At 32.9% G+C, this 60,948-nt stretch overlaps 6 protein-coding genes and 1 long non-coding RNA gene across 8 annotated transcripts; 5 read left to right on the top strand and 2 right to left on the bottom strand.

Annotated features, from left to right (window-relative positions):
- Window positions 1-11,581: 11,581 nt before the first annotated feature.
- On the top strand, window positions 11,582-11,789 carry LOC120190673. Its single transcript, XR_005522635.1, has 2 exons — window positions 11,582-11,694; window positions 11,745-11,789. It is a non-coding gene; the product is annotated as an uncharacterized LOC120190673 (long non-coding RNA).
- Window positions 11,615-14,266, bottom strand: LOC120190672 (pyruvate dehydrogenase E1 component subunit beta-3, chloroplastic). 2 transcript variants are annotated; one of them, XR_005522634.1, is made up of 5 exons: window positions 14,107-14,266; window positions 13,920-14,020; window positions 13,807-13,850; window positions 11,760-12,864; window positions 11,615-11,712 (listed from the first exon to the last, which is right to left on the bottom strand). XR_005522634.1 is itself a non-coding variant. In XM_039193724.1 (4 exons), exons 1-4 carry the CDS (start codon window positions 14,213-14,215, stop codon window positions 11,892-11,894), a joined length of 1,227 nt encoding a protein of 408 aa, XP_039049655.1. In that variant the 5' UTR covers window positions 14,216-14,266; the 3' UTR covers window positions 11,730-11,891. The 2 variants fall into 2 exon arrangements, 1 of the variants encoding a protein (XP_039049655.1); XM_039193724.1 differs by lacking the exon at window positions 11,615-11,712 and having other exon boundaries at window positions 11,730-12,864.
- A 1,606-nt stretch (window positions 14,267-15,872) lies between these two features.
- On the top strand, window positions 15,873-18,806 carry LOC120189986 (the record flags this gene model as incomplete). Its single annotated transcript, XM_039193123.1, has 5 exons — window positions 15,873-16,210; window positions 16,311-16,422; window positions 16,629-16,721; window positions 17,087-17,287; window positions 18,352-18,806. Coding segments are annotated over 4 exons (738 nt in total), but the record flags the coding sequence as incomplete, so codon positions are not given.
- Window positions 18,807-20,288: 1,482 nt separating this feature from the next.
- LOC120190031 (protein TIFY 5A-like) lies at window positions 20,289-21,200 on the top strand. Its single transcript, XM_039193159.1, has 3 exons — window positions 20,289-20,478; window positions 20,619-20,715; window positions 20,877-21,200. Exons 1-3 carry the CDS (start codon window positions 20,420-20,422, stop codon window positions 21,063-21,065), a joined length of 345 nt encoding a protein of 114 aa, XP_039049090.1. The 5' UTR covers window positions 20,289-20,419; the 3' UTR covers window positions 21,066-21,200.
- A 13,550-nt stretch (window positions 21,201-34,750) lies between these two features.
- On the top strand, window positions 34,751-35,896 carry LOC120190021. Its single transcript, XM_039193147.1, has 2 exons — window positions 34,751-35,688; window positions 35,721-35,896. The coding sequence occupies exon 1, from the start codon at window positions 34,850-34,852 to the stop codon at window positions 35,681-35,683; it is 834 nt and encodes a 277-aa protein (XP_039049078.1). The 5' UTR covers window positions 34,751-34,849; the 3' UTR covers window positions 35,684-35,688; window positions 35,721-35,896.
- Window positions 35,897-39,505: 3,609 nt separating this feature from the next.
- Window positions 39,506-41,707, bottom strand: LOC120190422 (50S ribosomal protein HLP, mitochondrial-like). Its single transcript, XM_039193506.1, has 3 exons — window positions 41,540-41,707; window positions 40,726-40,817; window positions 39,506-40,097 (listed from the first exon to the last, which is right to left on the bottom strand). Exons 1-3 carry the CDS (start codon window positions 41,571-41,573, stop codon window positions 39,723-39,725), a joined length of 501 nt encoding a protein of 166 aa, XP_039049437.1. The 5' UTR covers window positions 41,574-41,707; the 3' UTR covers window positions 39,506-39,722.
- Window positions 41,708-48,597: 6,890 nt separating this feature from the next.
- LOC120190189 (transcription factor TCP2-like) lies at window positions 48,598-58,340 on the top strand. The gene is made up of 6 exons (XM_039193303.1): window positions 48,598-48,770; window positions 48,875-49,009; window positions 49,350-49,573; window positions 49,770-49,933; window positions 50,232-52,003; window positions 58,102-58,340. The coding sequence occupies exon 5, from the start codon at window positions 50,600-50,602 to the stop codon at window positions 51,956-51,958; it is 1,359 nt and encodes a 452-aa protein (XP_039049234.1). The 5' UTR covers window positions 48,598-48,770; window positions 48,875-49,009; window positions 49,350-49,573; window positions 49,770-49,933; window positions 50,232-50,599; the 3' UTR covers window positions 51,959-52,003; window positions 58,102-58,340.
- Window positions 58,341-60,948: the final 2,608 nt, after the last annotated feature.

The raw sequence follows: 60,948 nt of genomic DNA, 5'->3' as shown, positions 1-60,948 counted from the left end.
AAGATCCTTCTTGTTTGTTGGACCAAGTGAATAAAGGACCAAGAAATGGGTGGTCCATAAGGTCAAGGCCCTCCAAACATTCTTGAAAATCCTTCATGTCAGAGGTGCAATAGACTCCCATAACATCAAAGTCAGAGCTTTCCTCAACTTTAGCAATGATGTTAAAATCCCCATCAATCACCCAAGAGGAGGGTCCAATATCATTCTTAACAATTCTTAAATGTTCCCAAAGACCTCTTTTAACAACCCCATTGTTACTGCCATAGACAGTCGTGATACCTGTCCTATGCCCATCAACAGTCCCAAAGATAGAAATAGCTTGATCACATCTCCTCAATACAGAAAACATCAGATGCTTCCTCCAAAAAATCCACAGTCGACCCCCTTCAGCAAAATCATAATTCTCAACAAAGTTTCAATCACCAGACAGTGCAGAAGAGAAATTAGCAGAATTATCCCTTCTAATACGAGATTCCATCATGTAGAAGACATCCACACCACAAGAATCTAATATCCTTAACACCTTCAGCTGTTTAAGGAGATTATTGATCCCCCTAACATTCCAGAAACTGACAATCATCAAGAAGAAATAGGTTAAGCATTACTGCTAGTGCCCAAGTTAACCACAATACTCTTAGCTTTCTCCATATGATTTTTCTTTTTAGTCTTTATCTCATTAAACAACATAGACACTCCCATAGAAGTCACTCGAGCTTTCCTAAGACTATCTGCCACAACTTCCATCTTGCTTGAGGAACCAACAACATCTTTTTTCCTCCCCTTTGTCTTCTTCTTCAAAGAGTCCTAAGGGAAGGAAAATCCCCCAGAGTGAACAACTTCCTGTAAGGGATTAATACCATTACCCTCATCAACATGAGCCTTCCCATGCTCACTAGAAACTGTCTTTTCCTGTGTCTTAGTAGTAGACATATCAGCAGAAAGATTATGTAAAGAATTAACAGTATTCTTCATGGAAACATCCACATTAGACTCACTGGCCTCCTGCAATGCTTGTACCGTTGTTTCTATAGCAGTGCCGACTTGTAATTCCAAATTCATCACCATTGCATTAGAATTGTTACCACAACCAAAAATAAAATCTGAACATTTAGTCACCTCCTTAGAAGTATTAGTAAACTCAGTTATCCCCATAGAAGTAGTAGCATTTATTGGCATATTTTCCTTACTTCCAGATTATATAGTATTAATATCCTTTTTCCTCCAGACTTGGACCTCTTTAAGTTTCAGTGAAGGCTGCCTAGCCTCAGTACACGAGTTAACATGGTGACCAAAGGATTTACACTTGGCACAACATATAGGTAACCAAGGCGCATGCACCCTAATACTCATAGAGGACCCATCTTTTAAAACAACATGAATAAAATCTAGAATAACACCTCCAGCTTCAATCTCAACACAAACCTTGGTAAATTCAAGCCTCTCCTTGGAAGTCGTTATAGAGTCCATATACAAAGGGTTACCTAAAGCACTAGCTATGTAACTTAGTCCCTTCTGAGAATAGAGCTCTAATGGGACATTATAAAGTTTTACCCAAATCGGCATAAAAGAAAGGTCAAAGCTCATCTTCTGCATACCAGGCACCCAATTCCTCAATACTAATGGCTTGTTCTGGACATGCCAAGGTTTATTTTCCAGAACCCAATCCCTCAGACCAATATCCAAGAACAAAAATACATAGAGGTTAGGGCCGGCTAGACTAACCTTAACTTGCGAAGATTTCCCCCAAATCGTTTCAATGATTCGCTGCATAGATCTAAAGCTCGGGGCCGAACCGATAAATTGACCCACTAAAGCATGATTCCAATCAGCTATTCCTTCATCAATCACCTCAGGCGGAGGTTTAACGGTAGCCACTCCATCCCGTAACTCAGGGGGAAAGAAGTCGAGAGATTGCTCCTTCGAACCCACGAACAGCTCCTTCGAACCCACAAATAGCTTCTTCCAATCAAGACTCAAAGACCCCGATTCCATACAATTATCAAGAAACAAACCAAGAATACCCCCAAATTGACAAGAACGAACAAGAATCAGAAACGAGGAAGAAAATCTGAGAGGCCATTAGACCTGCTAACGTGCGCCCAGAGAGTCTTCATTTTCTCAAAATAAGCTTGGTTTTTTAGACTGAATTTTATATATTACATAACTTTCATATACCGATAAAATAACTTTAATGATTAAGATTTTTTATTTTTCTAAAAAAATAAAAAATAAATAAACACTTGTCAAATTATTTTTTAAGTGATGATATATCAAATAACGTTTCAAGATTTTATGTTTGACGTAAAAAATCTCAAACTATCCTTAATTAGTTCCTATATGCAGAAACCCGATGAGCTATTATCGAATAATTTGAATAATTATTGCCTACAATTTTCCTTGGGTAAATGGTGGACACTGACGGAACGCCATTAAAGTTATACTCCACAAAATATAAATAAATAAATAACTCAAAGTGTGTGATGCTCGAGGTCGATCAAATTTTGCTATAATATTCTTCATCTCACTACCATCAATCTTTTATTATTATTGGATTAAAGAATCATCATGGATAATAGTTCACTTTGTTTGGACTGCCGAGACAAGTAGGAAAATTGCTTTAATTTGTTGTGATGTCTCTAACATCACTCACAAACATATTATCGTGACTCATCGGCCTTTATTCGTTTTCAAGAGTTGACCTCCGTTTTTCTGTTTGGTTTTATTTTATCATTGATGAATACGTTTTTCACTAATAAACATATTTTATTATATATAACATTATTTTGTATAATGGCGCAAATGAATGTCGCACTATATTAGTGCTACAAATTGAGACAAATTTTCGGTTGACTTTATAGTAAGTGTGTGAAGCATAGATTATATAATTAATGGATAAAATAGAATACAATAATTTTAGACAAAAGATAGTTTGTTGATTTTTAAGAAGCCACAAAGAAGATTAATCGGTTGGGAAGAGATGAAGCAATGAATGCTGTTTATTTTGGGAATGAGCATCCTGACAATAGCGAGCATGCTTGCTTGCTTGGATACTGCTAGACCGTTGGGGATGATAGAATTAATGGGTGGTAGGCCCGATGAGAATCAGAGAATGGTTGTAGATTTAGAAGTGAAACACGTGAACAATACTAAGGATTATAGTCTTGGGCTGAACGAAATACAAGTCCAATCGCCCGAGGAAAAGGAAGTTGGATCTAGCCGGGCAGTTGATGCTGACAAGTGTCCACCTAGATGTCAAAGTGGTTAGCTCAAGGTGGTGGTACAGTACTAATTACCACTCTGCTCTCAAAATGACCCCATTTGAATGTTTATATGGTTATAAGGCCCTTATTTTGACTTGGTCAGGAGATTCTAGGGTTGATACATTACAAGATATGATGCAACATAGAGATCAATTAAATGTCTTACTACGTGAACAACTCATTAAAGCCAGTAATCGAATAAAACAGATTGTGGATAAGCATCGCACGGAAAGAGACTTTTAGGTTGGAGAGGAAGTTTACCTGAAACTCCAACCATACAGACAAACATCTCTTGCTTTAAGGAAAAACTTAAAGCTGGTTGCTCGGTATTTTGGCCCTTACAAAATACAACAAAAATAGGTCAGGTTGCATATAAATTGTAATTATCACCAGAATCCAAGTTGCATCCGATGTTCCACATCAGCCTACTTAAGAAGAAAATAGGGAAACAGGGACTGGCCTCAATTGATCCTCCAGAGGTTGCATATGATGGACAACTGAAGATTTACCCAGCCATCGTCTTGAATAAACGAGTGATTCAAAGACAAAATCAGCCGGTCACGCAGTTCCTTATCCAGTGAACGAACATGGGGCCAAGCGACGCCACTTGGGAATATTACACGGTGCTAAAGAATCAGTTTCCTGATTTCGATCCTTGGGGACAAGGATCATCTGGTGGAGGGAGTATTGTTATGATGGAAAGAGCATTAGGGTTTGAGTAAAATAAATTGGGGATTAATCGAAGAAGAGAATTGGGGAAAATCGAGATAAATTGGGAATTAAAAGAGAATTAGGGATTGAAGTCTTACCTGAGAGAATTAAGGTTGAGGCAAAGAGGGGAGTTGGATCGGGTGGACTGAAGGAGCAGGCCGAGACCAACAACCAATTACTCATATGGGCCTGTCAGGTATCAGCCTATAACAAAAGAAAATAAATATTGTTGGCATTTCGGGCTTAGAGGAGATAACGGGCCAAAATGGTAGCCCACATGGAGGGAGCCTGTGAGTCAGCAATTTAGCAGTTAGTTTGTTAGATTTACTATCAGTATTACAGCTGTAGATACTTGTCAATATATAATTGTACTTGAATTCTGAGGAAATCTATCATGAATGAAATGCACGTTTTCTGTATCTTAATTTCTTTTCTTTTCTAAAATCTCTCCATTTCTCTATAATCAACCCTAAAACATAACATCCACCTAGATGTCTAAATGAAAAAATAACTCATGGGAAAGAGGGCGTTAAGGTGAATGGGTCAGAAAGGGAGATAAATGCATTCGAGGAGGGGTTAGCTGGGAAAATGAAAACAACGCTGAGGTGTAAAGAAGATATTGTATGTATGGGCCTTAAGTCCACTCTAGAATCCGGACCAGATATGGAATCTAGTGAGCATTTGAATATGAAGTCTTTTGGGAGGAATGTGTGGATAAACAAAACAGAGTGTACAATGGAGGTTGTTGTGTTCTTCCTAGAAATGGCTCCAAGGAAAAAAATCAGGGAAGAGATATGGTTCGTTAAGGGATTTTCAAGACAGAGCAATTTCAGTTCGAGATCGGAAGAAAAGGAGATCGAGGAATCAAGAAGGTGAAGAAGAAATCCATGGATAAAGAAACTCCAGAATTATCAGGTAGATCCCTCTCTGATTCAGACTAGGTAACTCGCTGGGAAATGCAAATTAGGGAGGCAATAAAAACTCTGGAATTAGGTAAGAGCCTTGGAATTGAAATTGAAGGCGACTAAAGCGAGGCGGTAAGAGAATTAGCTTTATTGGAAGCAATTTAGTTGTCTTTAGAATTAGGAGGAGTGGAAACGAGAATGAGAATTCTATCCTGGATTTTATGTGGGCTGGGTTGAAGGTAAATATTTCAGCAATTAGAAGACTAACGAGTAACAGAGAGTAAGTGATGGAAGTAGAAAGTTATGGTACAATGATGATTATGTTTTTAGAGGATCGGTCGCGGTTGAGGAATCAAGTAGGTAATTTTATTTTTAAAGTGAAATCTTCTTTTTAGGGGTGGGCTCCTTGTTTCCCAGGATGATGAATTGAACGACTTGGGTGATGTTGTGCTCTAAGGATATTCAAAGGGATTTTCTTTTTTAGGGTTAGAAGAAGTTTCGGTTCAAAGGGTCTTTTATTTAATGGTTGAAGAGCAATAAAATTTTAAATAATGTTCATGGTTTGGAGGGGAAGTAGTTTTCTGGAGCGTTACTTTGTCACATGGTTTTAGGTTGTTAGTCAAGGGTTGTTTTATTTCAGGAATTTTAGGATCATTGAGTCTTCAAGTGTTGATGATTATCTCAATTATTTTGGGGGAAGCTGTGATAAATCTGATCATCTCTAGAGTTTAGAACTTGTCTCGAGTTTGGTAGCCGTGTGTGGCCTTGTGGGTGATTGCCTCTTCAAGCGGTGAATCCCCCTTTCTCCTGGTATTTTCGTTTTGATCCTGGTGTTCCTCTGTCTATAGCAGGCTAGCTTCTCACTTCGCCTATTCCGGTTTTGAAAAGTAAATTTTGTTCAAAGCATTTTGGTGGTTTTTGTCGTTGCCTTCTCTTCAAACCTACCCCAGATCTAGTGTGCATATCTCTGGTGTATTTTCAATCTTTATCTTTGTGTTCTCTACCTTATGGTAACCTGCTGCATATTTTAAAGATCGCGGTAGAAGCTGGGCTAAGCGCAGCAGTGTCGAAGGTGGAGATGGTTGAGAGTAGGGGCATGTCGAGCTTGGTTAATGGGGTTTTGAGGGTGGATGTTTTTTGGCCTTGTGGAGGGACTGTGGCCAATTTATACTGAAACCGAACAACTTTGGAGGGTTTCATTTAGGATTGTTGGCCATGTTTGGATTTATTTATAGTGATTTCGGCATTAGTGAACTATATTAGAGAAGCGTTTCTTCGCCTTTGGCGGTGGTGACCTTTGTTGGTGGAACTTATTCGTAGTATTGGAAGGCTGAAGTTTATCCATGTTCAGTGAATGAAGGTTGAAGTATTACCATGGTTGTCTTCTTTGCGAATGAAGGTTGCAGGTTGTAAGTTAAAATGGTGTTGGTAGCTCATAAGGAGGCCTTGGAAGTCGTGAATTGTTTTGTCTTTTATTTGTTTTTTGTGCCGACTAGGAGCAGTATGTTGACTAGTTTTAGTTTGTAATGATTTGCTCCGAGTTGTTTGGGTTATTTTGCACTCTGGTAAGTTTGGTTTTGAGGCATTATTCTGCAGGGGAATGTCATACTTTGTTGGCTGTTTCTTATTCGGTTGTAGTCTTCGAGATGCCATCCTCTTCCTTGTCAGGTTGAATGTACTCTTTTACTCTATTTAGGTTTAGGAAAATTTTTAACGAGACATTTTACTTTGACCTTGATTTTATAATTTTGTAAATAAAATTCTATTTGCTGAGAAAAAAAATTTAATATATGGTCTTTTGACCCCATTCTTGACAATGCCATAGATTTTTCCTCAACCCCATTATCAAGCACCAGCCCCCAACACTAATGGCACAGATTTTTGTCGTTTAAACAAAAGAGAAAAAAAAAGAAAAATTATGTCTAAAATATCAGACCGATGATGGTTAGATATCACGATAATTACCGTTCTTACATTACATGACGCGCGTCCTTAAATGCATGCATGGTTAGTAACGTAAACAATTTGTCATCAATACATCCAGCCATTAACTGTGCGTCGTTAAATGCTGTTTGAACTGGAGCCATCGTCGAGCATGCCTCTATTTATGCATTAACTCTCTTCAACCAACAGAAATATGTGTACACTTTGAAATCCGGATGTATCGAGCGTACATTCAACCACGTATTGCTCTCTCAGCTCTCCTGGATTTTCGGTTTGCTATGAACCAGTTTTTGGTGACCTTTGCGTGCAATCGAAATCTACCTGACCCTTCAAGCTCTAACGGGGTCATTCAGTGAAGACTCTCTTATTCGTTTAATGTACATTGTAGCATGTTCTAGGTCCAAGTACGTGGGACTAGAAAGTTAGGTGGTTCCAGTAACCTAATACCGAAGGAATACATAATGAAAGTATTTTTCAAATACCCTCAAGTTTTTCACCTCCAACTTTTGCGTACATATATATGAAGAAATCAAAACCAACGTGAATTTTGGATGCAGCGCTTCGATAAACTGATGCAAATTTTGTGACGTGAAAAATTTTAAAATCCCTTCACCGAATCACAATAGGAATTTTGTATACACGACAGTAAAAAAATAAATAAATAAACAAAGAGAGAGTCTGGAGAGTCCTTGTTAAGACTGGAGCACTTTACGGTACAGGTGCAAAGCATGAGCTAACAGAGGAGGCAACCGGGTGAAAGGAGATTTAGCCCTTAGAGCAATGCTCAAGCCAATAACACCATTTCCTCTTGCGTTAAAAGAAAAGAAGACGACTCGGTCTCCCATGTCCACTCCATCCATCTACCTTGGTTTCGCCAATATTAAATGCTCATATACTAATAATATTTTTTACAGTATTATTTATTTCCACTACATATAAAGCCAGAGGAGAGAATATTCTGGAATTTTGATTTGTCTCAAATTTTATCGGCGTCAATGTGATAATTTATAGTATGGATATGGCGTTCATATTTTTTGGTAATCAAAACCAGGCGGTGTAGGTCAATCGCGTTCCGTGAAAAAAATAAGTAATTTTGAATCCAAGAAGCATGCTTGAAAATCATATTCATGCACTGATCACCAATGTGTGTTTGACACTTTTGATGATCCGATCTGTTAAACAATTGGCAGTGACTGTGAGTGTTCAAAGAGAATACGGCACCGCGACATCCCTGCGTGGATCATAGGACATGTTTAAGCATGTCCCTGACACAATTCTAATTTAAAATGACCACGTTTTTTGTTTGATTACATCCTCAAAAGTTGATAGCCCTTTGCAAAGGTTCAAGCCATTCACAAATTCTCATCCCCATCATCAAATCTAAAATGTCTTAAAAATCAGATTAACATCTCGCTGATATGTTCTTGTTCATGCACTTAATCAGTCCCACCTACCATCGATCCTTTCTTCTGCTTACAGTAAGGCATAAGTCACTCGACAAGTAGTTGAAAAGAGTCTGCAACTTGCGAAAACATCACCATCATGTCCACTCAGAATAGAAGAACACTCACATGCAATGATGCAAAGCAAAAAAAAAAAAGATATGTCGGGTTGTCTACGCTAGCAGCAACGTCCCATGTAGAGAATTATCTGTAAATATCGTAGATAGAGAACGAGCTAGTCGAAGTCTTTGCCAACATGAAAATTACACAATCCGACATTAACCGTTGCCACTGCGTCTTGGCATTGATGAACAGAATAGAGACCCTACTGATAATTGAATAATTTTGTATTCTTCCACAAAACTCGGATATACAGCAAAATATCAACCATATCTTCAAAGCCAGAGAAAAAGTCTCTAAATATCTGCGAAGGCACCAAAATAATTAGGGAAGGTCAGTTTGAGGTATAATGCCCACATGCACATGTCTATCGTATGTGGTTGAAAAAATTTCAAGACAACAAAATTGCAGCAGTATCAGTAGTAACAATATCAACTCATATTTGACATATCAATTAATGCCGATATATGTAGATATGGTGCCAGAGATTTTTTTTTTTATGAAATTAGATAAGAGAAGCAATGCGGGAAAACCACATCTTCTTCGATCTGGATCGAGAACAGAACACCAGTACTAGGGCATCAGACATGAAAACATGGCTTATCTCACAAGGAAATATAGTGTATATGTAATTTGATTCTTCTTGTCTTCAACATGGGTAGATTTGGATGCAAATCAAGGAAAAGATGTGGATTTTTATGCATGTATCAGCAACCTTACTGAAAAACATTGTTTTTCATGCAAATAGCCTATATACTAGCTTTCAAAGTTCCCACGCTATTTCATTGTGGCATAATTCCTTGGATATTACATTTCCTCTGCAAAAGCCTTTCCAGGGTATGAAACATTCACATGCTTAGCAGAAATCCACTAGCCCACTCACATGCATTCCACTGGACAACTAAAGATCTCGACCAATGGAAAACAAAAACAAAAAATAGTCCAGCTTCTGTGGCAATGGGATGGCCACGACAGGCATACTTTACCGTATAAAAGTAATCCCAAAGACAGGGCATACAGCTTTCAATTTTTCTTGGAGCAAATCGTTGCCACACAAGCAGACAATTCCTACAGTTCAAACCCAACACGTGGGTTGAGAGGTGAATCACCTTGACCACTGCATCAAACAATGGGGTTCATGCAACTTACAATATGTTCAAGGCCCAACATAATCGAGTCAGACCCACAAAATAGCCACCATAGTTCCCCTTATTTGTTTACGGTTTACTCAAGTTACAGACCAAGCTCACGGTTTCAGATAAATTACCAGGACCCCCTAGGAAAGGTCATTGGTAAATTTGGATATCAGATTTGAGAAAGTTATCTTCAATTCAAAGCATGCCAAATTTTGTTAATGTTTTTCCTTTATATGACGATTACGATAAATCAACAAGTCTTTGCTGTTATGATCATATAAGAACAAACTTTTGCAGAAGACAATCAGCAAATCAAGTGCAAATGAAACAAATTCAAAGGTAGCTTAATGTAATTAATCGAAAAGAAATGTTAAGTCGACAAACAATTAGATTTGGATTTCATTTTACAGAAGCGAGGGGTTCTTAAATAAATAAACAGAAAATTTAAAGACAATTAGAAGGTATAAAGAAATGGGATTATTTCCATTACCACAATCATAATGAAAAATTAGACAAAATAGATTACACTGGTTTATTTAACAAGTGTTTACTGGCTAGTTGTGTGACAGAGCAACTAAGTGGAGCACAGAGTTATAGGCTTGTAAATGAACTGAACGTTCAGCGAACCGTTCATGAACCGTGCGGCGGGAAGTTCGTTTATGTGCGTTTATTTATTAAATGAACGAACATGAACAAGATTTTGTGTTCGTTTAATTAAATGAACGAACATGAACATTGGTCTCGTTCGTTCATTTACGTTCGTGAACGTTCGGTTATGTTCGTTCGGCTATGTTCGTTTATATTCGTTCGATTATGTTCGTTTATGTTCTTTCATTTATGTTTAACCCAATCTTCTTAAATCAATTTTGGTGACCAATTTGTAAGTATCTTAAAAATATTAATTAATCTGATATTCTGATGACCAACTCTATAATTAACCCAATTTATTTGGAAACGATCGCTGAAAGCTTCAAAACAATTTATATTATAATGCAATCTGAAGTTTTACAGGTTTGTTTTCATCTCTTTCTCTGTTTTATTTGGTTTAATAGTTGATATGTAAAGTTATTGCAGGTATCATTACATCTAAAACTCAAGAAAATATCATAATTCTTTCTAGAAATAGATGGGAAGATAAAGGTAACAATCGGAAGTATATGAGCATCAGTAAAGAGAAAAATATATAGAATTTGCCAGAAAACAAAACAAAAGTTTCTATGCAATTTCTGAAAAAGAGTGTAATAGCGGAAGTAATGGGTTTTACAGGAAGAACCCATTAATAAGTAGAAAATACACTTTGACAATGAACTTTTGTTTTCATAGTTCTTGTGTGACATTTAGTTGTGGAGTACACTTTAGGTACGCTAAAATTTTGAATGGTGGTTTAGAAATAATATCAGTTACGATATGTAGCATCGAAGGGATTTCGGATCTATGTTATTGTCTTGTAGTCCAATTTGTTCCGTTCGAAATCTTCATGCTGTTAAATTTTCTACTCTGCCAACGGAAATGACCATTATTAACAAACCTCACTAAATTCTGACATTAATGTCACAAAACTTTTAGCTGGCAAATTTATTAGAATAACGTAGTGGAAAATGATTGTTCATATGTAATCATGGACCACTAAGATAAATGTTATAGCGTTAAATTAAAATCGTGTGAATCATTTAATATTTTTAAAAGATCGATCGAAATATTTGATATCTTCAAACATTTCATCACTGTTAATCAGTTCTTACGCTATTTATCATTGTAGATTTGGTTGATTTGCATTGTCGACTATTTTTCATGAAAGAACAATGGAAGGTAGGGTCTCCAACGTTGATGTTTGTTTATGTTCGTGTTCATTTATGTTCATGTTCGTTTATGTTCGTGTTCGTTTATGTTCGTTTATTTATTAAATGAACGAACATGAACAAGTTATATTCCTTAATAAACGAACATGAACAAAAAAAAATTTGTTCGTTTATGTTCGTGTTCGTTTATGTTCGTTTATTTATTAAATGAACGAACATGAACATACCTCCGTTCATGTGCGTTCGGTTCGTTTACAGGCCTACAGAGTTACTTTCCAGTACCACTTGTCACATTGGTTGAAGAAGAAATTATTTTCCATTTCAGCCAAGAAAGCACCAGATCAAACTGAATGCCTTAAATTGACAAACACTTGCAGGTTTTAAATTGACACACACTTGCAGGTTTTAAATTGACACACACTTGCAGGTTTTAAATTGACACAAAAATGGTAACCAACAGACATTAGATATTGAAAACAAAGTTTCCAGAGAACTGGTTTCAAGATATCACAAGACTAACGGAACATCAACTATGCATCAATATTTCTGGCTTTCTGCCATAGTGAATTTGCAACTACTGGCAGAGCTGCTCAACGGCTGTCACAATCTGGGGAGGCTGAACAACAGTTACTTCCTCCAGTGTTCCGGCGTATGGTGTTGGCACATCCTGTGAAGATAAGCACATAATTGGAGCATCCAAATAATCATTGAAATTCTCAGTAATGGCAGCCGTCAGACTAGCACCAATACCACCAGTCCGCATGCACTCCTCCACAATAAGAACACGATGAGTTTTCTTAACAGAGTTCCCGATAGTGTAAAGATCAAATGGTTTCAAAGACCTAATATCAATTACTTCGGGATCATATCCCTTGTTCACCAAAGTTTTAGCCGCCTGCATCACATGATATCTCATCCTTGAATAGGTTAGAATGGTGACATGTTCTCCAGGCCTCACCATCTCAGCTTCCTCAAGATTACAGATGTAATCCTCATCTGGTATTCTCTCCTTGAGGTTGTAAAGTAAAACATGTTCAAAAAGGATAACAGGGTTCTCACTTCTGATTGCAGCCTTCATTAAGCCCTTGGCATTGTAAGGGGTTGAGCACGCAACCATTTGGATTCCAGGTATCGACTGAAAGTATGATTCAAGACGTTGAGAGTGCTCAGCCCCTAGTTGACGTCCAACACCACCAGGCCCACGAATGACTATTGGTATAGTAAATTGGCCACCAGATGTATAATGAAGCATACCACAGTTGTTGGAGATCTGATTAAAAGCAAGGAGGAGAAATCCCATGTTCATGCCCTCAATAACTGGTCTCAAACCAGTCATAGCAGCTCCAATTCCCATGCCAGTGAAGGAATTCTCAGCAATTGGGGTATCAAGAACCCTAAGGTCCCCAAATTTTTTAGCCAGTCCTTTGGTCACTTTGTATGAGCCTCCATAGTGACCCACATCTTCACCCATGACACATACATGGGGATCCCTATCCATTTCTTCTTCTAAACCCTCTTGCAGAGCTTCAAAAAGTAAAAGCTCATGCCTGGAATACAATATATATCTATTTAAATATATCACTGATAAAAGATACTGACATGATGCTGTTAACATTTGTCCACGAGAAAGCAAATCAATAGACAAGATTGTGATAACCAGTATGACTGTAAAAATTTGAAAATGCAATGCAACTCCATTGCAACACACAGAAACACAGAATATTTATACTATCACACCAAAAAACTTATTCACATACATACATAGATGCACGCATGAATAACACCCAGGACTCAAGTGACAACCTTTTTATATACCATCCGACATACATGTCCACAACATCCAGTTGACAGATTGAAATGACTCAATCGTAGCACTAACAGCTGCATGAATTGCAAAGGAAAAAAAACGATGCTTTGTCATCTTGTGCAAAACCACACTGATTTTAGAAAGATGTGAATGGTACCAACTGCCAAATGCCTGGACCTCACACCATACTATGAAGTACTTTGTTACACGGGCATCTCAAACAGAAAATTATCTACACACACCAGAAGCATGGTTCACCCTATAAATTATGGTATCAATGGTACTTCTTTTATATTTAAAATGTCATAAATGGGAAAAATGTCACCAAACAAAAGCAAAAGCCATATTCACTTGTTCAGTCAAATTGCCAGGAACGGATAAATCTGAATAGAAAGCCAAAATACATTAAATTCCAAAATAAGACTACAAGAACAACAAAAGAAGGAAATAATTCAATGTTATCTTACAGGAATGTCATTAGGTGGAAAAGTTAGAATGCATTCTCCAATAATGCTAATTAATGTAGTACTAAAATCCATATCTTTCATTTTTGCACGAGAAACAAAAGGCATGAATACTTGCTCTTCGCTTTCATAGAACTCGTATTTAACAAAAATTGAGCAACTGACTACAATGTAACACTAATTCGCAAGTTAAACCAGAATCAGAAATAGAATCATACCCTGGTTTCGAAGATGAAGAAGCAGCGGCGCTATCAGCTTTGGTCTAAATAAAATATAAATTACATTAGCAACACAAAATAAATAAATAATTGAACTTCAAGATTCCACTTACTGCAACTGCATTGGAAATCAATTGTTGAGCCCTTCGACCCTTAAGGTTTAGATTCACGGTTCCATCAGATCTGACCACCGCAAAGCTTGCTCCTTTCCTCACTGCACAAAATCAAATTGAGAGCAAAAAAAAAGTAAAAAAAAATGAAATAAAAAGAAAATCGAAGAAAATCCAAAGAGTAGCTTACCAGAGAAGGATCTACGAGGAGAGAAAATGGATTTATTGGAATCGAAAGAATTGAACGGCGAAGATGATAAAGCTTCAGCAGCTCCAACTCCTTGGAATATAGCAGCCATTGGTTTTGCAGACGCGAAAAAATCGAATGAAATGGAACTGCAAATGAATTAGTAAGAGGAAGACCGAAATATATACGTGAAAAATGAAAAGGAAATGGGCGGAGAATTTGAGGGTCTTTTATTTTATTGTTTAAGTTGGGCGATTTGTTCGAATTGCCTAAAGCGAATCAAAAGAGAGCGAGCAGCTGGCCAACTGCGTGATAAACGCCGTCGTTTGGTTCTGCGAATGGATTCTTGACACGTGTGCACAAGAGTTTTGATTAGATGGAAATGTGGGTGTAAGATAGAGGACAAGCGGGAGTTGCATATGATTATGTTATCGTTGGTGACCTACCCGAGCTGCACGTTAATGAAGTTGGGAAGGGTAAGGGCAGTAGGGCACCAACTGCTGCTCATTATTGTATTTCACTGATTAAACTAAGAGATAATTTTATAAAAAAGGGGTTAATACCCAAATAAGCGCCCAAATTATATATTTTTTCCTGAATAGATGCCTATGTATTTTTTTGACCATATAAGTATCTAATGTTACAAACGTTATCATTTTAAGTGTTCGGGTCGTCAACGGCGTTGATTTCCTTCGTCAAGTAACATGTGTCACTGATAAATTTAAAAAATTATATAAAATTTAAAAATAAAATCATATATTTTTTAAAAAGAAAACACATAAATTTCAAAATAATCTCAAAATTTTGAAAACCTTCATTTCAACCCCTAATCTCACACCAACCGTCGCCCTTTGCCGTCGAAAAAGCTCCACCTGACCTCACATCCCCTAGTGAACAAAACACCTATGAAATCGTGATCGATCGATGGTGAATTGACGTTTTATACCTCGCGAACCCGAGGATGAAAATCGCAATCTCACACGATTCTAACGGCCAATTGATGAAAATTACGGTGACTTATAACTAAGATGACGACAGAGACTACGTCGACGGCATTGGTTATGGCCGAAAAGGGTGACGATGACATGTTTGTGTTAGGATTTAAGGATCTTGAGGATTTTTTGTAATTTAAAAGAAATTAGAGTTTTTTTATAAATATAATAATAATTTTAATATATTTTAAAAAATAAATTTCAAGATTATCAGATTATGACATGCGTTACTTAACAAAGAAAACTAACGGTTATTACGTTACGGACACCTAACCATATTTCTAACGTTAAGCACTCGGATGGTCAAAAAATTATTATAAGCACCTATTTGAGAAAAAATATATAATTTGGGCACTTATCTTGGTACTAAAAAAAAATATGACTAATTACATCATTCTCTATTTTTCATTTCACATTACATAATTCTTTATTTTCTGAACATAATTTTTTAGTCATATGATGTCCTAAAATCCAGCATTCATGAATTGCGTGGATTTTAAGTCTATACAAATTGCTTTTTATTGTTTTCGGATAAGGATTATATACATCAAATTGCAAGGGAATATAAAAAAATAAAATAAAATTTATTTGACGTAAATATTAAGTAAAAACATAGTTTATATTTATTTTAATTTTAAATTGAATAAATTAACCTTCTAAAAAGTAAAATGATTTAATTCTAATCGATTTTAAAACTGAATGTGACTTTAGCAAATATAAAGCAGTCTGAAAACAATGGTAAAACACCAACCAGGTCAACCCACGAGGCACATGTAACATTGCTGCTTCACGGGGAAATGGAAGTCTTGTATCTCTTATGCTCAATCCTCAATCCTATCCACATTTTTCACTTCCCTCGCTTTCTCTCTCCTTCTGCCCTTCCGCTTCCTCCTCACGCGCCACCGTCATCCTCCTCCTTCACTCTCCACCATCCAAATTGAAGCCGTTTCTCTCTACGAAGGTATCGTATGGCACGAGCGTCGCCGCCCCGTCCGCCATTCTTTCCGGTACTCCGTCCGCTACGCTCTTTTCGACCTCGATCACGCTCCCAACACGCCACCCGATCACCTCTCCGCCGACGAGGTTCGTAGGTTTACCAAAACTGACGGCCCTGTGTAAGTTCCTGAAGTTTCTTACCCCCTCTTTTGTCGACTCTTTCTTCGTTTTTTTAAGTTTTATCTCACCTGTTTTATTTTGATGTAATTATTGTGACAGTTTTCTGCTAACAATTCCTCCAAGCGTGGGGTACGAACAGAATCCATTGAGCATATATTATTGCTATGATTTGGAGGGAAACACTAAGCTTCTGAAGAAATGCATAGCTGAGGTTTGTATTTTCTTTATTAAATTTGCTCCAAATGGGAAAATTTTACCAAGCTCAAATAGCAGTTTAGTATAATTTTGTTATAAAACTCATTAAAGTTTTACCAATGTTTTGCATGCCTGGAGATGCTAAAATTTCCATATTTTTAATGCTTTCGATATCAAAATCTACTTTTGATTGCTGACATCTCTTTTGATTTACTGTTTTAGGTGACTAATACACCCTGGGGCGAAAGAGTATTATTTGTTTTTGACCCAAATTCTGATTTAGTGGCAAAACCATTGCATGTCAGCCCTTTCATGGTACGCCCTCTGTAAATTATTCATTAGTTTTATCCATTTCACGAGTTTGCAGTGTTATGTAATTATATATCCACATCCTCTTAAGAATTCGGGTTTGCTAAGGCTTGCATCACATAACGACTTCAGTTGTTTTCATTATTGGATTTATAAAAACTTGTGCCAAATTCCTCTATACTTTTACGCCAGCATGAATATGACGATTAACTGGTGTAGATGAATTGGTTTATTTGATCTAAATATTCATTCAGGACATTGGTTCTATCAGGCAACATTTGAGGAATGCTTGCTTCAACCTTTGTTTTATCAAGAACTGTATTTACTCTAACCATGTAAGCATCTTTGGGGGGGGGGGGGGAAATGTGCAGGATATGCTCGGGAGTTGGAGCCTTAAAGCAAATGCTCCTGATCAAAATTTACTAGTTACAATTTCTGTTCAACACCCTGAGCTTGGTGATTATTTTCTGGCCACCTTGAAAGCCAAAAGAATCTCCCCGGAATCAGTGCATGATCATGCACTATTTTTATGGTTGATGCCTCATAAGGTTGCCCTGTGGATATAATGGCATGTAAGTTGAACAAAAAAGTGCTCAGCATTGGTATGGGTTTGACTCTTGATCTCATAATATGAACTCTATCATTTCTCTTCTGCTTCTGCCTTCGGGTGATTATGCAAATAGAAAAGCATTTTTTAGTGTGAAAACCTTTTTTACCCACTTTTATTTTTCTCTGTTTCTATTATCAACCCTGAGACCTACTAATACTCTAAAATCGTTCTAGTGAATTTTACAGGGTAGTTGAGTTTCAGTCGTGTGAACATCTTCGTTTTACTTTTAAATAAAACGTCATTGAATATGCATGCGTATGAGATTGCCTGCTTTGGACCTCTACCTTGGTTTTTATAATGTTGATAACAAATTTTGCCATATATTTTTATAGAATATTACTGAAATAGAGAATTAGAATACCCATTTGCCTGCTTGTGGCCAGTAACCTTGGTGTTAGCTGTATGGTAAGGACAACAAACTTTGCAGATATCACAAAGAGTAGAAGGAATAGTGGAAGTTAATTGTAGTCTTTTAGATTACATTGTGAAGGTTCAGTAGAATTCTTGGGTATTGTTTGGGTAATTTAACAATAAAGAAGAAAAGACATATTTTTAATGAAAATAAGGTATAAAGAGAGAAAGCTGTTTTTCTAAAGCAAATTAAGTTGTTTATTTAAACTCTAACTAATAACGTTTCTTGAGCAACTAGGCTATTCAAGTGTAAATATATGTGGACTTACCTCAAGGCCTATCACCTTCATTGCAACTTGAGTGGGAACTACTATGCATTTAGGTGCCTGTAACATAAGTTTCACTCTCAATGTTTTTCACCATTCATCATTACAAACACGGGAGCACTTAGAAATTCAAGATTAGTTTATTACTTTTCAACCGTGCTCTGTTTTATATTTATACCCCAGAGGCTGAGTGACCATTGGTCTTAACTGTTGCCATTAGGAATGTCCCCAATGTCAACCCGTTCAACCTGCCAGAGTCCTGGACTTGACTAGAATGCATTTCCCGGATATTTTACAGTTTACAATTTAATCAGTGTGTTCATGATTCTCAATTGCTATGTTTTTTCAGGCTCTGAAGCTATGGTGGAAAAATGTGTCATTCATACAACACCCAAGGTACACAAATCCGTCATACAGGGAGGATGCTTCGAATCGTGATAGAAAACTGCAATGATGTCCAGTATTGAGATCGAACAAAGACGAACACATGCAGGTTGGAGGGAGTGATTTGGTAACCGAGGTTGAGAGATACCACGGGGAACGATATTTTGTATGGAGAGATGCTAAGTGGCCATGGTCATGAATACTACAATCAATATTGAGCTTGCATGCCAAACAAAAGAAGAAATAATGTTCTATTCAAGACCAGTGTTGGATATTGCATTATGGTAATTAATTGTCATGAACTAGGGCAATTTAAAGGTGGAGAGATCTTGCCTTGAAGACCTTAACTGGCTAATTACAATAGCTGTGAAGTTTATTACTTAAACTTTATGTTAAAACTATGTTTTAATCCAGTCTGTCCACTGTCCAGCATGCATACCATTGACTCAACGATGACTTTGTATTATTTTTCAATAAAAAATGCTAATTAAAATATTATATTTTTAACGTGGTTAACATGACAACATGTATAATAATTTGCATGTACGTTATATTCATCTTGTATTTGTTTTTATTTAAATCTTGTCTAAAAGTCTATTTTTTTAGGATTTTTGAATAATTTGAAATCATAATTAATCTGATTTGTATCCAATTTGATTATTTATTTATTTTCTTCAATACCTGATTTAAATTATTCAAAAATTTAAAAAAGTAAATCAAATATCTAAATTTTTTAACCATATCATTAGATAAACGAATTGAAATGTGATTTTTTCCCACAGCCCTAATTGCAGCTGATGCTCGAAACCATTGTCTAACTTTAGCGTTAGACTTGTACACGCACATTATGTGGTTAAAAGTCAAGACTTTCCTAATTGCAACCTAACCCATTTCATTTGATGTTATAAATGTGATCACATGTTTTTATTTTATTTTATTTTTCCTCACATGCCACTTGTGAGTTATAGAAATGTGTGATATAGAAATCTTGCAATTGCATCACATTTATATATGCTTCTTTGCGATAAAAGATTGAGGAAAATTATACCATAGTAAATTTATCAGATTTCGGCAGTGAAACCATTTTGTGGTCGAGGACAATTTTTTTATATAATTATGAGTAAATGCAAAGTAGTATATATTCAAATACTCTCAATCATTTAACAATAAACGTTCATACATTGCATACGTAATGCTTGAACTCGAAACCTTAATAAATGACAATAATCCCTTAATAATTGAGGTCATTTGGTTCATGTGAGAACAAATAGTTTAAAATAAAATTATTCATGATAATTAATAAAAAGATAATTAATTATGAGTAGCCGGTGGCACATGCCCTTATAATAATAATGATAATAATTCAATATAATTAATAAAAAATAATTAATTAGAAGCATTGTCCACCTTATTGTCCGTTTTATCTAAAGAAAATTAATAATTCAAGATATTTTTCTGTGTCATTTAATAGAAAGATACATCACTTTCAAAAGAATCAAACATCACTTCCTTCTTTCATAAAGCCCCATGAGGGTTTTTTTTAATTGAAAAAATAGCCCTTTAATCCTATTGTTGTAATAAGAAAAATCCATAGTCGACGCCCCAACACTATTTAATTTTCATGAAAAAAAAGGGAGAAAGTAATGCCGACTCTAAAGAAAGGAAGTCAGGAAATAAAACGTGCTTAAATTAAGAAGAAAAATATCGAGAGCTATTTTTAACAGATGTTCTTAGTCATGTTGTGTGTCTGGCTTTTGTGCAGAGCGTGTTTAACATGGCTTTCAAAACAGCTGTTACCACCACCACACACCTCCAACCCTTCACACACCTTCATATATATATATATATATATATATATATATTCATACAGATAGAGAGATCACCATTTCCCCCCTCCATGTTATCATTTTCTTCTTCTCTTTGAATTTTCCGTTTCTTCATATTCGCCAAAACCACCACCACTTTCTCATCTTCCTTTTCCTCTCTCAGTCGCGCGCTTTGTTTGAAACAAGCGTTTATTTATATATCTCAACATGACACGAAACTGCAACTTGGAACTTCGCCTTCTTCCTTCTGATGACAGCCATGACATGTATGGACTTCTTCACTTTTTCTTTTATATTTATATATATGTATGCATGTAATTGCAGGCATTTTTTTCGCATAAACATTGATTAGTATTGAGAGAAATGAATAGTATAACTGATGGGTGTTCTCTTTTGGTGATCGAAGGATGGAAGACAGCAGCAATAGCCCAGAAAACCATCAGCAACAGCTAACAATTTTTCACAATGGAAGAGTTCGCGTTTTTTATGTTACAGAGCTTCATGTGAGTATTTGGTTTTACTCCACAAACTCTATAAAGTTTGTTAAGTGCATGCGGAAATCTAATTTGTTTGTTCAATGAAAGGATCATTGCTTATTTATTCACTTAAGTGTTCCATTGTTTTTAGATCTGTTGTTGATGAAAATTTGCACATGGAATTGCAGGCAAGAGCCATTATAATGCTAGCAAACCGGGAAAGGGATGAACCAATAAAAACTCCGTCGTCGCCCACGTTAAAATCTCCGGTAAATAGCCCAAGCACGGCGCTTGCCATGAAGAGATCACTTCAAAGGTTCCTCCAAAAACGGAAGATGCGAATCCAAGCTACCTCTCCTTACCATTATTATAAATAGATCATCAACAATGCTTCCAATTTAGAGGGATTTTAGGAACTGAACTATCCTTCTGGCTAGCAATTATTGCCCATTTTTTGTTTTGTTATGTTTTTTTTTTTAATTTATGTATGAATTACGATAATTTTATGTTTATTAAGAAAAGAATTCTATGCGATATATACTCTTTATTTCTATAAATATAAAGTTTAAAGAGATCATTTGATATAATTTACATTCACCTAAAAAAATACAAAATTTTCTCTCTATTTCTCATTCATTTTGTTCCTGTCCTCCTTTAACTTTATTTTATAACATGAATATATATATATATATATATATATTAGCGCAAGTTTTATTTTATGAAATTCTTCTAAAAATATGTTATCTTTATTTATGATGATTTATTTCGTTAAAGCATAGCAAAAATGTCTAAATTAATATCATAAAATATTACGTGATAAAAAAAATTAACTTTTCAAAATAAGTAAGATGATGAAATAACCTAAATAACTTAACGTTGAAATAAAATGTAAAATTATTTTTCTTATAAGATAATAAAGTCAAAGACAATTTTATCAAACAAGTGATTAGACCTATATAGGGTATAAAAATTATCTTAGGTGGCGTTTGATTCGTTGGAATGTTTGAATTAGAATATGTAGGAATTGAAATCTGAATCAGAAACTTGTTTGGTTGGCAGGAAATTGAATTGGAATCAAATTCCATATTTTGTTTGATTCGCAGACATGTCAGATGAATTTGATTTCAGTAATGTAAAATGACAGGATTGTCCTTCTTTTTTTTGTTTAATTTTAGTTTGTTTTATAACTTACATGTAGCAATATATTATAAAAATTTTAAAAATATTAAATTTTCATTTTATTGATTGATTATTCATTTCAATAAATTATAAAAATCATACTAATAAACATCATAAGTTAAAATCATCCCAATTAGGAATGGTCATGGGTCGGGTTGGGTCGGGTTTTTGGTCCACCCGACCTGACCCGAGAACAAGGGAACCTCCACCCGAGACCTGACCAAAATAAAGTTTCACCCGACCCGACCCGAATATATAAATTAGAAACCCGACCCGAAATAATAAAAAAAATTATTTTTATTCAATAAAAACAATGACTTAATTGAAAAAATTATATATAGGGGTATTATTGTAATTATTCCTAAATATATAAGGTAAAATTATATATTTTTTTGGGTCGGGTCGGGTATTTTTCACCCTAAACCCGACCCGAATATCACACTTAAAAAACCCGACCCGACCCGAATATCGCACTTAAAAAAACTCGACCCGACCCGAACCCAATTTTTTTTTTAAAAAAATCCAACCCGAATACCAAAAGATTGATGAGGGTAGTATGGTCAAATTTCACATTCCCTCCTCCAAATGATTTCAATTCCATCATGTTATAGATGTAATTTACTTTCTCTCCTTTGATGGAATTGGATTTCAATTCACCCTTTGAAAACTTGAACTAAACATGGGAAAGTGGTGGAATTGGATTCCAATTCCCCCTAATTCCAAGGGATTTCAACGAATCAAACGCCACCTTAGAGAGAGTCTACAAGAATGACTTGGGTTATGAGCACTAAAATAATATCTCTTATTTCCTTAGTTGAGTCTTTATATAGCTTAAGTCCATATTATAAAGTGGCATTATGAAAAGAGATTGAACGATTTGAGGTAAAGATGATGACAATATCAGTTTAAGTAAACATCATGATGAGATGTAAAATTGTTTTCATTAGGTGATTATAGAGCCAAACATTATTTTGTTAGACAAATGATTATGTTTATAGTCTATAGAGATTATATTAGAGAGTCCAAGAGGATTGTTCGTTAGATTTAACCTGAATTCTATTGGGGGTTTATTTTAGATCGTGAAATCTATGATTTTAATGATTTATGATAATTTAAAATTGTCAAAGTTGATATATGATATAATATTTTTATTGGAAAATGTAAAATACTTTGTAAGATAATTGTTGGTTTGAGAAATTGTGATAATGCAAGAAAATTTGAAGGAAATTTCCTTTCTTTCTTCTAATTAAATAATTATAAAAATATTAAACACTTATATTTGATGTAATGTAATGAAAAACATGTAAAATAAATTAATTGATTTCCAACAAGTGGATGAATAGACAAGAATGAGTGACTGGATTGGGCATTGTTCACTTCACTGAATCAAACAGTCCATTTGTTGAGAGAGGAGAGGGTATTACTATTATGGCATGTAACACACTCGTAATAATGTGTCACATTAGTACCAACGAAACGATCTACATTAAAAATCCTGGAAAAAAAGTTTTTTTTTAATCCATATAAATTTATAAAATAATTTATAGATAAAATACAAGTTCATAAAATAATTTATATATTAAAAATATAATTCAACAATATCCAATAATAAAACAAGTTTCAGATGAAATATAAAAACATAATACAATCTACATGCCCCTAATTACATGCACTGTATTCCGCAAGCAACGTCGGTGGAACTCTTTTACTGATGTCGATAAAAGCATAGGATAAAACTCTTAACCTGAAATAGTAAGTAACAGAGTGAGTTTTTGGAAGCTCAGTAATACATAATTACCAGATTAATGCAATAGGTTATCGGGTATAAGGTAAATCATAAATTTTCTTAACGATACAGACATCATCGACTTCTAGCAACGAGCTCAGATTTTATTAATTATTTCTTCAGGTAACAGTCAAGAAATCAAAATCCGAAGGAAATATTTAAAGAGACATATTCAAGAGGTAATATCATCTAACCGAACACCGATATGCAGTTCCCCAGAACTGCATCCATAAGGATTTATCCTAGGCAAATTGGGCGTAGGAGCAAACCAAAGGGAGTATATTGGGGCTTGAGAGCCTACCCAAGAGATAGCCTACCCAAGGAAATGCCTTTAGACCTCATAGCCTACCCAAGGGTCATCTTAAGTGTATACGAAATTACCAGTTTGATCAGAGTTGAATCTCCATACTCCAGAATCCTACCCAGGCAATATCACAATAATCTATTCATACATTAAATAGTAGACTCCATGATCCATAGATCATGACTGATTATATTTTCCAGTGAAAACAGATAACTAGAGACGAGAAGGGTGTTTGAACTTTCATTGTCAAATGATTGTGAATTTTTAAAATATATAATACCTTATAATCACCCTAGATTAATAAAAATATATATTATATATTTTTATTCCATTATTTATATTATATTTAAAGTTGCACAATTAATAAAAACATAAAAATATATACATCTCTATTAGGTCTAAGGAATGAAAATCGGGCCTTTCCGATTAGTATTGGATCCGGCCTCTTAGTAGAACTTTTATGACCAAATCCAATAAAAATAATACTACGTCTTACCAAATAAAACACAGTGAGTTATTGGTCTTGCAAATATATTGTCGGAATTTCACTGCAAATATTATTTCATCAGAAAAGGTAACAGCCGACCAAATATTTCGTAAAATAAAATACTAATGGTGTATTCGAATTATTGCACCAATCGTAAATGCATGGCCTAAAACAATATTTTTCTTGCAGTGGGAAAGACTACAGCAAACTAATCCCCACATTGACAAGAACAAGCAGCAACTTTCTGGATGCCGAATTATAGGCATGCAGAAGCGGCTCAAGAGCTTCTCCATGTTCCTCGAAGCTCGAGTATTTCTAGTAATTGATGTAAGCTTCAAGTAATGATTAGTGTCGGCTTCAAAGTTCATTATCAGAAACATGACACGCAGAAGGCATAGTCATGGATCTCTCTCCGCCCTTAAACACTACTAATCGGAGGATTTTAGCATTTACGATTATGTTTTTTCATTATTCGATGATTATTGTATATGTTTTACTACACCAAGCATTGTAACCACGGTCTCACCCATTGTTTATCAGCATTAGTGCAATGATAAAGGACTAACTTATAACCAAATGAACTAGTCATGATGCGAAAACTCTAACCTCTAAACTCCTCCCAAAATTCCAAACCATTAACATTGGTGCTATAACCATTAGATTAATTGAGTATAATGACTGAGAAAGAGGTGTAGCCTTTTTCGTTTTTTTTAATTCTAGAAATTGCAAAACAGTTGCATATACTTTATATGAACCCTGTAGACAAAACTATTTACTCAGGAAAAAATCTATTTGCCGTGGTTAATTTTAAAAGGAAGAAAAGCTTTAAAAAAGGGGGAAATAATATTATTCAAAGAACAATCATTTAAGGGTTCATACATTCTATATAATGGAGTGATGGTGGGTTATACATTTTGTCCATGTCCTCACCGCCCAAAACTAATGTCCATGCGGCCGCCGCACCTTTTGATGTAGCACGAGCTAAATTCCACCCTTCTTTTACAACTTGACGCTTTTTGGCAAATTTTTTTAATTAATCACTGATATCCGATTTATTAATCAACTAATTTAGATCGGGTACTGCAGAAGTAAGGGCAACCCTTCCAACTCAGTTTGCCCTATTCGCAAATGTCAGATTTGTCAGAATTTGAACCCTTGACCTTGCTTAAAAGATATAGTGTCTCATCTCATTATATCAATTGATTGTTGGTGGCATATTTTTCTTTTAAGTAACTTGATTAGGATAATAATAGTACGTTTTCCAAGCACCCTTAATTATAAAAATACCTTCACTTCGTTATTTCTTTTGTTTACTTCTTTCTTAGAAGGAGATGGGTGTGTGGGGTTACCTAACATCTTCTTTTATTTACTATAATGGACTTGGCTGTGTTGGGTTAATATTGAGTAACAATATCATCTATACAGATTTAATGAGGGGATTGGATTATTCGTTTCCATGCAAATCACACATTTAACAAGATTGTTTATGAAATTCAAACCTTATTATTTATTAAATATTCTATGAATTGAATCCATCTTTATTGCTCAAACAATTCCCTATTCTATAATTCGAGATAAATTGAAATTAACAAGAGACCATTTGCGTGATAAAATACACGTCACCGTTACAAAAGAGTCAGCATCAGCCTAAACAGTGTCCATAAATCGTGATTGTGGTAAGATTACACCTCGGTTTTTAGCGACGACAAGAAAAGTAGAAAACCCAAGTCGATTAGCCATTTATGATCAATGACCGTTCATTCTTTTTATTATTATTAAAAATAAAAATATGGGCATTAGCTTTTAAGCCCACGTTTGTAAATGTAAACTTTACTACACCTTCTCCTGTTATATTTGTATTTCCTCTTAATGGGGTGAAATCATAGACGTAAATTAGCTTATTATCAGATATTTTTATCATTCAGTTTTTTTTTCTAAATTTTTTTTTTCTAATTTCGAATTATTTAAATTATTTGAATTTATTGAAGTTATTAGTTTGGATCTTAAGCTTGACCTGTATTTAAAATTTAAATAATCAATTTTAAAAATTTCATTTCATTTATTTCTGTTTAGTTTTAACTAAATAATTTGTAAGCTTTGTGACTTGGTATTTAATTTTTCTTATTTCTTGGACTTTACATTTTTATTTTATTTTTTTATCAAATTTAAATCACATGCTCCTCCACCACTATATATTATATGTGTAACTTCAACTCTTAACTTTTACAATAAATTATTCACTTTTTTAATTTAATCCCCGATTTTATTTTATTTAATTTGGTTGTCTAACAATAGTTTTTTATATATAAAAAATATTTTTTTTAACACTTTTATACTCCCACCAACATTTTTTTCTTAAAGTCTCTTCTTAAAAAAACTAACATTATAATTATATTATATATTTTTAGATAATATTTAATTTATTAAAAATATTATTTACACACACGTGAAAATGAATATGAACAACAACTTAAAAATATATTATAAATAATTTGAACAACAACTTAAATAATTATAATTAAATTTGAACAACAACTTAAAAATATATTATATTTTAATCGAATTCAATTTCATAAAATCACCTCTAGAAAATTTAAATAAAATTTAAACCATAAAATACTATTCATCAACTTTATAAATTCATTTTTTTTTACTGAATTTGAATTAATTTGATCAAATATTTTACTGCTTATTACTTTAAAAATTGAGATTAAAAGATTAAATCTAAGGGCACTCGGGTACCATGAATTAAGCCTGCTCTTCCGTGATCAACAAAACATAAATTAATGTTAAGTAATTATAAATAAGCAAGCATACGAAAATTGTATTTGTTCACAACCCTAATTTAAGATAAAAAATTATAATAATAAAATAAATTATAAATTAATTTAAGTAAGTTAGGGACTAAATTGCAAGATTTTGAAACTTGCAGCCTATTTAAGCATTTGCGAGAAATTTAGGGACTTAATCCTGAATTTTTTTCACTTTTCTGGTCAGTGGAAAAAAACAAAGTTGGTGCTACGAGGTGTCAAACCCAAGTCCTTAGGATATGGTCGCACATGTCCTAACCATTTAGACCAGGACACTATTCATAATATTTTTAATTAAATATTAATTTTATTTGTTTTAAACTTGGGATATAACCTAAACTATTTCCCATTTCTAGAAAACAAAAATCCCCAAATCCCTAGTCGCCGCTCACCGTCCTCACAAATTCATCATCGTTTGGCCACCGTTCAACCCTCTATTACCCTCGTTTGACTCGCCGTTAACCAACGACCAAAACCCAAGCACTGTTGTACCGTGATTCATCGTCAATCGGCACGAATCATCGTTTGAAACAACACCAGAAAAAATGAACCCCCGTTGCGATTTCCTTTGATTTCCGGCCGATCAGGTGACCGTTTCATCTCATCACCGTTTCTTTTGGCTTTGTCAGCGTCGTGTGAACAAAACCCGATTGGTTTTGCTCCTCGTCGACCGTCATTGAGGTAAGTTGTCGAATGTGTTTCCGACGTTTTTTAGCATGTTTTCGCTTGCTTTTGGTTAATGTGGGTTGATTTAAATGCGTAGTTATTGAGGGAAAATTGATCGCCTAAAACCACCCTCGTCGCAGCCGCACGAGCGTGAGACTCTTCTGTCGGTCCAGGAGTCTTCTGGAATCGGTCAAATCAGACCAAACTGGGTCGAGCCGAGTCAACTCGTTGAGTGAATTCGGTTGAGTCAAATCAGATAGAGTCAACTCGTTGACTTTGACCTGATCGTTTACTTTGACCAGAGTTGACGTTGACTTTGATTAGCGTTAATTTTGACCAAAAAGTTAAAATTTTTAAAAAGTCATATTTCATATTTTTCGACGTCCTGAGTCTGAATTCGAAGTCTGTTTTGCCAAATTTAAACTCGGTAAGCTGTTTTTCGGCATTTTATCTCTCAATTCAATACAAATTTTCACGTTTAAGTTCTGTTTCTAATGTAATTGGTTTTAGCATGTATCTGAGACATTATGAGACGTGGAATTAAAGTTCAAGGGCAATCAAATGGAGTTTAATTGGTTAATCGATGTGACTTGTAAATCAAGGTAATTGGTAAATGCGTGAATGAAAATGATAATTGGTCAATCAGGTGTATTTAATTATCATTGGACTCAAACTGAATATGGAATAAAGGTAGAACATTGTATAATACTCAGAGGACTCGCAAAAGAAATTGGTATACCGATCAAAAATAATTTTAAGTTCAGTGATTAGTTAGTGTTGAACCATGTTTTAAAATATTTTGATATAACAAAGTAAGACAAAATATTTTTTGGACTTGATTGAATTTGTTCAAAGTTTTCAAAATTAGTTCAAAGTTTTCAAAATTAGTTCAAAGTCCATAAAACTAGAACTTGAGCTCAAAACGTTTTCTAGGTACGTAGTACCAATACTGCTCTTATAGTATCGATACTGCATGAATAGTATCGATACTGTTCACGTGGTACCGATACCAAATGTAAGAGAAGTATTGATACTCTCTAAGTAGTATCGATACTACCAGTGTTCTCCAAATTGCTCAAATTCCAGAATACAAAATAGGTATTGATACTCAAAGGAGTACCGATACTATTTTACATAGTAGTATCGATACCATGAAGCATCGTATCGATACTGGTCAGGCCCAACGACTAGTTTATTTAAATATTATAAAGGAAGTACTAATACTCATTAAAGGAGTACCGATACTCCCTGTCTTGGGCAGTTTTATTTTGCAGAAAATATATCCTCAACAGTTATAAACGGCCACAAACTCATTCCAACATATAAAAACAAGTTGATGACACTTAAAGAAGGCTTAGAACACCTATCCAAGCAATCAAACACAAGATAAAAGTTTTTCATTCTTATTTTTCTTTCTCTTGTAAATATTAGTGTTTTTGTGAGCTTAATTTTGTAAACACCAACCTTGTAAGGGCTTTCTTGTTTATATTTCTTATACATTTGAAAAAGGGGAGTGGTTCTATCTTAGCCATTGAAAAGATAGAGATTTGTAAAGGTTATCTCTTTATCCTGTAAAAAGAAAGAACAAATTAGTGAATTTGTTAGAAAATCCTAAGTGAGGAGCTTAGGTAGTAGATGTAGACTTGGTTGAGAAGTCGAACCACTATAAATCTTTTTGCATCAATTTTCTTATTCTTAATTCTCCTTAATCCCTAATTTTTTTCTGAAATCCCCTTCACCCCCTCTTGGCAAATTAATCGGTTGATTGTTTGAGCTCCACTGAATATCCTAACAGTTAGTAAATTGACCTCAGGATTCAAAATTATGATTAACTTCTTTAAAGATTAAATGTCAGGAATACTTGGTCAATAAATTACAAAAATAGCTCTATGGAGTAAAATTAAAAAAATATCCTTGCACTGTAAAAAGATCAAGATTGCGCCTGAAGATGAAAAATAAACCAGAAAGGATATACTTGACCAAATTACCAGAAAAAGTGCATATGTTTGGATTGAAAAGAATTATTGAAATGTCATCAAGCTATGAAATAACTAAAACAACCTCTGACATTTAAATGATTGAAATACCACTAAACCCTAAAAGAATTGAAATACCTTTAATTCTAAGATGACCGGAGTAACCTCGAGTATTGAAGTGACCTAAATATCCTAACTTGGAATAAGTGAATGCATTTGGATAAATTCTAGAAACACCAATAAACTTAAATTTTGTATCATCCCTAAAGGTTATGGAGCATAACTCAAGTATGCTGACTATTCTTGATACTAATACATCACATAAATATATAATACCATCGAATACTTGATTGTCTCCTTTAGTTTCGTTCAGTGGTGATTCTGAAAGTTACCAATTCAACCAGTGTATTGAATATTAAGAAGTGATTATTCGTGAAGTATATCAGTCCGAATTATTGAAAAGTTTTTCAAGGTGGAGATCAGTTAGTACGATTTGACTCGAAATCATGATAATTCGATATAAATTCAGAATAATGCAAATTAACATTTTACCCTTATTGGATTAAGTTATTAAGAATCCATTAGAAATTAAAATGTCTGAAATACCCCTATTTGCCTGAAAAATGGAAATACTCATGTTATATCTAGATCTTTAATAATTCTGATGTAAAGGTTCATGAGTACCTTTTTAATACACTCGAATCTTAAATGATTTTTGAAACATCAATTTCTGAATGTTATTAGATCTACTAATGAACTAACCCTTTTTATAGAGACATCAATTCTGAATTACATCCAAACTACAGAAGTGATATATTTTTCCTTCTTGGTAATGATCAATTGCCTCCAAAAAATAACTGAATCTTCTAGTGTATTCCCTATATGCTACCTAACAGTTTTATTTGTATTGAAATTATAAATAGGTATCTAGTTGATTTGCGATTGTTTTTACTGATTCATATAATGATTTATTGGTTACTTGTTTTACTGGAAAAATAAAATATGCGTGTAGTATGGATCATAAAACTACTAGTTACTAGAATTGATTTATTGGGACACTATTTGGGTAGGCTGGAGTATGGAGGTTCAACTTTGATCAAGCTGGTAATTCCTTACGGACCTAAGGTGATCTTGGGTAGGCTCTCAGGCCCCAAGGCATTCCCTTAGGTTGGCTCTTAGGTCCATTGGGCCTAGGGTAAATCCTTATAGATGTAGTTTTGGGGAATTGCATATGGTGTACGAGTGGAGGGCAATTATGTGATTTAAATAACTACATAGTCATTTTTACAATATTCTATTGGATCATGATTTTGATATTATAGGGTATTGCTCAATTTGATTTCTACTGGATACTGTATGGGTAGGAGTCTAGAGTACGAAGGTTCAGATCTGTTCAAGCTGGTAAAACTTTACTGACCTAAGGTGACCCTTGGGTAGGCTCATAGGCCCCAAGGTACTCCCTTACGGTGGTTCCTTTGCTTTGTGCTTAAGGTAAGCCCTTATAGATGCAGTTATGAGGGACTGCATATGAATTATTCGGATGAAGGGTATTACAATGATTTTAAAACATGTTTTACTAAAATAAACTACTATTGATTTTAAACTATGATTTCATTTATTCTAGTTTTGAGGGAACAAACTAGACTCTTCATCTCAATCTCCTGAGTCTCTCCCTGAATATTTCCTTCATATTTTCGATTTCCTGACTGTTACCTGAAGAAATGATTAATGAAATCTGAGCTCGTCGGTAGAACATGATGATGTTTGTATCGTTAAGAAAATTCATGCTTTACTTATACTCGATGGCCTATTGCATGCATCTAGTAGTTTTGTATTACTAAGCTTCTCAAAGCTCACTTGTTACTCACTATTTCAGGTTAAAAGAACTGATCCAATGCATTTATCAACTTCATTATTGGGAGTTCCTTCGGCTTTGCTTGCAGAGTACGATACAATGTGTAATTAGGGGGCATGCAGGTCACATTTAATTTTTTTTATATATACCGAGTACGGAACTTGTATGATTTTAATTCTGTTTGTAAGATATGAATGATTTTCTGAACTTGTGTTTTATTTATAAATTGTTTTATGATTTTACACGTTTTAACAAAAAAAATTAAATTTTTCCTAAATTTTTACTGTGTTCCTCCAGCGACCCTAATATAACACCTCATATCGGATTGGGTCACCGCATCTGCATGAGAGTGTTTAAGTCTTGATGTATTTGGAGTGTTCCTTTGGTTACTACAAAACCCTTTTGCATAAACATGTTTAATTTCTTGTGATGATCTTGTAAATGATCTGACTACGCAAGGCAGAGATACGATTGACCAATGACTGAGTGCCGTGGATTCTCAAAATCTTCCTTCCCACGAGTTCTTGTTCCCCAGAGCGTAAAATTTTATAACAAGTTATTAAACAGATGACGGGTAACAATTTTCAAAATGACCACACTTTAAAAAAATGAACAATTAAGATCGTAAAGGAATTTTAGTTTATATATAAACACAAATATGAAATAGATGAAATATTTTCTTAATAAATGTAAACCAGAATATTAACATCATTTTTTTTTTAATTTTAACATCACAATTTATTTGTTAAACTCTGCTACTTGCTATATTTATAATTATCCATATAAAACTCTTTTTTATTTGATTATGCAATTATTTTCATACTAAATAAATATAATTATTTATATATAATAAATACAATAATATTATATTAATAATAATTTTAACTAAAATTTTATATAAAACCTTAAATCAAAATTTATAAATTTAGCCGATGAAATGTTAAATTTATTCATATTATTGTTATTATAACGTCTTGAAAACTATTAATTTTTTTTCGTTGTTCTCCCAAATTCAAGGCTTCGCCTTGATTAATCTGGATTAACCCGTGTCGCACACCTGATTTGGGTAGATGAGTCTCCTAGTAGATATTTTCTACATACACAATGACTCGAACTTAAGCGATTGTTTAAGCGATATCAACTTTCTTACCACTTGAAACAACTTCGTTGGTTTGAAAGCTATTAATTTGAGTATAATATTTAAGCATTAAAGAATTATAAAAAAATTAGGTTTTTACATTAAAATATATAAAATTTTATAGGGAAAAAATAATTCAAGCTTCGATTACGGCCATAAACAAGATTAGCAAATCATGAGATTGATTATTTTAAGTACAAATATCCCCATTATTGTAATGAATGAAAACTAGGCTGATGGTGATAAATATAGTAATTAACTTTGATGAAAATAATAGCCCATTATGATCTTTAAAAAAAAAACTAGGGTTCGTTGCACGTGGCAAACATCCAAGTGAGGTGGGACCCAACACTTGGTGGCTACGAAGCGGAGATCCTTTCCTTGGCTGGTCCCAACAAAAAAATTCTATGGTACCATGTGTAAGATCGTGCAGATTCAACCAATTTTAAAAGTGACAATTAAGGGTCCACGACACATTATTATATCATATAGTAATTTTTATAATGTAAAAAATACTCAAAGTTAGGAAGACTTTGGTTTTTATTTTTTAATTTTTGTGTGCAAACTTAGAAGGGAAATGATTAGGAAATTTTGGTTACACTTGGAGGCAGGGGTAGCTTCATGTCTATCTTTTTTTTTAGAAATAAAAAAAAAGGTTCAATGATTAAGCAATCAATCAAAGAAAATTCCAATTTACATTGCACTTGCATGAAATGTCATGGAGGCCGCTTAATCATGGCGATGATGGACCTCTTGTGTTTGTCTACGAGGTCATCCCAGGCGTTGATATTATTGAATTATGGGAACATAAGGAGATTAACACGTGGAATTAATCATGTCTAAAACGACAATAGTTTTTCCATATATATTAGCATGAGGTGCTAAGGTGTATTTTTGAATTTATTGTTCATATTTTATCTTAATTAATAGTGTGGACCGATTAAACCGTGGAAAGTTAAAGAAGAGATGATCGCATGATTGTGTAATTAAATTAAAATTATTAATAAATATACTAGTAAAAAGGAATAAATAAAATAATTTGATTAAATTCTGAAATTCCATGGTTTTGTGTTAATATATAAGGCAAATATTATTTATTTGACTTGTTTTACAATTTTGACCTGCTAATCGATGAATACGCAGTGTTGCCATTTTGATAGTATATTATGGAATTCGATCATAATTGGTCTGGTGAGGTGAAATATAAAGTGCAGAAAACGAGCTTTCGTGGCCATTTCATGGGGTCTTTTCTCCTCCTTGGTTTATCTTTAACGTCTACAATTAAAAATGATTGTAATTCGTGACTAGGATTATATTATAATTTAATATTAAAAAATGAGCCCAAGTTTACCAGTTGTTGGCTCATGCTGATCTATTAAGAACATAATTAAGATTATTTAAAGTATTATCTAGATTCAATTTAATAAGATAAGAGGAATTATTTGCAATGATTGCTTCACATTAAGAAAATATCATTTCAATTCCAATTTTTGAATACAAATATAATCTTATTTTTTATATATAAAAGCTTACTATTATATTTATGAATACCCAAGGCATCATCCAAAGTTTAAATATGAAATGTAATCTTATTTTTTTTATATAAAAGCTTACTATTATATTTATCAACTCTCTCAAAACCTTGTTGACGTTAGTGTTTTAGTTAAATAGATCATGTAATTATTGATAAAAACATATTTGTTGGTAATAGTTCATTAGATGATAAGAAAGGTAGTAGGGTATAATAAGTAAATACATCGGAATGGTAGGAGATATTTGCGATTTGGAATTGTGGTGGAGGTAGTTCAATTATTTGCCAACTTAGTTGGGACCCTATAAAAGGCCGCTTTGTGCCTTGGAACTTCTCTTACTACAATTCCTTAATCCTAATCCCCCAGCCTTGCCCTTCGAGTCTCCTCTTTCTCTCCCACTCTCTCGTCCTAGCTAATAGTCATCAGAGATGACTGCAAATGTAATGGAAAATCCAGTCAAATCCCAGAAATCAAAAACCTATCGAAAGGTGGTGGCGCCCTTTGCCTTTCTTTTCTCCATTGTGGTTTATGCCTCTATCTTCTATGTCTTCAGTTTTTCTCCTTCCACTCTTTTTAACGACAATAAGTTTTGGTTCGTCATTTCCAACACTCTTATCCTCATCATCGCCGCTGATTACGGTGCTTTCTCCTCGTCAAAAGATCAGAAACGTGACTTTTACGAGGATTACGAGTTGCACAGCCAAGCAACGAGGAGAACCACCACCACCGCTGCTGCTGCTTCGTTTGTTTCTCAATACTCCGAAATTGCGAAAAAGAGCCTTCCCATGGAAGAAGAGACTACTTGGAAAGACAAGTATAAAGAAGATTACCATGTAACTCAAACGAATAACGAAATCCCAGAAAAGATATTGGAAGTTGTCGAAATCGAACCTCGAATTGACAATTTCCAAGCCAAGAGTACTACCCAGAAGCAGGAAGTAGCAGCTCCCATGAAAGTAGTCGCTGATAATGTTACTTGTTGTCATCACCGGGTAATAAAAAAGAAGAAGACAGAACCAAAAACTATCCAACGGAGCAAGTCCGACAGAGTAAAACATGTTAAAGCACTTAACGATAAGAAGGGTGTTCTACATCGATCCAAGACGGAAAAGCAGCACGACGAACCAAGTGCCACAGACGACGAGTTTTCCATCATGTCCAATGAGGAACTAAACATGAGAGTCGAGGAGTTCATTGAGAGGTTCAACAGAGAAATTAGGCTTCAAGGTGTCAGAAACAGACAAGTTTTGGAATCCGAATAGACTAAAAAAAAAAAAGAAATTGTGATAGTTATTACAGAATTTGTGTCTCCTTGGTTATGGTTTTGATTGAGGGGGTGCGTGTGTCTTCCCAGTAGAAAGTTGTACGGTAGGCGGTCGGTGTAAATGGTTTGGACTTTAGTAGGAAGTGTTTATGGAGTTATCATTTTCAGTTGTCATTCAACCATTTTAGTTTTCAAAAATGCTTCCTTGTAATTTAGCCATCTCTTTGTATCTGTTCAATTCATCAACTAAGATGCATAAAACCTAGGTGGCATAAAACTGGTATCATTTTGCCTTTATATTTTCGAGTCCGGTACGCTGTACTATCATAATAAATACATTTCTATCTTCGGATTCAAGATGAAAAATAGCCACGATGGATCAACGATTTACAGAGCAAATTCTTAAAAATTTTCAGTATGTTTTCTCTCTCTTAAATTGCGAGTTTAATACAATTAGAAGTAAAATTATTTATTCTCCTCCCTTAGGTAAAAATTGCTAAAAAAATAAAATACCGACGAATTAATTAAGATGACACTTATTTGTTATCATAATGATCTTCCCTGCTTTGGACCATCGAATTGAATGTGAATACGCAATTTGCATTCGTGGATAGTTTTTTTTCACGTCGTTCGACTTTGATTTGCGGTTTATTTGTCGATGAGGTTAGGGTTGTTCGTATTTATCGTTTGTTCGAGTTTATTTAGTTAGGTTTTTTAACATTTTCCTTGTATGGTCGTTGTGTGATTTTAAGTGACTAATTTTATTGTGTTAATGATTATAAGAAAATATCTTTATTATGAGTTTAGTTTACTATTACGGTTATAAACCTTTATTGTAAATTGAATATTTTATATTTTTAAAGAAACTAAAGACTTTTATCCAAGAAGAAAAATAACTTTAAAAAAAACAGTAATCTTACAATTCATAAATGGTAACTTTGTGCTATTAATAGAAAAATAGAATCTTAATTTCAGTTATCAAAATTCTATATATATGTTCACTTTGATCTAAGATTTCAGAATTCAGAGTAAATGATTGCATAGAATAATTCATGTTATGTCAACGTTAAAATAATATAGCAACCATAAACACGATTCACATATGGACGTATACACGAACACCAAATCCTCATTATTGATAATATCATAAGTTGAGTCGACTTCAAAGGTGTGTTATTTCTTTTTCTAGTATTGTAATTATCACATAGTTAACCAGTCCTAACTTTTTGACAAAAGAATTGGATTTTAACCATTTGAAACTATTTGCCAAACAATTAGGTCAGTTTCTAATCGTTTTTATTAACGTTTACAATATATATAAGTCTGAGTATTCATAAAGATGTGAGGAAACACGAAAGGATATCGAGAAATTGGGAAGCCAATTTGAATCATCAAATACAATGTTTTTTTTTCATAAGATTGTGTACAGCACACGGACAATGATATATAACAATCGAATAGAGAAATACGTAGCGTATTTTTTTATATAATTTATTAATTACGAAAAAGACAATTGAGGAGGAAAGCAATCCATCTGTTGGCCAAACGTAGGTCTAAACATTAGAACAAGTCTTCATTAATTAATTGTTTCCATTACAGCTATCCAAAGTGAGACAGGGAAGTGAAGGTTTGCCCGTGTCGTGAAACCATATAAATCTATCATTGATTCGATTTGAGGGATACATTCTACAAAGATAAATGCAAGTTATTTAATTCCCTTCACCATTAATTCAGAGTAAAAATTAAATATATTGTGCAGTCAAAGTAGAGAAGTGAATCATTGTCTTACAGTAAGAACATGCAGCCGACCGTTTCCTCTAGACTCTTTATTTTTCTAACTCAAAATTGGCCCTCTGATCGTGACGTTCATAGGGTTGGAAATCTTTTACATCAAATAATTGAGAACAAATCGGCCATTTCTGCTCCTATAATACGGGGAAATATCAATTCAGCTGCTAAATAATTTATTTTAATATTTAATATGTTTTAGAGGAATGTTATCTAGTATTTAATGACCCTGATTATATATCCAAATAAATAAAAGTATTTTTTTCAAATCATTTAAGTGTGGGTACAAACGTATTTAGTAATTATTATGGCAGAATATTTTGTCCTATTACTTGGTGTAATTTTAGTAAGAAAATGAAAGGTGAAAGAAAGAGAGACGAAGGCACTTTAGGTTTTGGCCCTCACCTTTTAACACCACCAGTGGATTTAGACTCATGCTTGGTGCGGTATATTTTTTTTAAAATATTTCTCCCTATAGCTCTAATTATTTAATTTTAAGCTTGCTTCCTCTTAAAAGAAACACTTGAATCTCACTCTCCTCTTGCCTGCTGGAGTCGTAGTGAAATTGAAGAAACTAATATTAATGAGCTAATCTAATACCGTGGCAAGATTCGAGAAAAGTCTAGTGAATGTAAATTAGCCACGTGTGTCCTAGCTGTCGCCATTCTGCACCACATATGTAAAAGATATTTGAATTGTAGTAATAATATTTTAGGAATTTTAAATTATATATTAATGATCATGTCGATGGATTTGGCAGGCCGATTGTCCCTTTGCTGTCGTTTTGATGAAGTGAATCATTTTACTTCCTTGATTCAGATAACTTCATGGCATGCACTATAATTTTGAGTACTACACAAACATTTTAGAAAACAAAATCCGAGGAATCTTATTAATCAGATGAAAGGGCAGTTGGTCAAGGGTGAATATAATAGAAACAATAATGATAAGTAAAATTTGCAGGTAGACACCAAAAACAGAATGTAATGATGGTTGTATTGAAAACTTTTTTGGCGTTGGAAGAGCCTGTGTATTGCTGCTGATTAACACATGTTGAAACAAAGAATAATGCATATATGTATGTTATGTTTTCCTTGATTTGGAAGCTGGCAGTCAACTAGTTTTCACAACCAATAGTTCAATGTTTCAATTCCTTGATTTGGTGATCAAACCTCACACGTATTTGCACTTGCATGCCACCGTGTCCCCTTTGTTTCGTCTTTCTATCGGGGCCATTATCGAACAGCTCGATCATTAAAACTTTTTATAATTTAGGGTTTAAAGGATGCAGTTTGTCTCGAGACGAGATCCAATCTCCGAAAACGTATTCATGTTTCAATGTGTTAGTGCTTAGCAATCACTGGGCAAATCATTAATAAAGTAAAACACGTAGCAAACACATGGGTGTAATTTGTCGGAAAACAACTTCCAATTCTTTGAATAGGAAAAACACACTTCACACCGATGACACGATGGAAAAACTAAAATACATGATAATATTTCAAATTTAATTCCAGATAAAGTCTCAAAATCGAAATTTTAGAATTTTAGATTTATTTTTTATATAACATTAATTAAATACATACATATATATTTCAAATACATAGTTAATATTTAATAAAAAAATTATAGTTTAAAATATAAAAACGTGATTTTATCAAATTCATACTAGGAATTTCAAATTCATTAATAAAAAGGTTCAAGGCTGAGAGACTTCTTGTCTCATCTAATACATATATATTTCAAATATGTTTTTTTATGGACAACAACTTATTTTTCAAAACTTTTACTTCACAGGTTAATAAATCAATTTTATATTTAATTCATATAATACATTATAAATTAACATGTTCAAAAAAAATTATAAATTAAGACATTGATATCGAGGTTTACTTCTAATCTGGATTCTCGTATATGTAGAGTTTGAAAAGCTAATATATTTTTTACAGGATGGATTTTTAGATGCTACTGTCTAGAGGAGCTTGTTTGCCGCCAAACAGTGTGAAACAAATAGTTGAACTTGGACAGTGCATGAAGCATGAATTTGAATTACTTTGATTATCAAAGCTGTTTTTTTTAATCAGATATGTCAAATTCTCGTTGAAAATCAGGCAAACATCAACACATCATTGCTCAGGATGGTGATAAGTGTTCAGTTTCCATCTAGCTCTACGACAGGAAAAGGGAAAGAACGGCAGATTAATCTCGCCTTTTTTCATAATGCTCAGGAGGGTCTTGAGATCCATGCTTCAGGCAATGTGCTCCGCCAACGTGAGGATCTTTACATGCTTTTTCTGCCTCAGCTCATGTGGGACTGGACCGAAAACTCTGGTCCCTATCGGCTGACCTTGCTTGTCAACAAGAACAACTGCATTGTCATCAAACTTCACCTCACTCCCGTCACAACGGCCTCGCTGCATGGCAGCACGCACAACGACACCATATACCACCTTCCCTTTTTTCACCTTTCCGTTAGGCATGGCCTCCTTTACAGATGCAATTATGGTGTCTCCCAATCTTGCCCCTTTTTTCCCCTTCAACGGTTGTATGCACATGACCTTTTTTGCCCCCGAGTTGTCCACTACTTTAAGAACAGTTCTCATCTGTATAAAAGTCCTTTGTTGCTGCAGAATTAAACCAAATAATAAGGTTACCTTTGAAAGAGAATATCACAAATTCAACCATCATAGAACCATACAGGTATTGTCCGAACATTGAACAAAATCTGAACACACTGACATCAAGCTGCAAGAACAGTTATCCTATTCAAATAAGCTATGTGAATCCTAACACGAGATTCTTAATACAGATTCCATTAACAATAGGTACAACTCCTTTCAAAACCACTGAAATTACATTTAATTAGTTCAGGCCACCATCCCCTAGGTCCAATATGCAGGTCTTTCAAAAGCTGACTAGGGTTCTTACCATCTTTGATGCTTAACCAGCAAGTAAAAAGCAGGGGAAAGTTCACCCCAAACTTGATGCTGATTAAAAATGCCTATCTCCTTGAACCATTTAGGTTAACAAGGCATGCATGGCTCGGAATTTTATCCGACCAAAAATGACATCCTGACCAACCTTTTCAAACTTGTTTCCACAGGCTTGTCTATTCCCAGAAGTTTGAGGAGCTTATCCTAATTTTCCAAGGATAACATATCAAGAATTAACACCAGCATGCACTCCATGCGAATGATTTCACAGATCATAATACAAGCTTAAAAGAAACATCATGCTAGAAATCACACTGACCTGATACAGGAAACTGCCACATATAGTCTCTCTTGATGTGCTCGGTAAATTAGGGAAGTTGTTTCGAAGGCCATCCATCAACGAACGGCCCACTGCATATACCATAGTGTCAAACAAAAGATAGAGAAACAAGACTGGATACAAAATGAACTATGTAAATGGAGATGGAGGTGTTTAAATCTTATGGTACATCAATTGTAGGATGAACAAAATGAACTACGCACTTATCCAGAAGATGAAAACGTGGAAAGGGAGGGGGGTTGAAGCATGATAGGACGGACAAATCCATATTCACAGGCAACTCAACCTAAAATGCTACACAAAGAGACTTATTAGTTGTGAAACCAAGAATTAGAGGCTTCTTAAAGCTATGCTCATCGAATGAAGCATAAATGGCTTAAAGAATCAGAAAACACAGTGGGAAAAGGTCAAAACATTAAATTGTAGACAAAATACAAAATGCAAATGACTTCCAGGTGGAGATGAGCAATAACTCACACTACGGACCCTAGCTATGTGTTAAAACCCAAACCCCTCCAAAAAGAAACTATGAAATTCCAAGACTGGATAGTTAAAATCCTTCAGTTATTTTGGCCCAAACATATAGCTAACTACAGGGATTTTCTATACATCAATCGAAGGAAAACCTCTGCAAGAAAAACTAAAACTTCATGCATATTGGTATAGGTTGAATCGGAATGCTTTGTATGCTGAGTGTTCATAAATCCGCAAGTGCCCATTAACAGAGAGAAGGGAAAATATAAACCCTTAAAAAAAACTAACAAACACTCATGTGAACAAAATCACAACATACCCCTGGAGCATCTGGAAGCAAAGCTTGCAGCCATCTTCTTCTTACTTAATTCGCCAACTTTTTACAAGGGAAGAAGGGAAATGACTGAAACTTAGAACCCTAAGAACTTAGGAGTTAGGACTTGAGAGCATGAGGAGACGATTGGGTTTGGGCTCAAGCTAAAATAGGCCTAGCCCAACATATTATATGCGCCTCAAATAAAAGTTTATCTTCTTTTTATTTTTGTCTGAACATTCATTCTTGAATTTTTTTTTTATTTTCTTCAATAGTTATATAGCATATAAAAGTTTGACCGATACACTAATCTCCTTAGGAGAACAAGTGTATCTATATTAATTTAAAAATATATATTTGTTAAATATGTTAAGGGGAAAAAAGAAAATTTTTATATCTAATATTTTAAAAATATGATATATACTAAACTTTTGGAATGTATTTTTGATTTTTTTTTAAATCGGTCAATGATATCAACAAATGATTGGTAGAAAACAACCAACGCATCTATTATTTATGCATGCATTAAACAAATAAATTAGGTGTATATTTGAAAGAATGAGTTATTGATATAAAACGTCGGTATGGGAAATGCTCACATACGACAGTCTTAATGTAAGGTTAAAATAAGACGCTATCAGTTTTGTTATTGTTTAAATAACAAATTCAGTAAAAAATGATCGGAAACATTATTAGGCGTTAAAAAATGATCGGTTTTGTTATTATTGGGCTATTAACCGGATTTTCGAAAACTGACCGGAAACATTATTAGGCGCTAAAAAATGACCAGAAATGTTAAAAAAATGATGTTTAAGGTAAAAATAATAATATTACCAGTAATTTTTTATTGATTTTATTATTTAAATAATAATAAAATCGATAGTGTCTTATTTTAATCTTATATTAAAGTGTCTCTATGTAGAAGTGCCCCGTGGGCATGCAGTTCAGAGTAAAAGCAAAGAACGAAGAAACTATATAAATTTTCCCACATCTGAAACCAGGGTGTCTCAGTGTGGTGTTCAGTGTTGACCCGGAAAATAGGTAGGTAAAGAGAGAAAATATTCAGTACCAAACCAACACGGTACATAGAGGTGATGGCTGAAAAAAAGAGCTGTAAAAACTTGAACAGAAAGTGAAACCCCTGAAGTTAAAGGAAGCTCAAAGCTCTCAATGTTATTGCTGTTTAATTATTTCCCCAGACAGTGACGGTTGCAGTGGATAGACAGACTCATCAAATACAAATCCACTCTGTTTTCGTTTTCAGCTTCTGGCATCGACAGGTCGGCCAAATGCATTAATCCTTGATAGATTGCACGCCCTCCCTCCCTTTTCACCACGACACGTGCCTTCGCTTCTTACCCTCTATGCACTCTGCACTCCCTAAAACAAACAACCAACCCTCTCTGGAACAACTCAAATCACTTTACTTTTCCAAGTTCCCCATGTACCATTTTCAAATTTATTTTATATTTGTCAAAACTAAATCATAATAATAAAAAAGAAATTATGAAGAATATTAGAGAAAGTGTGCGGTGATTACATTCAGGTTTGGCTTCTTTTTACCCGGCAAGTGATGAAACCTTGGACAGCGAGAACACGTCTTCGGGTATGATTGTTTTTCTTTGCATCTAAATAATATACAAAATCATCAAATCCAACACCAACGCATGTGATTCTTCCTCTGTTGCCTTTGCTACCCATCAGGTTTATATATATATATATATGGGGTTCGTACTCAGTGCATAAATAATGGAGACCATCATCTTTGAGAGATGGAGAAAGGATTGCTTTTGCTTTTACTTATTGGATTCAATGGAACACATTATAATATATATTATCTCTGTCTTTGGTTTTATGCACTTTCAACTTATTGGAGCATCCCCTCCCCAGTTAAGGCCATCTCTCACGTTTTAAATGGTTCGTTTTTAGTGGGTTGCTCTTGCTTTTCTTATTTTCAGTTATTATATAATTGAGATTTGAATATCGAAATTCAATTTAAATTCTCAATTACTTAATTACTTGATCTAGTGGGATGAGACACTAGATACTTTAAGTAATGTTAGAGATTTGAATCATGGTGTTTATGAATAGAGTAATTTGAATTGAGACGGTCGTCCTCGACTCTACAATACTCAATCTGAATTAGTCGATCAATAGATCGAGCACCGATAATTAACAAATTTCTCATAAGAAGTTTATTATTAGGTCAATAAATAAGGTAACAAATCATACTATATTAACATGAATCTAATAATATTTTTTTATCTTTCAGTTTTTTTTCAAATCATTTTACTTTAATTTTTATTTTATCTTTTTGGGTATTCTCTGGCCTTTGAAATTTATAAAAGGAGCTTGATAAAAAGAGCTTAATAATCAAGCAGGAGCTTCAAAATGGGGGGCGGGTGGATAATCATTTCTACGTCTATAGCTAACGTGAGATTATTTCCGATGGAGATGACAGTTGTTTTTAAATCGTGTAAGATTTTTTTAATAGTATAAGATGATTATAATATAATATTTATTTTTAAATTAATTAATAACATATATCATTATAAATGTAATTATTTGAATTTATTTTTTTTAAATATAATATTTATTTTTACCAATAGATGGATTCGGATGGAGATGATAATTAGAACTTAACATATAAAAATAAATGGATTCGGATGGAGGTGATAATTAAAACTTAACATATAAAAATTGGAAAAATAGACTCATTACGTCTTGACTACTCTTTTTTATACCTTTTACAGTATATTAATATTTGATCTTTGATATTTTTTTAATTTAATCTTTAAATTTTATTTTATTCGTATTAATTGTATGTTTTAACAATTCTTTTGGATTTGATTTTAAAATTAATTTTTAAATTTTTAAATACTATGAGATTACGTAATTTTTCACATAAAAGAATTAAAATATACAAAACCTAACTTAAAAGATTTATATATATATATATGTATATATATATGGGGTGATGAAGAAATGTTAGTAGCATATGTGTTTACTTATATTTATATATATATATATTATAGGTTTAGGATTCACTTACACCTAGTGTAAAACTAAAAGTTTTATATTTTTTTATGATCATTGGATGAGGGGAAATCAAAGGCTGAGATTAACTCCTTGTTTTTTTCTTCCTGTGAATATCTTCACATTTCCTACTATTAATCTCTGTCTTTAATTTTTCCTTATCCAACTATCCTAAAAAAGTTTAAAACTAAAAAGTTTTACACTATATAATTGGATCATACCCCATATATATATATATAATTGAAATTTGAGTTCAAACAATCAAGTTTAAAATTGAATATAAAAGTCAAATTTTTATTAAGAAAAAAAAGAGTTTAAATTAATTTATAAATCGTAAGTTTGAAATTTACTTAAAGTGAAAATCCTCGTTATTCGAATTCAATTCCACTCCGATGATGGTGGTGGTGGTGCTATTTTGGTTGCCAGCGAAGATACAATGTTATTTATAACAATAAATTAGCAATAATAATGTTGCTAATTATAATAAATAAATAAATAAATAATGAATAAATAGTGGTTGGAGGATAATGAGACACATCATTCCTCGTACGGACCGAGTATTAGTATATACATATTTTTTACAAATAAAGCATTGTTTGAACAGTGAGAAAAACAAAATCTCAAATCCTCAATGTCTTCAAACTTTCTGCTTTAAAAATGTTTGTATCCGGTTGAAGTGACCCCATTAACATCTTCCTTTACTATCTTTAGTGACTTAAGTTCTCAACTTGACATTTGGTTGAGCCGGTAATTATGACATTTGCTTTGCTGCTCTACTTTCTATCTTGCTAAACATTAACCCTTTAATCTTACTATAATTACTAATTAAGTGACCACTTAAGATTTAAGGTTTTAATATTCAGCGGATATCTATGAATAGTAAATAACATGTTATATAATAATTACTTATATCTTGTTTACATTTAATAAATTATTTTAGTAATTCAACCTCAATATGTATCAATGAAGATTCAAGGGCAATGATCTTCTGACTGTAAGAAGTCTAGATTGATCAAATTATTCATCTTTGTTCTCTCATTTTTTTTAAGTCATGAATTTTGAACTCACTAGGAGCACTCTCCTTCCTTCTCTTATAGTCCCCTATTCTCTGAGTAAGATTAAGATCAAATTTAGAATTCGTAAAAAAAAAAATCGTTTTTGAAACAGTAAATTAATTTCCCAGCTGTCACCGCCATTAATGACATCTATACTAACAATAATTGAGTATCAACCCCAACCCGAAACAACACATTAAGTTGAGGTAGAGAATAAAATTTAATTGGAGTAATGAGGCTTCGAATTTATTTTTCATATCAGATAAACAATTCAATTTTTTACTCTCCTTTTTCTTTGTCAGTTGATTATGTAGAAGATAATATGCAAGTATTTACGCTACTGCTCTTTACTCTTCATAAAGTTTTACTATGAAAAAGCAAGCAAATTTAAAGGGTTCTATTAAAACTCTGAGAAGCTTGAATACGTGTCTCGGAGATTATTGAAGTAATAGAACTGTCTGATAATATCTCATGGATTGCATTCATTTTGGACAAAGCATAAATGTATTTGTCATTTGTTTCATGCATTCGCGATACATACTTATGCATGGTTTTAAGTAAATTAGAGGGTTTTCTTTCTTTCTTTAAATATAATGTTATTTTCAGCTGATATTGTATGATTTAAATGACATTGTTTTATTCATTAATAATGCATATATAAGGTAAATAATGGTAAGAATTGTATAAAGATAGAAATTAAAATTAATGTTTGAAATCATATCCCTCGTTACTCTACTAATGATTATGTTGGCAAATAATAAGTAGTATTTCATAATTTTAAATGCAACAAAATACTCATGGTAATTTGTTTAAAATCTGAGGAACGTGATAGAAGGGATAAAATTTTATGACAGAAATTGTTATGGTTTCCGTTGCATGCTCCTCGATACGTTATTATGTCGTGGTTGATAGTGATTGGTCGTTTGACAACGAAGGATCATTTGTTGTTTATGGATGTGAAGGTCGATGGCTTCCGTCTATCGTGCACAACTGAGATAGAGATTAGAAACTATTTCTTTTTCGAGTGTGTTTTCTCGTCTGGTATTTGGATGACAGTGCTGGTCCTATATGACATTCGTCGTAGGGTATGAGAGTGGGAGCGTGAGGTGGTGTGGTCAATTTCTATGTTAAAAGGTAAGTCCCCATGCATCTTTATTCTCAAAATACTTTAGAATGTTTGTATATACTTCATTTGAGAATAACGTAATAGAAGATACTTTAGTAATATTATTAGGAACGAAGAGGACCTTAATTACTTTATTAGAGAACTTGTACAAGCGAAAATTGTTAAAAATCATAGTTAAAGTTGATCCACATATTTGTATAACGTGGGGATAGGAAAATAGATATATTTATTTTATAATTCTTTGTTGATTTGTAACAGTTTGGTGCTCATTTGGATATAATACATATATTCTATTAAAAATAATATTTTTTGTAAAAATTAGATATATAATTTTATGGAGTCATAATAGGATTTATTTATAAGTGGGGTTGTAATTTATATTTATATTTTTATATATTTTTGGATTTGTTATAATTCATACCAAAAGTTTGAATTTGAATCAAACCTAACCAACCCTAAATCAAAATTATCTTATTCAAACTCTACTTTTGAATATGTCTATTACTAATAAATTATACAATCCTTTCAATATATATACAAAATAATATTTTAATGATTACTTTCTTTTTAATCAGAGCCATTATTGTACATGCCTACTGGTATTAGGCCTGTAAATGAATGAACGTTCAGCGAACCGTTTGGTGGGAAGTTCATTTATGTTCGTTTATTTATTAAACGAATGAACATGAACAAAATTTTGTGTTCGTTTAATTAAATTAGCGAACACGAACAGATGGCTCGTTCGTTCATTTACGTTCATAAACATTTGATAATATATTTGTTCATTTATGTTTGTTCGTCTATGTTCGTTCATTTATGTTTGTTCATTTATGTTTAACTCAATCTCTCTAGACCCATTTAATATTTTAAAATTCAATTAATTATAAATACAAATAAAAAAAAGCCCATTAATGAATTTTATGTGATTATTGTTGTTGTGGTTTATGTTCATTTGTTTTGTTCATTTATGTTCGTTTACGTTCATTTCTTGTGCTCTTTTATGTTCGTTTACGTTCGTTCATTTGCGTTCGTTTATGTTCGTTCATCATTTAAATGAATGAACACGAACAAGCTACATTCCTTAACGAACGAACACGAACAATAAATGTTTTGTTCGTTTATGTTCTTATTCGTTCATTTGTTCGGTTAAAGTTAAATGATCGAACATGAATATACCCCCGTTTATGTCCGTTCGGTTTGTTTACAGGCCTACCCAGTATATATGTATATTTGAAAAAGTAATTAAAGAGATTTATAATGATAAAAGTAATTTTAAAGAAATTTAATACATAAATTGATTAGAGAAAATGTTAAAATATTGAATTTGAAACTAATCCTATATTAAGATTTAATATTAAATTCTTTCACTCAATTAATGGTAAAGTCGATAAATATAAATTCATCATAATTAGTATTGAATGATTTAAAATATAAAAACAGTACAAATATCATATTTATAATTGAAGTCGATTGAAAATTAACTTAATTGACATTGTTATGATTATAACATTTGGAAAATTGAAGATTTGAGTATGTTTAAGCTCAATTACTTTTAATTTGTATTTAAATATTTTTTGATATGATTTGGTATAAATTAAATTCAAATCAAATTTAATAAACCTAAAAGTAAAATTATCTTATACAAACTGAACCTTAAACATGTGTATTAATAATTATTTAAACTTTCTTTTTAATCAGTGTCATTATAATTGAAAATTTAATTAAAGGAAATGGGCAAGATGTAAATGTAGGAGAGAGTAAGGGGCAAAATGTGGAGAACAGCACAAATTAGAAGGTTGGATTTGAAACGGCGCGGAGTCTGTCGTTTCCCGATATCTTCACTTTAAACCTCTCATATAATTCAGATTCACAACGCCAACACCATCAGCTTCCAAATATCTTCTTCCCGTCTTTCCTTACCGTTTCCCATTTCCTTGGATTTTTTATGTTCAATTTTCTGTCCTAAAATTTCTCTTACCAAACATCCCAACCCTAGCTTTGCTGCAAGTTTTTTTTCGATGTAATAAATCTTTTTTTTTTTGTATGAAAATTCAAGTGAATTAATTAGCTTTTGCTTACTAATTGAAAGTTTTGTTTTGTTTCCTTTGGTTCATTACTTTCTAGGGAGCTAAATGGAGATATGACCAAGGAAAAATCTGCTGGCAACCCTTCTTTCTTTTTTTGTTAAATTATTTTTTTGGAAGCCAAAGAAAATCAGCTACAAGGTTCATTGTTTGTTCCTGTCGCTTTATCTGTGTTGTTAAGAGTAATCTTGTTTCTTTGGGTCTTTAAATCTTCTTTAGGTTGCTTTTTTTTCATGGTTAAAAGAAAAGAAAAAGGAAAATTAAGCTTCGTTTTGTAAATTGTAAAGCTTGTTTTCCGATGGAATAAAAATGAAATATCTTTAACAGCTTGTTTTGGGATTAAAGAGAGCTGATCTAAAGTACGCTGAAAAATATAGATATAAAGGTTTTAGCTTTATCTTTTTTTCCGGGGATTTAATTGGAGATGAGAATCGATACTGCAGTTGACATTTGTTGAGAAGCTAATATTAATATCCCACGAGCTCTAATTTGTTGGTATTTTGTTGTTGTTGCAGGTAACCGATCTGTTTAGAGCTGAAGCTAATTTCTTCAAAGTAGCTGTGGAAGATTTGCAGATCTGTTGTGTGGGTTTGGATTCTATAAAACATCTGTTTTCACTTCAACTAGTGAGGGAAACCAAAAGAAGAGAGAGAAAGAGGGGTGGAATAATCAAAATATTTGTTGTTTGTCTGAGAACTCGACTCCTCTAACACCAACCAACCAACCAACGTTTTTCAAAGTGAACATAAACCCTCTTTTTTTTCTTTGGCCTTTTGAAAAAGAGCTTTTTTTCTTCTTTGTTGGTAATTCCATAAACAGCTCTAAACTTGTTGGTAATATCAGAAACAGTAGATTTATTAATGGGGGGTTTGTCATTTAATAGTCCTTTTATTAGGATAAATAGTGCTGCTGCTGCTGGTGTCTGCCATTTTTAGGGTCAGCTGCAAAAAGAAAAAGGTTTTAAATAACTCAAGGAAGAGGAAGGAGAGGGAAAAAGGGCTGGCTTTAGATCGGTATCTAACATACAACAAGCAATTATTGCTTTCGTTTAGCTTAACTGTGAAGCAGAAAAAAAGAGGGTTTCTTTCTCGGATTCAAGGTAATATTATGGCAGCAAGGAGAGCTTTCAACTTTTGTTAAAGGCATTTATCGTTTTTGAAAAGAAGACTTTTGGTTTTGTCTTTGTAACTCTTTTCTAGCTCCTTAAGTACACATAAACAACAAAATGTCAGATATCTCTCTCATCTCTCAGCTCAAAGGTTTTAGCCCTGTAAGACTTCAGCTAGCGTGTGTGTGTTGCGATGACCAATGAGTTTGTAAAAATTCATCTTTTGGAGCATCATATAATAATTTTACCCTTTTACTAAATCCTTAACTTTTCTTTGCTTTTCTTGCAGACTGTGGCTGCCATTTTTCAGGCCATGCTTTTGAAAGCACTGAAGCTGCAAAAAGCTTAAACAAGAAGGGGGGAATGCAAGTCTCCTGACTTGGACCGTGATATATCAAAGCGTAAAGGAAGGCCTTTTTTCACTACACATAACTAAACTACCGTCTGTGTAATCGTCATCAATGCACAGGGCATCCCAGCCCCACCTTCTCTTCTTCGCTTAAACCACCATCTCTCCCGTTTCACTTTCTAACATTTCTCCAAAATCCCATATTTTCTCTCTCTTTACAAGTGAAACAAACAACAAAACAAAAGGTAATAAGGGGTTAGTGTCGGGGGAGGGAGGAATTGAGTTTGTGAGAAAGGAATGAAAGTGGAATGGAGGTGGATGGGATTCAGACACAAGCCTCTAAGTTCTCAAGAGTTGGTAGTGGTGGGAGAAATGAGTCAAGCAAGATAGGTCAGAGAGGTAGTGACAACTACCCTGATGACAAAGAAGATAGAGCTCTCATCAAAAGGGATAGTGCAAATGGCGGTGGAGTTGATGGTCTAGCTGATGTTAACAAGCTTCGAGGTTGGCACCATTCCTCGAGAATTATTAGGGTTTCTCGAGCCTCGGGTGGCAAAGATCGGCACAGCAAGGTTTGGACTTCAAAAGGGTTGAGAGACAGGAGGATAAGGTTATCTGTCACCACAGCTATACAGTTTTATGATCTACAGGATCGATTGGGGTATGATCAGCCTAGTAAAGCAATAGAGTGGCTAATTAAAGCAGCTGCTGATGCAATTTCAGAGCTTCCTTCACTTAACACATCATTTCCTGATTCTCCAATGCAATTAAGTGGTGAGAAAAGAACAAGTGGGGGAACTGAACAAGGGTTTGACTCAGCTGATGTCGAGTTAAATGGTGAACCAAATAATTACCAACAAAACCAAACTCAGCAGCACCTTTCTTTGTCCAAATCAGCTTGCAGTAGCACGTCTGAGACGAGTAAGAACTCTGGTTTATCCCTTTCGAGGTCCGAGATCCGTGTTAAGGCTCGGGAACGGGCAAGGGAAAGAGCAGCAAAAGAAAAGGAGAAAGAGAAAGAGTCTCGCATTCCAGATCCACAAAATGTGAACCCCGTTTCTCAAAACTCTTCCTTCACCGAGTTGCTCACGTGTGGCATTGGCAGTGTTAGCAACACTGACACTAATCCTACAGCTTCAGCTCATCAAAACCCCAGGCAGTGGCCTGTCACTCAAATGGATTACTTCACAACGGGGCTCCTTGGACCTTCTTCTTCTTCTTCCTCTAGAAACCATTCTCCAGGTTTTCCTGGACAAATCCAACTAGGAAACCCTTTGCCCCAACAAATACTAATACCGCAGTTCACCGTGTCGGGTGAAAACCATCAAGAGTTGCATCATTTTTCGTTCGTTCCTAATACTGAACATCTGATACCGGTGGCAACAACACCAGTGGTGCCAGGGGGTGACTACAACCTCAATTTCACCATCTCTTCCGGCCTTGCTGGTTACAATAGGGGGACCCTTCAGTCCAATTCTCCTTCCTTTTTGCCTCATCACTTCCAGAGGTTTTCTTCTATAGAAGGATCACCACCCTTCTACATTGGCACACCACCAGTGGACAACCATCACCACCATCAGTTCCCAGCTGGATTAGAAGGCCGCTTGCAGCTCTGCTACGGGGATGGAAGCAGGATCTCAGATCAGAAAGGAAAAGAAAAGAACTAACCAGTTTACTGGAAAAGTTCCCTCTTGCCCCGTATTTTTTCCCTGGTAAGCTCAACAGTCAACACCCTCATTGAATCGAAGTTCTTTACGATTACTAGCATTTGACATTCAAAACTATCTTCCTTGCTTTAGTTTTCCTTAATTAGCTTCAATATTTTTGTGCCTGTTTAACTATTTTTTTGAGGCATACTTTTTGGATAAACGTGTTGCGTTGTGTTGTGCTTGTGCATAAAATATAGTACCAAGAAACAGTCAATTTCTTGGTTTCTAAAAAGAAATCCGGCATTCGGGACAAGCTTATATTGTGTTTTGTCAGGGTAGTTCTGCGGTGCGGCGCCTAAAAAACGGCTAATATACGGCGTGACCGGTAAAACAAGTGATCGGTTAAAATTTAGACCGGTTATGTTATATTATTTAACCGAAAATATTATAAAGTACAATAACATACTAGGTAGCGCTTATATAATGTAATAGGTAGGCTTATATTTACCTATTTTATAAGTAAACCGGTATATTTATACCGATAGCATTGCAAATTTACCTATTACATTATAATATGTTGAAAGTGTCCATACTTTTTATAAAAAGGATCGATAATTTTTTTAAAGTTATGTAATTTATGTTTCAATTTTTTTTAATAGTGTTTCATGTTTTTCACCTACAATATTAATTTAATAATTTCATTTACACAAAAAATTATTTGATTGTTTTGATATTTTATAAAATAATATTTAGAATTTAAATTTAACAATATTAACCAAAGATAATAATAAATATGTAATATATATGTTATTGTTTTTAATTTAATAATAATATATATCGTAACGTAAAATAAATCATTAGACGCCTATAATTACTAAATTAATATCTTAAAACTCACTCAAAAGATAACCTTAAATTAATATTTTCCACAGTGAAAAAAGTATGGACACTTTTATAAAAAGGATAGATACTTTACAACTACCTATTACATTATATAAACGATACCTATTACATTATATAAGAGCTACCTATTAGATCATATTTTTACCTATTATATTGAAAGTGTCCATACTTTTTATAAATAGGATCGATAATTTTTTTAAAGTTATGTAATTTATGTTTCAATTTTTTTAATAGTGTTTCATGTTTTCCACCTACAATATTAATTTAATAATTTCATTTACACAAAAAATTATTTGATTGTTTTGATATTTTATAAAATAATATTTAGAATTTAAATTTAACAATATTAATCAAAGATAATAATAAATATGTAATATATTTTTATTATTTTTAATTTAATAATATATATCGTAACGTAAAAAATAAATCATTAGACGCCTATAATTACTAAATTAATATCTTAAAACTCACTCAAAAGATAACCTTAAATTAATGTTTTCCACAATGAAAAAAGTATGGACACTTTTATAAAAAGGATAGATACTTTACAACTACCTATTACATTATATAAATGATACCTATTACATTATATAAGCGCTACCTATTACATCATATTTTTACCTATTATATTGAAAGTGTCCATACTTTTTATAAAAAGGATCGACACTTTTTTTAAAGTTATGTAATTTATATTTCAATTTTTTTTAATAGTGTTTTATGTTTTCCACCTACAATATTAATTTAATAATTTCATTTACACAAAAAATTATTTGATTGTTTTGATATTTATAAAATAATATTTAGAATTTAAATTTAACAATATTAACCAAAGATAATAATAAATATGTAATATATATGTTTATTGTTTTTAATATAATAATAATATATATCGTAACGTAAAAAATAAATCATTAGACGCCTATACTTTACAACTACCTATTACATTATATAAACGATACCTATTACATTATATAAGCGCTACCTATTACATCATATTTTTACCTATTATATTGAAAGTGTCCATACTTTTTATAAAAAGGATCGACACTTTTTTTAAAGTTATGTAATTTATGTTTCAAAATTTTTTAATAGTGTTTTATGTTTTCCACCTACAATATTAATTTAATAATTTCATTTACACAAAAAATTATTTGATTGTTTTGATATTTTATAAAATAATATTTAGAATTTAAATTTAACAATATTAACCAAAGATAATAATAAATATGTAATATATATGTTTATTGTTTTTAATTTAATAATATATATATCGTAACGTAAAAAATAAATCATTAGACGCCTATAATTACTAAATTAATATCTTAAAACTCACTCAAAAGATAACCTTAAATTAATTTTCCACAATGAAAAAAGTATGGACACTTTTATAAAAAGGATAGATACTTTACAACTACCTATTACATTATATAAATGATACCTATTACATTATATAAGCGCTACCTATTACATCATATTTTTACCTATTATATTGAAAGTGTTCATACTTTTTATAAAAAGGATCGACACTTTTTTTAAAGTTATGTAATTTATGTTTCAAATTTTTTTAATAGTGTTTTATGTTTTCCACCTACAATATTAATTAATAATTTCATTACACAAAAAATTATTTGATTGTTTTGATATTTTATAAAATAATATTTAGAATTTAAATTTAACAATATTAACCAAAGATAATAATAAATATGTAATATATATGTTTATTGTTTTTAATTTAATAATAATATATATCGTAATGTAAAAAATAAATCATTAGACGCCTATAATTACTAAATTAATATCTTAAAACTCACTCAAAAGATAACCTTAAATTAATGTTTTCCACAATGAAAAAAGTATGGACACTTTTATAAAAAGGATAGATATTTTACAACTACCTATTACATTATATAAACGATACCTATTACATTATATAAGCGCTACCTATTACATCATATTTTTACCTATTATATTGAAAGTGTCCATACTTTTTATAAAAAGGATCGACACTTTTTTTAAAGTTATGTAATTTATGTTTCAATTTTTTTAATAGTGTTTTATGTTTTCCACCTACAATATTAATTTAATAATTTCATTTACACAAAAAATTATTTGATTGTTTTGATATTTTATAAAATAATATTTAGAATTTAAATTTAACAATATTAACCAAAGATAATAATAAATATGTAATATATATGTTTATTGTTTTTAATTTAATAATAATATATATCGTAACGTAAAAAATAAATTATTAGACGCCTATAATTACTAAATTAATATCTTAAAACTCACTCAAAAGATAACCTTAAATTAATGTTTTCCACAATGAAAAAAGTATGGACACTTTTATAAAAAGGATAGATATTTTTTTTAAAGTTATGTAATTTATGTTTCAATTTTTTTTAATAGTGTTTCATGTTTTCCACATACAATATTAATTTAATAATTTCATTTACACACAAAATTATTTGATTGTTTTGATATTTTATAAAATATTATTTAGAATTTAAATTTAACAATATTAACCAAAGATAATAATAAATATATTTTCACAGTGAAATAAGTATGGACACTTTTATAAAAAGGATAGATACTTTATAATATAACAAGTAAAAATATGACAAAACCAGATTCATTATGATAAAACCGGTAAAATTTACTTGATATGTTAAAAGTATGGACACTTTTATAAAAAGGATAGATACTTACCGATAACCAAAGTTTACCGGTTACCAAATTTTTTAATAGGTTTTCATATTTTCTACCTAAAACATTATTAGTTGTCAACATAATAGGTACCGCTAAACCGAATTTATTAAATACATTTTAATGTATCCGGTATTGCCGTATATTAGCCGTGTATTAACCCGCCTTTCCTGAGACAATCCCGTTTTGTCATGATTCCTGCATAGGTTTTTGTGACTAAGGATCGGCTGGTTGTCTCATTGTCTGTTCCCTTCTCCCTGACATATATGAACCAATGCCAGGTGTTAGTTTCTTGGTGGCCAAGCCTTGCTGGGCACTGAGTTAGAACAATAAAAGTTCACATTTCAAATAGGGTGTGACCTTGTAAACCTTAACTTCACCACATGGCAATGGATCATCTAGACTGTCAGGTTTTTGATTAGTTAAAGTTTCTAGATGATTAACGGTAAACTAGATCTGAAAAAAGATAAAAAGGGGAAATCTCCATGCACATAAGACCTCGAGCTCTCAAACTTCAAGATCAGCGGTTGCTTCCATGGTAAGTGTTTTTTCTAGGTTTAGCCAGGATGAAGCTAGGTTTTAATAGAATTTATATATATTATTGAAATTGAGCTGTCACTGTTCTTACAGTGAAAAATGCTAAGACAAAAATCATTAAAGCATTGAGATTAAAAAGATCTATTGTCAAATCAAAGCCAATAATGACAAAAGAAAAATCATTGATAAAAACTAATTACCAAACGTTCATAAATATTATAAATACATGACAACAATCATAAGTTTCATATTAGAAAGTCAAATCTCAGTAATAAAGAAGAAAGAACCTTTCTAAATTGGCTTGTAGTAGAACTTGGGGAACTCGGCACTTCCACAATTGATAAAAAAAAATTGGAAAGTTAAATGTTTGAGTTTTTGTGATTATTAACATAGAAATTTAAGTTTTGTGAGTTATTTTTATTTAAAAATCTGAATATACCATTATGTAAAATGCATCCAAGTCTCATCAAATATTTATATCGAATATATGTCTTCATATGAAATTTAATCTTACATTTTATTAGGTATATGTGTTTCTATGAGATTTAATCTTTTCACATATATGAATTGTTTAAAAAAAAGATAAGTATAATTATGTTGGACCATATTCATATTAAATGTTTATTTTAAATTTGAGATACATAATTTATTATAGATCATTTGTAGACTTTCTTTACGATATCATATCACTAAAGATTTAAGGGTACATTGTAGGAATAAAATGTAAAATACTACCTGTACTAGTATCAAGTTTATGGATAAGAGAAATGAGTATGGTGATGGAATGATAGTTAAGATGGTTTAGCTATTACTGCTTATTTCTACAGCATACCCTTAGTTCCCATAAGTTAATAGCATTAAAACAACTCAATGCACTCCTCTTTATATGGGATGTCATAAAATAACTATGCAAGTAAACAATGGGATAAAAGCATTTTGAAAAGAAAAAAAAAGAGTAAAAAAGGTCAAGCTTTTTACTTAAAAATATTTATTCAGCCCTATAAATAAAATATTTATGCTGATGAATACTTTAAATTGCTGCCTCCATTTGCTCTCTTTATTCAAGAAAGAAAGGTAGCTACTTTTGAGAACACATTCAGCTCAATGTTGGTGACTTTATAAGGGCAACATAGAGTTCTAGGTAGGGTTTATTTTTCTTAAAGAAAAATAATGATGCTTTAAATTGAGATTAGATCTTAAGATTATAGATTTAGACTTGCTGTTTATTGTAAGGAAAAAGAAAGGAAGTGATGTTTTCTTTCGGTCTCAAGGCATTTTTTTGTTGTGTCTTGTTGTTCTTCTAAAGGTTTTAAGTAATATCTTTCAATTAAAGAAATGTTATAGGTGAAGCTAGTATGTGTAGCATTACATTTAGGTATGGAAAGCTAAACTTCTTGAGAAAGAAGAGGGGCATTATTTGTAGATTTTACAAATTAAAAAGTTTACAACCTACTTAATTTATTATCATCTCTCACTACTAATTAAAGTTCAAAGTCATTTTTGATTGTCTGAGCAAAGATTTAAAGATTCAAAGTCATTATTTGAGTTTTAAAATAGGTTGTCATAACATAAAGAAGAATTAGCATAAATTTAAGTTTGAAGTTAGCAAGATAAGTAAAATCTCCAGAAAAATATAATACCTATTCAAAATAAGCCATAATTTTTTTCTTTGTTCAATTTAAATTGTGGGAGTAGTTAAAAATTACCAAGTGCAATTAATTTATTGCTAAAACATGAAGAATAACTAACACTTATATCAAACGTAGCATTAGTGATGTACGTTAACGGGACATGCTGCTTGAATGAAACTGTGCCAAATCTTTGTGAATTACCATTATACCATTCGAAATGGAACCATCTTATTTCAGCTTATCATTCAAGTATTGTTTGCTGTTGGCACCATCACCATGTTTTTGATGATGAAACTTGTGCAGAAACACCATGCAGTTCCTTCATGTTTCCTGTTAATTTCAACCGTATATGCTAATTTTTTGAGCAAATATTTTTGGATGTAGAAAAGAGAAGGAAGCAGTGAGTGAATGCCTTTCCCTTCCTGCATTGGATGATGGATACCTTTATTGTTTGTGCTTCTGATAATTGTTAGTATTTATGATTTATCCATTTTGAAGTCATGATTCTGCTGGCTTCGGCGTATTGGGATATAATTTATCTATGCCTGCAAAAAGCCTTGTGTGTTTCCAACAAGTATAACTAAACATAATTTGATTGAAGTTAATTATTTTCTTTTCATCCATCTTACAATGTCCTGAAAACTCTCTCTCTCTCTCTCTCTCTCTCTCTGTGTGTGTATATATATATATATACCTGCTTGGTAAGGCCAAAAACCTTGTTCATCATTTGCGTCTTCACAACATCAACCCTCATTTCTTTGTGGCAAAATTAAATGACAGGACAGCTCCCATGTGTTCTATTGCACAGCTTACGTATGCTTTCAGAAAAAAAAAAATTGATGGTTTTAAATGTGTATAAAAGCAGTTTGCATGCTGAGTTTTTGCCTTCGAATTGTAAGCCAGTCGATCTTAGGCATGTGTTAATGGACTCTGCTGCATATTAGTTTTAAGCTTCCGATGAGGTTATGAAAGGTTGGTTAATTATTTAATATATGCATTGGACCTAGGTGGATTAACTTGTGCTAATCTCGGAGCGAGGGCACTGATCCTGTTTAAATTTGTTGAATTTTTTAAAATTTTAGTTCAATAAAACAATAAAATTATATGTTGACGTTTAAATTTTATTTATAACATCTCTTCTAAAAATTATAATATATAAAAAAATAACGCTTAAAAATATTTTATTTAACTTGCGCAACTTTGTTTTGGAGCTTCTATCAATCATTGCAGCTATAGAATTTCATGTTAGTCTCACTGACCTCTGCCTCGATTGTCCTAGTATTTCATGATCTAAATTCCTTCAATTTTTTGCTCCCTCCCGTGCTTCTGCCCAAAGGGACAGGTAATTTAATCAATTTGTCAAACTAGTAATAATAGATTTTACTTTACTAAAGACACTTCATTATTCAATTTGGGAAAGGAAATGTACAAAACTTGACTGATTTGGCATGCAAGAAAATAATTAAGAGGTTGGATTTTATTTTGTAACCCATATATGAATTACTGTTAGATTTTATTTTAATTTAAATTTTATTCCGTGTCTTATATTAATTTGTTGTATCTTACAAGGATTGTTTTTTATTATTGTTGATGAACAAAGTAAAAATTAGTAACTCATGACGATTCATGAGTAATTGATTTAGATAAGAAGTCATGTATGATAGAAATGATATTGAGCTCGACAGCTATGAAAGGGAAAAAATAATTTAAGGAACAAAATGATTGAGAGAATTTTGCCTAGAAGGGTTTTTATCCCTTTAAATTAAATGGTAGGCTCCTAAATATGAAAATGTGTCTCCCAATAAATCTCACTAATATTATTTATTGTTATATATTATAGATAAAATAATTAAAATCTATTTGGATATGAATTATTTATAATTATTATTGAATTGTAGTTAAAAAATTGTGGTGGTGAGTAAGAGATTACCTTTCAATATTAACGATTCAAGTCATAATGTTGATGTTGTTGTGTGTAGGTGTGTCCGTCTGTATTAGAGATAAAATGAGGTTTGGATTAGTGGGTCATCAAAGAAAATTTAAGAGAATATTGAATGAATTGTTTTGGTCTTAGTGCGATATAATGATGGATTTCCATTTTCCACCACTATACCAACTGCTTTACAAATCACAAGCATTGCCGGGTTAAATATTAGCATGTGGGTCACATTATTCTGGATCTGCTCCTCATATTTTTAATTTTCCCATCTTCCATCTTTATAGATATATAGATTAAAGCCGAACATAACCTCTTCTTTGTCAACTCTGTTAAGGCAGGCTTCTGTTATATAGAACTGCTGTGGCTGATTGCAAGAATCCATACTTCATTCACGTGGATTGCAAGCTATTGACATAAACCCTCATGTGATAAACAGATGAAGAAACAGAAACAGCTAACTAATAATTGTTGAACCATAAAAAACTGGGGGGAGGGGAAGATTCTACAAAATAGAAATGGGCAATCAACCAAAATCATAAAAACAGGTCGTGAACGGCAACTGATCATTTAGATACAGCTTTACACCCGCAACCTTTACTGCTAAATGCCACATCAAAGCCATCCAACAACATTGAATGAAGTATATATATATATATATATATACATACATATTCATGATGTCTCTTTCTTTCTCTCGTGTATGATAAGGAAAATGTGGAAGAGTGCTAATCTCATTATCATGCTTGGAAACCAAAAATGGAAAAACAAAGTATCACAAGCTCAATGGTTGCCCACTCGTAATATCCAAATGATAATGAGAAAACTAAAAAACTCATATTACCACGCTTGGATGGAACAATCATCTTGTTTTCTGGGTAACTTAGCCAATTCAGGAACATCCAAAAGATAAAATTCAGACGGAGGACTTTATCTGTGCTCATCTGCTGCTTCCAAGTTACAACTATAGACAGAGAATGATAGAAGCAAGTAGAGATGATATTACCATAGATCATGCTGCTATAAGTTAAATTAGCAAATTAGGCTTCAGTAAACTTCATTGAAACTACCAAAAAGCATAATCGGATCAACAGGACAAGCATACAGTACATCTTCTACACTTTTTCTTCTCTTCTTTTTTTTTAATGAAGTACATTGAATTTGCGTAAGAAGTAGAACTAATGCAATAACAAACCCAGCAACTAACTATGAGTTCTGACCGCTACATGCCTCCAAAATCTGGTTCAACAAACAGTTCAAAGAATTTGCAAAGATAAACCTATAAAATAATCATG

This window comes from Hibiscus syriacus, unplaced genomic scaffold (genome assembly GCF_006381635.1).
Source record: "Hibiscus syriacus cultivar Baekdansim isolate YM2019G1 unplaced genomic scaffold, ASM638163v2 tig00116962_pilon, whole genome shotgun sequence".
NCBI classification, from domain to species: domain Eukaryota; kingdom Viridiplantae; phylum Streptophyta; class Magnoliopsida; order Malvales; family Malvaceae; genus Hibiscus; species Hibiscus syriacus.
The sequence above is the reverse complement of the archived record's forward strand: the minus strand, read 5'-3'. Positions and strand labels throughout refer to the sequence as shown.

Coding starts and splice junctions, on each gene's coding strand:
- LOC120190422 (XM_039193506.1), bottom strand. CDS start 41,573: ATGGCTGCAAGCTTTGCTTCCAGATGCTCCAGGG. Junction 40,818..41,539: donor TGCTTCCAGATGCTCCAGGG/GTATGTTGTGAT, acceptor TGGTATATGCAG/TGGGCCGTTCGTTGATGGAT. Junction 40,098..40,725: donor GTGGCAGTTTCCTGTATCAG/GTCAGTGTGATT, acceptor TTAATTCTGCAG/CAACAAAGGACTTTTATACA.
- LOC120190189 (XM_039193303.1), top strand. CDS start 50,600: ATGGAGGTGGATGGGATTCAGACACAAGCCTCTAAGTTCTCAAGAGTT.
- LOC120190021 (XM_039193147.1), top strand. CDS start 34,850: ATGACTGCAAATGTAATGGAAAATCCAGTCAAATCCCAGAAATCAAAA.
- LOC120190672 (XM_039193724.1), bottom strand. CDS start 14,215: ATGGCTGCTATATTCCAAGGAGTTGGAGCTGCTGAAGCTTTATCATCT. Junction 14,021..14,106: donor TCCTCGTAGATCCTTCTCTG/GTAAGCTACTCT, acceptor GATTTTGTGCAG/TGAGGAAAGGAGCAAGCTTT. Junction 13,851..13,919: donor TGATTTCCAATGCAGTTGCA/GTAAGTGGAATC, acceptor TATTTTATTTAG/ACCAAAGCTGATAGCGCCGC.
- LOC120190031 (XM_039193159.1), top strand. CDS start 20,420: ATGACACGAAACTGCAACTTGGAACTTCGCCTTCTTCCTTCTGATGAC. Junction 20,479..20,618: donor TCTGATGACAGCCATGACAT/GTATGGACTTCT, acceptor TGGTGATCGAAG/GATGGAAGACAGCAGCAATA. Junction 20,716..20,876: donor TTTATGTTACAGAGCTTCAT/GTGAGTATTTGG, acceptor ATGGAATTGCAG/GCAAGAGCCATTATAATGCT.